General features: G+C 31.2%; 3 protein-coding genes across 3 annotated transcripts; all 3 read left to right on the forward strand.

The window, feature by feature from the left end:
* Positions 1-18,586: 18,586 nt before the first annotated feature.
* LOC143066512 (uncharacterized) lies at positions 18,587-22,616 on the forward strand. The gene is made up of 3 exons (XM_076239421.1): positions 18,587-18,697; positions 21,644-21,718; positions 21,937-22,616. The coding sequence occupies exons 1-3, from the start codon at positions 18,620-18,622 to the stop codon at positions 22,111-22,113; spliced, it is 330 nt and encodes a 109-aa protein (XP_076095536.1). The 5' UTR covers positions 18,587-18,619; the 3' UTR covers positions 22,114-22,616.
* Positions 22,617-28,130: 5,514 nt separating this feature from the next.
* Positions 28,131-42,767, forward strand: LOC143066749 (E3 ubiquitin-protein ligase RNF167-like). Its single transcript, XM_076239560.1, has 7 exons — positions 28,131-28,280; positions 29,270-29,354; positions 30,576-30,666; positions 32,809-32,956; positions 33,788-33,947; positions 38,826-38,906; positions 41,063-42,767. The coding sequence occupies exons 1-7, from the start codon at positions 28,131-28,133 to the stop codon at positions 41,155-41,157; spliced, it is 810 nt and encodes a 269-aa protein (XP_076095675.1). The 3' UTR covers positions 41,158-42,767.
* Positions 42,768-46,065: 3,298 nt separating this feature from the next.
* Positions 46,066-60,281, forward strand: LOC143066513 (E3 ubiquitin-protein ligase Godzilla-like). The gene is made up of 9 exons (XM_076239422.1): positions 46,066-46,188; positions 46,700-46,780; positions 47,171-47,290; positions 48,371-48,464; positions 50,204-50,297; positions 53,303-53,429; positions 56,425-56,530; positions 57,616-57,696; positions 59,769-60,281. Exons 1-9 carry the CDS (start codon positions 46,105-46,107, stop codon positions 59,858-59,860), a joined length of 879 nt encoding a protein of 292 aa, XP_076095537.1. The 5' UTR covers positions 46,066-46,104; the 3' UTR covers positions 59,861-60,281.
* Positions 60,282-60,948: the final 667 nt, after the last annotated feature.

Here is a 60,948-nt window from a genome sequence, read left to right on the forward strand (position 1 = left end):
GATTTTAGGCCTTATTTATCTAGACTAATCTTTATTGTTTTGCCCATAATTCTCATTACTTATTTTTGAACACCTCATTGTTCACTATTTTTTATTGTTGTTTCATTTTTAAAATACTTATACCTTGGTCGTTATTCTTTATTCTGTAAATCCCGAATTAATGCAAGTTTTGTTTTCTCTTTCGAAATCACCCCCTTGATACGCTAAATATAATAAGACAACTTACCTCAGCTGAATTATAAACGTTTTCTCGTATGTGTAAGGAATATGATTATGGAGGAATGAAATGTAAACCGTTTTGTATTTTGACTATTTTTCATAACACAGAAAAGGGTAGATATTTCATGCTGATAAAATTATAGAACTATTTCCATTGAATGTGTTATTTAAATTAATTAACTAATTTTATCAGATTTAGAACTTTTCATGATGACGTCTTGTTTTAATTGTACATGTATATATGCACGAATCGTTGTTATAATTATTGACGTTTTGCAATATGATCCCATAACAGATTTCTTGATTCGTTTTCAGAGAATATTTATGTTCATATAGGAGTTAGGGTATGAATATGATTAAATGAATTCTGAAATCTAAAAGATTTAAGGCCTAAATATATATATATATTCTTTATATCTTTTTTCCAATATTTCTCGTTCATTATATTTTAATACCTCATTGTTCTCTTTTCTTTATTGATTGGTGTAATATGACATCTTCTTTTGTATTTGTAGGGAGGTATAATTGATGACCATTTCAAATGCAATATATGGAAAAGCAATATTAGTTATTTTAAAAAGCACTTCGCCAAGTTACACCATGTATCCGGTTAGTTCTAGAAGACTCAGACAAAGTTCTTGTGATATCTTTATTATTCCAAACCGAATACTATACAAGACATCTGGATCAAATTTGTGTACAAATTTAAAATAATGAAACACAATTAAATATTAACCAATATTTAAGAATATTTTAATTAATTGGCTAATATTCTAATAACTCAATAAATAAACTACTTATGAATACAATATGTAACAATATAACAGTTAAATGTTACATATTGTATTCATAAGTAGTTTATTTATTGAGTTTATGCCATATTTGTTGTTTTTATTTCGACTTGGGAAATCGTAACTATTTGGACTATCCTAAGACATGATTTGTTACTTTTAGATCTGCCTCTGCCTCTACCTCTATCCTTACTCTTACGTATATTTCGGTTGCATGACTGCATTGTTTGCGAGAAACTTTACCTTTTATATCCTAAAAAATGTTAACAAACAACGATTGAGGTGAAACATTTGAGTAATTTGTATATTATTGAAAACATCACACATTTTTTAGCTAGCTGAGTGATTCCTCCGGGTGCGAGAGTTTATCGCTGCATTAAAGACCTATGGTGGCTTTCGGTTGTAGAATGATCTATGATCGGGTTGTTGTCTCCTTGACACATTCTCAATTTTCATTCTCAATTTTATTAATCCATCATTTTCTACATAAGAAAACGCATGTGCCTAGGAATATGATAGTTGATATTCAATTCGTTTGTAGTGTTTAAGCTTTCGATTTTGCCGTTAGACTAGGAACTTACCGTTTAGAATTTTCTCGGAGTTAGGTATTTTTGTTATTTTACTTTCTACAATATTTTCAAGGTTAGATATAAAAATACCCAACATATACATCATCATTTGTTTTATATAATTGATTTTTATTTTGTTAAATTTTGAATATAATTACATTACAACCAAATGAAAGCAATAAATAATTATTGTCCACCATGTTTTTTATTCGATGCTGTTCAAACAAATAATTATGATTTTTAAAAGATTATTTTCGAACCTATTAAGAATATGAAATATGCTTAGTAAGAATGACCTGATAATCAAATATTCAAACGCTATTGAAATCAGATTCGTCCTGTTTACTTACTGCATATCTCTTTAGTAAGAAAATGTGGCTGCTATTATTTTAGATGAATCAATTTGTCGGATTCAGTTAGTCTATAGTTTTAAACTAGTTTTAAATTTATATTTACCATAAGACCTCCATTTGTGTGTAATGTTATTCCTTTTGCATTTTCGACAGGAAAGTTTTTCAAATTATAATCCTGGTACATTTGATAACTAATATAATAAGAACCAATATAATCAAACAATTTTTTTCCTTAAATGGTTTTATGTCTTTTTTCTTTGTTTTTTTCTTAAATGACTAATATTCAATTATTATACTTTGTTTCAAGGGAAAGAAAACATTATTAAGAATTTTCGATGAAAACACAAAAGGCGACACAATACTCGATGCCAATCATTTTGGAAAAACATGTTCAACACTAAAAGGTTCCCTTTCTCATATGTCATGATACGGAAGGGCATAACAATTTATAATTTTTTTTCGTTTCTTCCTCTGTTTGCGAAATAACTCAACCATTTTGATTTAATTATTTATTAATATTTTTGTATATGTTATAATCAAAAACTATATTGGGTTTATATGTTACATTTAGGTCATAATTTAAAATCAGTGTTTTTGTAAATGTTTGCATTTGCATGTCTGTCTGTCATTAAATTTCGGGTGTGATTTAGTTAACAGAAGGACCTTGAACACAAGACCAAATCAGTATGATAAATATGCATAGGATTAAAGGCATAGTTGAAGTGCAATTATACACAAAGTTAAGAATGTTTTATTTTTTGGTATAGAAAAATTTGAATTGAAAGACCTAGGTTTTGATGATTTTGATCAACGATAAGTGGTAAAGTAGAGAAGAGCAAAAACAAAGTCATACAATTGTGAAACTATTAAGTCAGATACATGAAATTATCTTTCGACTTTTAAATGAATTATTTTGAAGAAAATCCGTGGAGTTTTGTTTTCGAAATTGTTGTTATCATCTCAGTACATGATAAAAATTCTTTTATACAACAAAAAGATGGATTTCTATACACGTAACGATTCTATTATCATTAGGTCTTTCCACTTTTCCATGGAAAGACCTATTACTTTTGTTCTGATTATGTTTTTTTCTCTTCCACCTAGTATATCAACTTGCGCAGTAATATTGTTTTACAAGATGTCGCTTTGATATTTGGTATATGATATCGAACAGTTTATACGCTTTAAGCCTTTTGAAACTGACCCTGTTTAACCGTACATTTTTCTTGTAGGAGTTATCAACCTAAACTCTGTTTTTTTTTGTGGCCACTTCTCCTTCGCAAAATTAAAAGAAACAGACTAATTTATTTATAGCAGTTTGAAGCGTTTCAGAAATTGAAAATATCAAAACAACTTGGATAAACTTGAAAAAATAGCCGAGATCTAAAGTAATTTGAAAATTACCTCAGACTGAATCAAATCTAAAAAATCTATAAGCAAAAATGTAAAGAACGCATCTATGAAATTGTAGTTATCAAATATTATTGGAAACCTCATACTTATTCAAAATTGAATCTAACGATATCGCTATGCGATGATTGAAATAAAAAACTCAAAGAAAAACTTCCATCCGTTCCGTTTCTAGACGTAATGACGCAGAAATTCGAGAAAGCTGCAGTTATGAAAATAAAGTGATGTGGTACCATTGCCAATGAGACAACTCTCAATCAGAGACAAAATGGTATAGAAGTGTATAATTATCACACAAAAAGATCAAAGGAAAAATACAGATAATAGCGATAATTCATAATCCAACAAAATTCAATTGAAAAAGAAAAATGCATTGCATCTTCTTTAATTGAAAATAAAAGGAGTTGTGAAGATTGATGCAAAAATTCTTTGTCATTATTAAGTCAGAATAGTTGAATGCATTTGTTATGATAAATCTAATATTTCATTTCTATCATAATGTCCTGCGAAGTGAAAATTGATTCATAAAATATTTCCTTTGAATATTGATGTTTTGTTCCCACCGCAACAGCGCAAAAAGGAATTATTGCTGCGCCATAAAACAACAATATCTTATTGATAATACCGTGAATTCATTATTTTTCGTGGGATACCGATATTATTAAATAGATACAGGTAAACCCCGAACTAAAATGTACAACGATTTACAAATTGTCCTTTGGTTTGTAAGCAGACTTTGGCAAAACCACGAAAATAAATATCCAAGAAAATGTATTATCCTCAATCCACGAAAACTGATACCAACGAAACAAAATGAATCAACAGTACACGCTATTACAAATCGAAATAATCATAAGAAATTAATATCATGTCCCTCATAAGAAATTAGTATCACATAGAGTAACTGAACTACTAAGAGGTCAGTGATTTAAAACAAAGAACGTTAATACAAACAACTGTAAAATGAATAAAAGTAATAGAGCACAAATGACATGTATGATATACATTTAAAGAAAACATAATGGTCTGTGTATTTGTAAACACATTGTCATGTTCTGAACAAACAACTAGAGGTAAGTCTTGTTAAATATTTTTAATTATAAGAACTATATTAAAACAATTAATTCTGCCATACTTGAAGGGAACATGTGAGTCCAATTTTTGCTCCCCTTTGTTTATATACTTTTGGCTTTATTTATATAATTATGCAATCGTAATGTATAATATAAAAACGACAAATAGTTTTGTCAAAAAATATCAAGGCTGTTATTTGGTATATCGAAAAAAAAATTCGTGAAGAATGCGTAACGATGGTCAAGTATTGCGAGTCGGTCTTAAAAGATTTGGTATAGAATCTAGAAGAAATCTTATCGAGAAGAGGCATAGAAAGTCAGTAAATAATCGAATTTTATTAATCATAATGACACATATTTGGGAAAACTGTCTTCTAAAAAGTTCAACATCCGAGAAAAACATGATTCATTAATTTAAAAAAAAAATGTATGAAATAGTTCTTAAAAAATCATTTGAATTAAGTTTAATCAGTAAATTTGAAAAAAATGTAAGATTTATACATTTGTAAAATATCGATATTTCTGATCGAGGCCGGGTGTCGCATTTTGATGATCGTGAAAATGATCGTTACAGAAATGTTGCCCCTAATTCGTTATTGCAAAAAGATCTATAAAAAAAATTTCAAATATAATTTTAAACAAACAATAATTTATATGTGTAATTTGTATAAGAAAAAAAATGAATTTGCTTGTCCTATTCCGCCTAAGTTTTGTTTGAGAATAATTATGATTATGATGGAACAGTGCAACTTAGTTTGACTAAATGTTGTTATATGATCATTAAATAAGGGCTCACCTTTTCTTTCACAATCAAAATTATGCGTTGAATGATCTTTCACGATATATTTTGATTTGAAATAAAAGGAATTTTCTTTGTTGAATAATTATTCATTGTTATTATGAACATTTTAAAGTAATACCATACCTTTACTTTACTGGAATTTTTGATACAATAAAAATGGATTTTCAAATTTTTCATTACAAAATGTATATATTAGAATGTAATCATTATGTATTATCTTGAATATCACAACATGATCGCCTAACTTTTATTAGTTGATGTTGAAAAAGCATTTGACTCTGATGACTCGGTATTTTTACAAAAAGCATTTACAAGTTTTTATTTTGGTCCTTCGATGTGCAAATGGTTCGAGACTCTCTACAAAAGGGCTAAAAGTTGTGTAATCAACAATGGCAATTTGTCAATTTTTTTCAATCTTGAGAGAGGTTGCAGACAAGGTGACACGCTCTCCCCTTATTTGTTTGTTATTGGTGTAGAGTTATTATCGTTAAAACTTAAGTCAAACCCCAAAATTCACGGTAGCCTCATTAATGAAAAACAAACACTTTTAAGTCAGTATGTAGATGATACTTTTCTAACTTTAAATGGTAGTGAGACATCACTACAAGAAAGCCTCAATTGTTTTGATTCTTCTTATATATTATCTGGATTGAAAATAAACAAATGAAAGACAAGAGCTGTTTGGATTGGTAACAAAAAATATTCTGATCAAATATTGTGTCCTAATTACAATCTCATGTGGTCACACACAAACTTTAGACTTTTAGGAATAGATTTTTCGCTTGATTTAAAAAGTATTCCTGATATTAATTTTAGAAAAAAGATCAAAGAGGTTTCAGCTATACTAAAAAGCTGGCAACATAGAAAATTAACATTACTAGGTACAATTACTGTAATAAAGACTCTGGCATTGTCGAGACTGATTCATTTGTTGACTGCCATGCCAAATTTACCTCACTCACAATTAAATGAGCTGAGTGCTATTTTTTTTAAATTTCATTTGGAATGGTAAGACTGATAGAGTAAAGCGTATTACTCTTATTGCAGATTTTTCACAAAAAATATGGTGCATTTGCAGTCTTTGTGTACATATCTTAAATTATCTTGGGTAAAGAGATTTTTATCAAATTCAGATGGTACTTGGTAGAATTTATTACTAGCAGAACTAAAACAGTAAGGTGTTGACAGAGTCTTTACATTACAAAGGAATAAGATTAAAGAAATTTCTAATCACTTAAAAAATCCATTTTGGAAAGACATATTTGAATGTCTACACATTGCAAAGCCTTATACAAAGTTATGTGTTCAAGAAATTTTGTCATTGGATATTTTAAACTTTATACCAATATCTGAATATCCTGTTTGTATGAAATGGAAGTTATATGGTATACAGTTTATAAGGGACATTGTAGATAGTCAAAGTAAATCACTACTAACATCCAACAAGTAAGACAAAAAATTAATTTGGAAATTTTTTTGAGATACTATAGTTTATTTTCTAACATTCCAAAATATATTAAAAAAATACATCAAAGTTTATTGTGATTTAAACTTAGAAGATTTTGTTCCTTTTGATGTATTTTCTAAAAGGATCTAGGAAAATAAGAAGTAAATATTTGTATACAGAGATCTTGTAGATAAAATATGCATACTCCCATATGAGAAATTTTTAAAATGGGATGTATCAAATTCTGAAATCTCAGAATGGTCTTAGTATTTTTCTCTTTTGAAAAGATGTTGTAGGGATACATATTTAAAGAATTTTCAATATAAAATATTGCATAGAATTATACCTACTAATACATTTTATATAGAATTTAGCAAAAGAAAACAAGTCTATGTACCTTCTGTAATGAGGAAGAGGAAACAATAGTACATTTATTTTATGATTGTAATGTTACATACAAGTTTTGGTTGTCATTTTTACAGAAAATTAAATTATTTGATGAGCATTTCAGCATTAGTAAGACGGAAATTTTATTGGGATTTATTACTAAGAGTTTGTTTATAAATGTGTTAATAATCATAGCTAAAAACTACATCTTTAGATGTAAGTTAAGAAATATAGCTCCTAGCTTTATAGAACTTAAATTCAGAATAAAACAAGACCAATCTAATGAATTTTATATTGCAAACAAAAATAATAGAGCAGCATCTTATGAAAGATTCTGGTCCCCACTACATACAATTGTTTCATGATTTATTATCATTTATACTTAAAATTATACTATAGTGAGCAGTGGTATTTTGAATTTTTACTTTATATATAGACATACAAGCATACTAATGGTAAGATTGCAGCGGCTGTGTGTAAGTAGTGAGAGAAAGTGTGAGTGTGAGCATCTATATCATTTTTTTTCTAAAATAACTATATTCTTGTATTATGAAGATAAATTTAAAAAAAATGGATAGTCTTGTATATAACTTTCAATATTTACCCAAAAACCATAGTCAGGTGGTGATTGTAGGGATGTTGTAAAATCCTGACTATTGAAAAAAAAAAAAAAAAAAGTAATCATTATAGCTTCAAAATATGGAATGCCACAGCTGTCTTATGTGCAACTTTGATATTACTTTATGTTGTTTTATTATTACTTAATGATATTTTTTCTTTACTTAATATGGTTTTGACATTACAGAATGATGTTTTAATATAACTCAATATGGAAAAGTCATTACTTAATGATATTTCGATATTACACGATATGGTTTCGTATTGACTTGATATAGTTTTGTCATTACTCAATATGGTTTTGTCATTACTCGATGTGGTTTCACCGTTATTTAATATGGTTGTGTCATTAGTCAATGTGGTTTTAACATTACTTGATGTGTACCTGACTTAACGTAATGTAGTTGTTTCATTACATGATGTGTTTTTTTTTATTTCGTAATGATGATTTGTCTATTCTTTTTTTTCTATGTGGTCCTGTCATTTTTAGATGTGGTTCACCCAATACTTGATGAGGTAAAACCACGTGACCAATTCGGAAAAACCTGTTATATTTTTAGATAGATTTCCATGTAGTATGTGCCTTAAATGCGTGTGGCCATCCATCTAATTATTATTCAAATTAAAGTTCGGGTTACTGTTTGAGTTAGTTTTCAAATTCAAGTCACTATGATTATATTTAAAGTTCTAGTTAGCATTGAATTTCGTGTATGAATCCATTTACAGGCAGAGTTCTAGTTACAACTTTGAATTTGAGTCACATCTTAAGGTAGAGTTTGAGTGACACTTCAAATCAACCCACACTTAAGTCACAGGAAAATCGGGGGAGGGTGGCTCGGACTAAATGACAAAGCATCAATACTATAAAATAAGTTGTCGTAACCATAATACTTTCATCTTTTAATCGAATGTGAAATTCCAAATAAAACCAAATCACTCGGTTTGTAATTTCGCGAAAAACACGACGTGTGCCACACGTTGAGCAGTGGTTTTACCTCATCAAGTAATGGGATAACCACATCAAAGAATGACAGGACCGTATCAAAGAATGACAAGACCACATCAAATAATGAAACAAACACATCAAGTAGTGTAAAATCGTCAAATTTTGAAACATCATTACGTAATGTTAAAACCATATAAAGAAAAGACAAATCATCATTACGAAATAACAAAATCACATCATGTAATAAACAACTACATTACGTTAGGTCACATACACATCAAGTTATGTTAAAACCACATGACTAATGACACAACCATATTAAATAATGGTGGAACCACATCGAGTAATGACAAAACCATATTGAGTATTGACAAACCTATATCAAGTCAATACGAAACCATATCGTGTAATATCGAAATATCATTAAGTAATGACTATTCCATATTGAGTTATATTAAAACATCATTACGTTATGTCAAAACCATATTAAGAAAAATACAAAACGTCATTAAGTAATAATAAAACAACATAAAGTAATATCAGAGTTCCACATAAGACAGCTGTGGCGTTCCATAACAAAACGCGTTTTTTTCTTTTTAATGATTCTTATAGGATTGTATGTCACATTTTACGTTTTCTTAAAAAGTAGACTTAATACAATTTTTATTTTAAAAGAGTACCGTATTATTTATGAATTTGAAACATTTTGACAAACAAATATTTTTTTTCCGATTTCTTTCATCTTTTGAAAAAAACCAGCAGGTTCACAAATTTTGAAGTAGAACTACTTTTAATTACTTTCATGGTCCGTTACCAGATCTTTCTTGATCCGATCTCAACCGTTAGTGTTTCTTTCGTGATCAGATTTCTTGAAATAACGAATGATACCCATGAATATGTGCAAATGATTTCGGGTGCCAATATTCCAGAGTAAGACATTAGAAGACACAGTATGAATCGAGGACAATCTTTTGTTATTATTAAAGTATTGATTAATAGTGTTTTTTTTAATGGTCATGTTATATCTCAAAGATCAAATATAATCATTATGGTAGACACTGTCTGTAATAACACGACACAACTCCGAGGGACATTACAGCCTCCGATGCGATCATTACTCACCGAGGACAAATGACATGATCAATGCGACATCCTCCTTTTCTCTACGCTTTTTTTTACCAATCCATCATACGTTTACACTTTTGTTGTTTGATAAAATGTTGTACAAACATACCCCATGTGGGCGCTTTAGTGAAATAAAAAGTTTTATTTCTTTTCCAATGTGTTACATTAAACCAAGACAACTCTTATGGACATTACGGCCTCCGAGGCCATAAATACTCACCGAGGACGGATGACGTTTACACTTTGGTTGTTTGTTAAAACGTTGTACTAGTGTACCAAAGCCAAGTCAGTTGTTTTTGTTGATAAATTGTACATATTATGATTATGTTTAATTGGTAACTTGGCCAAAAAAGATAAGTCATGACTCTTGTGAACTTTCAATTTCTTTCAATCTCTTTCCCCTAGAAATGTATTTGAATTCATAGCAACTGAAGAACCGTAATAGCCCTGATTATTTATAATGGCATGTATTAATGCTCTGTAGTCTGTAATCTTAAGTTAACCTTTGTTTAATGAAGGGTATGTTTCATACACAATGCACTAAACTGGTTCATGAATAAAATTTTAACTGTTGTTAAATGGGCATAGTTACAATTGAAGATGATTTTTTTTCTATAAGGAAAGTTAATTTTCTATTAGGGTTTAATTTTTTAAAAAGAAATTCGATACAAAAAGAAAATGTAGTAGAATGTAAAATGATACTTACACTATACAGGACAATTGAATCGAAAGACCCTTATTATGCATCAATTTGTGGTAAATAGTACGACAACCGTCTTCAATTTATAGATTATTCCTCGTTTTCTTAACCTTGAACATGAAAAATGTTTTGATGAAGATCTAATTAAGTTTCTCCATCTGATGGACACGACCTCCCTGAATACTCTTTTAGTTAGGAATGAGCTATACGCACAGATACCCGGAAATACTATAGATGTGAAGCAGATGCCTACGGCACACTCAGTGTCACATTCGATACATGTATGAAACTCTTACAACTGTAAAAGGACTGCTTTAAAATTATTGCATCTGTCCAACATAATTTACGTACTTGTACCAATGTTAACCCTTTGACTTTTCATATCATTTTGCAAAACTAACTTTTTATGTATTAAAATTTTCTTGTCATGAATATAACTAAAATATATAGCATCAATGGAAAGAAAGCAAGATAAATCATATCAATTAATCACCCAACCACTCATCATTTATTTACTTGCGGCTCGCCATTAAGTATCAGTTATTGAATATATCGTTTGATCAAAATTATCACTTGGTGTAAATTAACCAATTATCAGAATTGACGAACAGACGCCATTGATGCCTTGATTTGAATTTCACTACAACAAATAACAAACACTGATTTTGTTTGGATATTGAATTGTCATGGCAACATTTAATCAAAATTCATTCATAAAACAACAACAACTGTTACAACAACAGTACACAACCAAAATATTTGTCAATCAATAAAATGTTGATGACGATTGAACTAATCATTGTATCACAGCTGGGCGATCCAAAGCTGGTGTACTGAAGGGCGGTCCATTCAGCAATATTTCAGAATTAGCAGCTTGGCTATCCATAGTCTGCATAAAATGAAGTAAATTTCGCTCCGGTTGTGTGACTGCTTCAGCATGTTACCATGACGGATATTTGTATGAAGACTGGAGCATCTGAAAAATAAATAAAACCAGCAGCAAACAAAGTTCAATTCTTAAGGGTGGGAGAGGATGGGTCTTAATTTTTTAACGTCCACTCTGTTCGGTTTTCAAGGTAAAAGAGACCGTTAAATTGCACGGACCTTTATTACTCGGCTGTCACATGCTCAAATTAGCATAATAAGAGTAAGGACGACTCGATTTGTCGAGTCTCAATACATGTATATGTTAATTCAATAAATGAATTTAATTTTCATTTAATTAAATTCTATTATTGAATATATCGTTTGATCAAAATTATCACTTGGTGTAAATTAACCAATTATCAGAATTGACGAACAGACGCCATTGATGCCTTGATTTGAATTTCACTACAACAAATAACAAACACTGATTTTGTTTGGATATTGAATTGTCATGGCAACATTTAATCAAAATTCATTCATAAAACAACAACAACTGTTACAACAACAGTACACAACCAAAATATTTGTCAATCAATAAAATGTTGATGACGATTGAACTAATCATTGTATCACAGCTGGGCGATCCAAAGCTGGTGTACTGAAGGGCGGTCCATTCAGCAATATTTCAGAATTAGCAGCTGGGCTATCCATAGTCTGCATAAAATGAAGTAAATTTCGCCAAAATTATAATTCGGACTTTAGTACAGAATGATAATCCGCCACAAAATTTACCCATGACAATTCAGTTATCTCAAATTCTATAATCAACTTAAAAACATTTAAACAGTCAAAATAATAAAAGATATTGCGAATTCAACATTTATATAACAACCAAATTTCACAAATAAATGTATTTCCATCCATTGTCAATATGAACTATGTTTATTTTAAATTAAATGTGATCGTGAGGAAATACAACACAATGTGGATACTTTATGAATGTTTCAAGTGCTGATTGAATTTGATTCAAGAAAATATCATTTCCAATAAATGATAGATGTACTCCATCGTCAGAATATAGCGCTGGATGACGGTCGTCAAAATCTGGATATTTGATAACGTATCCTCCATGTTTGAGTATATAAGATCTCACTCCCCTATTTATTCTCTTTCTTGTAACTTCCATGGCATGGTCATCGCTTGAGTAACGCCATGAACGCCTGGGAAGAATGCTTGACCATATAAGAGAGCAATTTGGGAGCATTTGATACAGAATTGCTATTGTGAATTTAATGTGATATAGCAGAGCACCACATGGTACATTTCCTATGTCATTTCCACCACAATGCAATATCAACGCATGTGGAATTTTGCTGCATAAATTAATTATGCTGTTAACGGTGCCAACAACATCGTCCCATTTCATACCAGATTTGCCTGCCCATCGCAAAAAACAATTATTATTTTTTAAAAGACCTAAATTACTACCTGAAGGTCTGTTCTCTGAGTGATCACGAGCACTGCATATTATTGAAGAACCAATAATCCATATTTCATTACTAAGACAAGCTGAAATTATAAGTTATTTGGTTAGCTCAATTCTTATATAACGTTTAAAGGATGCAGATTTCCAACGACCTAAAGTCATAATGTCTTCATCAGTATGGCCATTCATAGCAAAATGTGTAGCTGCACCTATTCGGAATGAATGCGTGTTGTACTCATTTGGATTACAATCAATAAATTTCATGGTCTTGCATAGTACACTAGAAAATTGATATCGTGTTACACCGGTTTTGTTAAAATGACAAAAAAGTGGTCCATTGTTTTTGTGTCTGATTGAAATAAAGTTTAATAACAATCTCACCGGGCAAATATCTACTTGATTAAACCTTTCAACTGTTAATGTTGTAGATAAACCTTTTTGGTCTGTTTTCGAAAAGGGAATCGTGATATATGCAGATTGTGAATGATGTGAAACATTGACATCGTCATTGTTAATGACATGTTGCGTATTTCTATTAATTGTAATTTCACCAATTCTCAAAAATGCAAAAAATGCTAATGAAAACATGGATCTAAATAACGTACATTCATATACTGAAGAACAGACAAATTGCAACGAGTTTATTAATCGAGCTAATATTTCTAAAGTTATAGGTTTGCGACTATCTACTACACCATATAATTTGTCCATTCCTTTCAACATTTTTTGTAAAATGTACGATGAAGTCAAATCTGTGAGCTCATTTATTCGTAAATAATAGCTTAAACCTGATAAGTACACCTTAACAGTTGCAGGAGCATACCCTAATTTTGATAAATAAGCAACATAATTTACTAAATGCGAAATACTGGGCGGCCATGTATTTCCCTTCTTCTAATCTAAATGAAACAAATGAAGTCAGTCCATTGTTATACGTTTTCCATGTGTTCTGAGAATTCGATGCGTCCAATAGCTTTGCTATTTCTGGCCTAAAATGATCCAAAATTCCTCCGGAATTGTAGCTGGATGTGTATCTGCTGTCAGAGCCAGACTTTTGAATTTTTGAAATTTTTTACGAGAAATACAATCTGCAATTATATTTGTATAACCAGGAATGAACTGTGCTTTTATGTGAAAATTGCCTAATAACGACCAATATACTATGTGTCTAACAAGGTTCATAATTCGTATAGATTTTGACGTCTTCTTATTTAAAATTTCAACCACGGCATTATTATCCGAATTAAATAAAATGTTCTTTTTTTGAAATAGATTACCCCATAAATAAACAGATAGTGCAATAGGTATCATTTCTAAATATGATATATCCCTGAGAACTTCAGTACCAGACCATTCTACAGGCCATTTAAGAAAAGCCCATTTACCTTGGAAATAGCAGCCACACCCTTTTGTTGAACCACCAGCGCTGTCAGTAAATAGTTGTAAAACTGAATTTGAAGTCCAATCAATGTCAAGCATGTAACTAATGCCGTTAAATTTGTCTAAAAACAATTCCCATACCAATAAGTCTTGATACATGCCTTCTGTGATTCTGACATAATGATGCAGTTTCTTTGCGTGATTACTTGCCAAATAAATTCGTCTGCTAAATGCTCTGCCGGCAGGTAGAGCTTTTGCACAAAAAGCTAATGACCCACACAAAGATTGTAGGTCCCTTAAAGTGATCTTTTTCCTACCCAATACCCATTTAATTTTCGACTTTAACTCCAATACTTTGTCCTCCGGAATTTGTATTAGCATTTTTTCTGTGTCTATAAGTAAACCTAAATAACTAAGTTTTGTTGTAGGGCCTTCTGTTTTTTCATGAGCAATTGGGACTCCAAGACGGCAACATACTCTATCAAAACTATTCATCAGATTTTTACAATCCTCAGTATTGCTTTTACCGGCAAATAAAAAATCATCCAAATAATGATCAAGATTATCTGAATTGGACTCATTCATGACAGCCCATTGAATAAAAGTTGAAAATTTTTCGAATAAGCAATTTGATTCTGAGTACCCCATAGGCAATGATTTATCTATGAAATAATATTCATTAAGTTTAAACCCTAATAGATCAAAGTCCCCTGGATAAATTTTTAGCAATCTGAAGGCGGATTTAATGTCCTTTTTTCCAATTTCCACTTTTGAACCCAATCTTTTAATCAAATCAATAGCATTGTCGAAAGACGAATACTTTACTGTAGTAAACTTTTCATCAATAAAGTCATTTACACTCAAATTTGGCGGAAAAGATAAGTGCGTAATCAACCTAAATCCCCCAGTTTTCTTAGGAATTACACCGATAGGCGAACACCTTAGATTAGATATAGGTCTAGTCAAAAAAGGACCAGCTATGCGACCATTTTTTACTTCACTCATGACTTTTTCCCATGCCACCCAAGGATTTTGGATGACTGAATGTAAATTTTTTGATTCAATCCTACATCGTGGACCAAAATAATTTAACCTAAAACCTTCAGAAAATCCCTTATATAATATCATTGCATCATGTTGATTTGGGTAATTGAAAAGGAGTTTATTTAATTCTGTGACATTGATCGGAGTAAAGCCAAGACACCATATGTCCAGCGGATTAATTAAAGATTCTGAAAAATATAAAATTTAATTGTTAAATGTGTGTGGTGCGGCCATTCGAAGGGCAGGGAATCTGCTTCCTCGAGGTCTAAATCCTTGATTCGAATTCGCTGCTCTTTGAAAATGTGTTTGAGTTCTAGGTGCAAAATTTCTAGCAACTCTTACTGTATTTTGATATGTGCCTCGGGCTGCATTTTGAGCACGAGCATATGCCTGGTTGCTATTTGCTTGTTGTGGACAGCCAGCGAAAGGGTGGGCCATTCCGCATTTCATACATAAATGGGTGTAAAAACAATTTTGTCGATGACAAGCTCCCTTAAAATTGTAATCATAACATGGTCGATTACCTACACTTGTCTGTTGAATTGTATTACCCTCCGGTTCCCCATTAGCTATGACGGTGTACCATAAAATGCCATCAATGGAAGACCAAGATCTTGTAGGATTGTTTGCCATTCTTAATCTAAATTGCTGGTCATAACAATAAATCTTCTCAAAAGACACTTGTGTACCTCTAATGATTGACATATAAGTGGTCAATTCATTAGCTAAATTTGGAAAACGTTGAATAAATATTTTCATATAGTTTATAAATGCATCAGTCCATGACTCAATGTTTTGAATAGATTTAACTTTGCTGTTTTTGTTTGATGTGATTACAAGTGAACCGGCTGCATTATCATAACTTATAACATTTTGAGGTCTGTCAATTTGACTAATAAAGTTTTGATAAAGAAGTAATGACAAATCTATGTATTCTCTATTCCATATTTTTTCTTTTAAATTTTGAGATACGTAAACATCACATTCTGACTGATTAGGTATAAGCATAGGATCATTATTTATCTCACCATTTTGATTAGGCATTGGTACAGGAGCTGGAATTTCAACTTGCGCAAATGGCGCTTGTACGTTCAGCGCTGGTGTTACGGGACCTTGCAAGGCAGGCTGTCTTTCAATAGGCAAAGGAGCCTGGATTGGTAGAGGAAGAGGTGCTTGTACTTCACCAACAACTGCCCCCACATCTTGAATTCCTGGTGCAGCAACTGCACGGTTCCTCCTTCCGCGTCGTCTCTCTGGTGGTTGAGCTTCAACAACGGGCACTCGTGCGCGCCCATTCCCATTTCTCCGTCGACCAATTCTAGGCATTTGTATAAACGAAATAGGTTAAAAATTGAAGTACTGACTAACATCACATAATTAGTATCATCTGTCTCTTAATTTAATTTATTTTTATAACAGTATCAATGCATCGACTTCAATATTAATTTACTCATATCTATCAACTCAATCATTTGATCTTAAATCAATAATTTAATTCCTTAAATTGTCTCTTATCTAAATAAATGTCTCACCGGTACATGTATATCACGAGAATGACGTGTAAAATATATAACTAATAATAATTAACTTAATCTGTAAACATACACATACCTGCCTCTACGAATTATAACAGGTATAATACTTTTACATTCTGCATCAAGGATAAATTAAAATGTGAAATTAAAAATATTTAGGCAATGCATGTACTAGTAAAAATTATTCATTTAAAATTTTTCAATACCACGTGGCCTATCCGCACGTTAAATTCGACGAAGTAATAAGTTAATTTAATTATTACAAAAAACATAAATGAAATCTTTAAATCCGAATTAAATTCAAAATATGAATTCTTAAACGAACTAATTAAAACAATACTTATCTTGATAATGTATGTAAAATATTTCTCTTAATTTTTTAACGTCCACTCTGTTCGGTTTTCAAGGTAAAAGAGACCGTTAAATTGCACGGACTTTTATTACTCGGCTGTCACATGCTCAAATTAGCATAATAAGAGTAAGGACGACTCGATTTGTCGAGTCTCAATACATGTATATGTTAATTCAATAAATGAATTTAATTTTCATTTAATTAAATTCTATTAAATTCAATTTTAGTTCATACTCATTCACATACATATTGACTTTGATCTAGTTTATTTTATTTATGTATAGTGGAAGAGTTGACGATGTTGACAGAGACATTTTTGTATCATAAGCTAAGTTCGAAATCTCGTTTGTTTTCCTAATTCCAATGAAAAAGTTTCTACTTATGATGTTGAACATTATTTCCAAAGATTTGTGATTCGTTAAAACTCGATCACATCGTACAATTGTATTTATTTAGTTTGCACACCAATACTGTTGTGTTTAGCGTTTCGTATGTCAAATACACCATATTGCACTGGGCACACATCATGTTCCTATGATAAATTCTAAAAGTCCATTTTTCATTGTTCAAGTAATATTTTTGGATAGATATTGTAACAACTGTAGCCTTTTGTTGAGGTCAATATGATGTTATATCGATATAGAGAAACCTATCGACCTGGGAATTCATCCTGATTCAATGTGTTTATCTAAGAATGACAAAAAACATTTACCAAGGAATTACAGACTCCTTATGTTGGACAGGCAGGTATATAATAATGTGGGATTGAACAAGTTCGCTGGCTCCATCTCTTCCGCTGACCCAAGCAGTGGCCTTGTAGCAGTACAACACAAGAACAAACTATGAAAATCAGTGGTAAAGGGCTTAACTCATCACCTTTATCCAAGCCTGTAATTCAATGGTTGTCGTTTGTTGTTGGCGGTCATATATAAAAACTTTGAATTTTTCGAAAAACTAAGGATGTTCTTATCCCATGCATGGACTATCTTAGCCGTATTTGGCACAACTTTTTGGAACTTTGGGTCCTCAATGCTCTTCAACTTTGTACTTATTTGGCTTTATAACTATTTTGATCTGAGAGTCATTGATGAGTCTTATGTAGACGGAACGCGCGTCTGGCATACTAAATTATAATCCTGGTACCTGTGGTAACTATAATTTCTAAATTTACAGTATTCTTTTATAGAGTTTCTCATAATTTTGTTTTATTGGTTTTCCATTTAGAATGGTTCCCACATTCTGGCCTAGGTCTTTTACTAAATAACCATACGGTATGGGTTTATTGCATTGTTGTGGATATAGTATTTTCTCCTAGAGTTTCTAACATTATTATCTCTTGGTCCCTTGTGGATATTTGTCTCATTGGCAATCACACCACATCTTTATATATGAGAATTTTTCTAGCTATATATTTTCATGTTTGAATATATTATTACATAATTTTATATGACATGTATCACACATTTTTTTTCAGAACATGGTGTATTTAAATCTTCTTAACTTAGAATAAACAACATGATAGAAGTACGTTTTACGATAATATTACTATATCTGACTCCTAATGTTACTGGAAGATTGTTGACAATAGATAGAGTAAGTACAATATGTTAACAAACTTCTTTGTTGTTCTATAAATATTCATTATGCAGGTCTATACTTTCGAAGGGTTTTGTTTATAAATGCAATCTTAGTTTCAAATTTGCCTAGCGACATAAAGATAATATGAAAGGGCGGGGTAGGTGGTGTGTGTTGGGAAATGAATTGGTAGTGTGTTGGAGACAGCAAAATATTTCAACGATGAATATAAAATATTTCCTTTTTGAAGTTTTGAAGATCCCTATTTTGTTGGTACTGAGAGAAAAATATGCGTATATCCTTATCAAGCTTTTTCCAGCTTGGGTCACATATTCACGATTTTTTACTGTCGTCCTTGGTTGGACCATTCCGGATTAAAATTTGTCAAAAGTCTGATCAAGATCAATTTAATCGAGACCAGCAAAATTTGTTCCGATAATCCTTTTCTCAATCCGAATCTTTTTCGATTTGTATCTTTTGCATGGTATACAACGACAAAATGTGTCCCGACAGCATCCCTATTCTGCCGAATGCGATCAGACATAATTCAGTCAGTGACCAGACAGTAAAGATATCCATTAGAAAGCCGTTTATGTGATGGGCCCGTTATATAAAAATTGCCATATTCGGGATGATCAGGTACTTCCGGAACACAAACTCATTACAGTCCGTTGAATTGCAAATGCTTACGGCTTTGCCTGACGTCCATCGAATCGTGTTCTGTAGTTGTCGGGACGTGGATATCATTCTGATTTTCGTATTGAGGTAGCAATAAACAGTTAGGAAAGAAATTCAAAATTTGCCCTCATAAATCTTTATATCATAGTTCGTTTCTGTGTGTGTAATATATTTACGTTGTGTTTCCGTTGTGTCGTTTGTTTTCTCCTATATTTGAGTGTACTATAAGACGTGTAACGGTACTTTTCTATCCCAAATTCATGTATTTGGTTTTGATGTTATATTGGTTATTCTCATCGGATTTTGTCTAATGCCAAGTCCGTTGCTGTGTGTGTTACATTTTAATGTTGTGTCGTTGTTCCCCTCTAATATTTAATGCGTTTCCCTCAGTTTTAGTTTTTTACCCCGATTTTAATTTTTGTCCATAGATTTATGAGTTTTGAACAGAGGTATACTACTGTTGCCTTTATTTACCATCTCCTTTTCATTGCTTTCTTGCAATATTAAGCTTACTGTTTGTGTCATATATGTGCATATGTATGTAATCAGAATCTTCCATAAATTTTATATTCAGTATATAAAATGGTAAAATATCATTTCTTTTGAATGTATTCATTGCAACAATCTGCATTTATTTGCTATAAAATATCGCAAAAAGGGGGGAAAAGATATCACATATTATCCCAAAATTTGGCTAAAGTAGAATTTCAATCGCTTGAAGTAATACCTTACTTGAAACAGATTACATATATCTTTCAGAAAATCCAATGAAAATCATATGCCTTTTATCTCATTTTTTTTATAGAACTGCGTCAAAAAAATCGTGTAGAAAAAAGTGTTTGTAAACACTACATTTATTTCTGGACAAATGGCCGGTCTAGCTATGAAAATACGGAGAGTCAAACAGAAAATAGCCCATAAAACATGTAAGAAATAATCTCGATATTCTTATAAACCATCTTTGAAGGTTAAATTAATACTCAGTTGTCTAAAAAAGAATTTTATTACACAATAAATTTCTTATTTGAAAAATCCACCGTGGCCATAATGCGAAACTAAACTCCTAACTGTGTATTGCTACCTGATAACTGGACTGTACCGGAACAAACACGGTTCGCATTCGGCAAAATATGGATGCAATCTAGACTCAATCGGATCAGGACGCGTTAACACATTGCCAATTACTGATCCCGTTGGAGATCAAACAACGACAAGACACGAAAAGATAAAGTTGGATTACTATCCTGGAATGTTCTATCATTGTCTGAACGCAGTCATTTAAACTCGTAACAGATTCTTACGGGTCGGGAATAGTGCGGATAGTTCGGACAAGCACCCTAACAGCTAGGTGCGTCCCGTAACAATCGGGGAGTCCCAGTCGATATTCTTCTAGTCAGATTACAAGTGTGACTATGTCATGACAGATTCTGCTGTATCGGATCAAAATCCTAACAATGTGTTGTGTTTTCTGGACGATGTCCAGTGGAACGGGAATAATCTGGAAAAAAAATTTCATTGCTGTTTTCTGCCGATTCCAAATTGCATCCAGAGCTTGTCGAATATGAAACGTCTTTGCAAAAACTGTTCCGAAACATTCCCGTCATTGATACCAACGTTATAGTCGACAATTACAGAACACGATAAGACTGACACCAGACAAATTCGTTCGCAATGCGGTAGAGCAGACTCTGATAGGATTACGTTTCGACAGTATCTGATCATCCCGAATATGTCGACAGATTTCTAACGGAAACCTTCCTTCAGCGTCGATTCACTGTCTGGTAACTGTCTGATCTATGTCGGATTACACTCGGTAGAATCTGGACGCAACCGTGACAGACTCGGTCGAATTTTACCCTGCGAAAGATACAAATCGGATTAAAATCGGATTGAGAACGAGATTATCGGAACAAATTCGCTTGTAAATGGTTGCATATCGACACTTCCTAAACAATAGCTGATTGTTGTCGTGACTATGTTTTTTATTTTTACAAATTTAGATTAAAGTTTGAATTCCATTTCTTGGTCATAACATATTCAGAATTTGCTCTTTTTTGGGGTTAAAAACTTTTTAGTTTGAATTGGGTTTTTAAATTATTACATTTTTGGCACAGATCATCACTGAAGAGACAAGTATTTTGAAATCCACCTGGTGCAACCAAATTGGTATTTAGTGTTTAAGGCTCAATTGGCAATGTGAAATGATTTCTTTTCTTGAAGATTTTACACATATCGAAAGAGTTTCAAGTAATAATATACAGTTATACTTTTCAAAAACAATTTCAGATCAAAGATGGACAAATAATTGAGTTTCCCGAAATTATAGGAGTTGGACGATATTTTCCAAAAACTTTAATGCAGGTAGGTTTTACTTTATCATAATGTTCTGTGCGTCTCATGGTTAAATATATTTTTATGTCTTTTGATGAATATTAAAAAGAAACTAAATATTTAATTTTATAATCTTTCGTTTTTTTTTTTAAATAAAGTATGACAGACAAAAAGCATTTGTGTATTAAAAACTATTTCTAATTCAATTGGAAGATTATTGCTTAACAAATAAGCAAATTTAATTTCAGGGGAAACTTTTCTATTTCGAGCAAACAGTCAACAATTCATGCGACCACTATGAGTTAAAACCTCAACTATATGATAGCACTACGTCAATGATTGCACTGATCGAAATATATGATGGTTGTGAATTGGAAAGTATGGTAAAGAAATTAAAACAACTTATAAATGTGTTCGCCCGTTAGACTAAAATTGTGTTTAATGTATCTTCAGCAGGAACGTTAAAAACCAACATTTTGAATAAGTGATGTACAAATACTTGAATATCCGAGTAGATTATTCAAAGACGGACCTCTACCCATCAGAATAAAAGAAAAGAAACCCAAAGCTATCTATATAATGTAATTTGACTGAAAGAATTGGAACGTTAGTATCCTTATAATTTCTTAAGTCAACGATGAATTTTTGAAACGTTAAAATGTAAAATCACAAAAACTCCTGAACTCCGAGGGAAATTCGATCGGAAAGTCCCTATTCAATGGCAAAAAAAAAAAAAAAAAGACAAAACAGATCAAACGAATGAACAATAACTGTATTTCTGACTTGGTACAGGCTTTTTCAAATGTTGAAAACGGTGGATTGAACCTGGTTTTAACGCGCTAAAACTCTCACTTTTACAACCGTCACATTACATTCCGTGATATTTACAACGATGCGTGAACAAAACAGACATAATAAATAAAATAGTCAAAATATGGGTACAGCAGTCATCACTGTGTTACAATCTTAAAACTCACTTTCATTTTTTGTTGAATTTGATTTCATGAAATGCTGAATCCTTCGAAATATCTAACATTTGTTCCCGATAGTATCAGCATAGTTGTTATGAAAACTCTAGTGAAGACATGAATTATCATTGTTCAGTAAATTTTGTTTTGTGTATTTTTTATTGTTAATAAAATATTGAATTATTCGAACGCGTATGGTTTGTCTACCCGTAGCCTTACATTGCTTAACTCTTTTCAAATTGTTTGGTTTTCAAATCATAGGACAGTAGTTTAAAATAATATAAATAAAATAATCTGCAATTATTAGAGAAATTGGGTACCACATAAGTTAAGCTTTCCACATGATGTTTGTCGAGGAATCAAATTTAAGAGTGAGTTAAAACACTTTCAAAAATTGTTGTCAGGGGTTTCTTTGGTATCAAAGGCAAATACCATGATTTACATAAAACACAATGATCTGTACAAGAAAAACACTCAATACTTATTTACATTTCCTACTATAAGGTTTGGAATATATGGGAGACGGATTTATATATAAATTTCCAAACTTCATGTAACATTGTAATATTTTATTCTTTCTATTTTTCATTAATAAATACTGTTTAAAAAGGTTTGGTCACAATTCTCCAACATATAAAAAAATCATTAACATTTATTCAACAAATTTCAAACAATAGCTAAGCTTGGCGTTTATACACAATTGACATTGTTATTCATTGTGAAACTGGTTTATGATTGACATTATACATTACAGTTATATTTGTTTAAAGAATTAATGTCAAATAAAACCAGATTCAGATAAAAAAGGATATTAATGAAATAAGAAGAAACATTTTTTTTTTCTCAATTTTTATCTTTTATAAAAAGAAATATTAACCTGTAATATTGATATCTTGAAAAGTAAAATGATCATATTTTGTTAACAGTTTGTTAAAAAATAGATCAATTATGATGATAAAGATATTTATAAATTAAGATTATTGTATAATAATTAGACATGCCACTTGAATAATACTAAATTAAAACATTAATTATAATTAATATAGTTATTTTAAATCCGTTCACGAGCATTCGCCCAAATAAAACTGAGATCTAGCGGCTGCATTTTCCACTAAACTCAACGAATGTGGATGAAGAAACAGAACTGCCACCGCTTGCTAAGACGATGTAGACCTACGACTACTACTAGTAAGATGTGCAGCAGTAGAACCCCTTGTCCCATTAGCGCTAAATGAAGATATGTGGTTTACAACATTAGAAAACGCCAAAAGAGGTCGCCATCGACACAACTGCTTCGCCGACTTTGCCCAAGAGTACTGGGTAGAAAAACAACCATCAACACTTGAAACATTTTAGCAACGAAAGACCACGCACCAAAAACCATCTCAGATGGATTGCACAGAAAACCAAAGAAGCATGTCAACTATGCACAAGGAACCCAAACATCCACATCCTGATTAAAATCCTAGAGAAATCACAAGAATTCAAAACAGAAGCCAACCAGATCCAAGTAGCAGCGGGCGGGCCCCAGCAACCAATATTTTTGAAATACAGAAACATCAACAACAGACAACTATCAACACTAAAAGAACGCTTTGTTCAGGGTGAATTTACCTTCCAGTACTACGCTGATCATGCAACCTGCCTCCTCCACAAAGAAAGTCGACAGAAGTGTGAAGTGTACTCTACTTACAAGTTGTTGAAAGACGCAATATATTTGCAAAGAACATGTATAATAAAAATAATGTCCTTTATGAATTGTTCATTAGTGCGTATATTGTTCATGCATGATTTTGTGTTTGCATGAAATTAGTACGTTTCTAATTTTCACCTACATTTGGTATCATTATCATTTTATTAAATAGTTCATTTAGTTGAATTATGCTATTATTTTTCTTAAAAGCTTTAAACTTAAAGCGATTCAAGATTTTCTAAAGCATTTGTCTATTAGTGCTTATATTGTTTATAAAAAAACATGTTGTTTGTAGGATATTAACGCTCTTAGATACAACACATAAATATATTTCATTATGATTTACTTGAACTCCAATTACAGGTACATTCCGATAATCTTTAATGTAAACAAAATTATCACGTTTTTCCAACAAGAAATTTTGTACCTGTATATAAAAAGATAAAATATTTGATAAACTTGATGACACCATATTAACTATACTTAACAATATTTATTGGTTTTCCAAAGTGGAAAAGAGAGATTGGATGAATATAAAAAAATAATAGCTAGAGCGTAATTACCAATCTTCACAGATCGGTTGGTAGATTATCTGTACTACTTGTGGAAGAGACCGATTTAATTGAGCCGCAACTCCTCTTAAGGGTATATACAGTGACAGGGGAGGTTTTGACGTTGCTAACGTAAAATGTTATTTTGGCGACGTCAAACTGTGACATATCGGTGAAAAGATGCATTTTCCGACTGATTTTTATCATTCAAACAGATTTAATTTGAAAACGAGTGCATGGACCCCTATTTTTTAAAACGACATTTTGTTTCTTTTTGCAGGGAGATTATGTGAACCAAATTTCATAAAGCTGTAAATAGTGAAAAAAAAATAATTTTGATAAATATTCAGTAAAATATAACGTTTTTTTCTCAATTCATGACTATTTGATAAATATGAGTTATTCTGAATAAAAAATACAGATATTACAAATTATTTAACAAAAAACAATTTGTGTTAATCTTTTAAAACAAAACAAGTTATGACTTCCTTTGGAAAGTAAAAATACGGCAACAAATCCGAATTTTGAGCAAATATACAAAATTTCGACCTTATTTAACTCAAAAAGTAGCACATGAAGGTATATTTGTTATTACATAGTTGATTTAATCAGGCAAAAATTAACATACATGCAAATTTTCATCAAACTTTAAATACGGGATCAAAACTGTATCGTATGCCCTTAAACGACATAAAGTCGAAAATACATTTGATATAACGTACAAATGTAGTATTTTGAACTTCCCAAAATTGTCTTTGAAACAATCTTAATTCCGCAGAAAACACCATTTGTTTAGAAAATATCCAAATATGGTGACCTATATCGATCCATGTCTAATATGTTTTCTCATGCTCAGAAGACTTATTATGAATACTCGAGGCAAAGACTATGGAACGCCAGAGCTGTCTTATGTGGTTCTTTGATATTACTTAATGATGTTTTGATATAACTCATTATGGAATAGTCATTATTTAATGATATTTCGACATTACACGATATGATTTCGTATTGACTTGATATAGTTTTTGTCATTACTCTATATGGTTTTGTCATTATTCCATGTGGTTTCGCCATTATTTAATGGGGTTGTGTATGGCAAGCCGTTTTACTATTTATTCGAATTTCAAGATATCTCCTATAATATATAAGATATCTTATATAATAAGGCATGCTTTGAACGGGTATCGCTATCCATTGAGGTAAAGTTCATATTAAAGTCCTAGTGGTTGTTCAGAGTTGTTTGGTACGAAAAAGGGAAACGACAGACAATAATAAGAAAAGAATACTAAAAGTTACAGTATTTCGGACATAATTGGCATATCCACATATCACTTGGTCCTGCAATTTCACCCTTTAATTCTGAAATAGAAGCAGTATTATATAATTTTTTTTAAATATTCTGCGAAACCCTGTGAGTCTCCTGATGTTGCTGCTGTCAGTGTGAAACGTTATGTTGACCGGCTGTACATTTATAGATACATGTTTTTCTGTAGATGCTTTTTCTTGATATTGAGGAATGACTCCTATACAAGTTTTAAAAAACTTCATGGTGGTTTACAAATTTATTATGTCAAAACAGTTTTGTAATATTTAACTAAAAAAGACTGTATGGTTTTCAACAACGAGCAGAATCCATACCCTATAGTAAGCTCTAAAAGGTTCCAAAACGAAAAATGTAAAAAACCAGAAACCTAACAATTTAAACAATGGAGACGCTGACGCCAATATCTACGATGGAATATAGGTGTGTTGTGTCTAACTGCTGCAACTGTGATGTCGCTCTTTTGGGAGATCATAGTTGAACTTTGTCAAATTTGGAAAAATTTACTTACATAAGAGGAGTATTTTCAGATAACTCTTCCTACCGTTTGAGTGCTATGAGGTTTTCACTCTGCTGGCTATTTGTACATATATTGAAGGTGTGCATGTGGCTAGGGTTTTTAATCTTATTCATCTATGCTCTTTTTGGAGATAATTTAATTTTGCCATTTTTTTTGGTATAAGCGGTTAAATGTTATAGTTATTTTAAAATAACAATTTGTATATGCAGGAGCATCAAATACACAGTAATATCTCAAAGAAAGTCCTACGTTGACTTTGTTATAATACAGACACTTTATAGTGGAGTGCGGGGATCATTTTTCACATAATGGCCTTTTGTAACTGACTATTATACGCCGTGTTGAAGGCTGTACGGTTGCCTTTATATGATTTCTTACATCCACTGCATTTAAACGCTGATGGATACCTGCCTCATTGGCAATCACACCACATCTTACTTTATTTCAACTTCTATAATGCGTTTTGTATACTGTAACATTGTCAAACATCTTTTGTACGCATTCCACGGAGCCCTCTTCTCGGAAAACCCAGCAAAAGACCTTGGTAAGCGATAGAAAATTTAAATACGAACTCGTATAAGATAGACAGAATTTAACTCATAATTAATCGAAATAAGACTTAAATTCGAACCTTACTCAGACTCTACCTCAAAAAGAGACTCAAATTCAAAGTTGTAACTAGAACTCTACCTTTAAATGAGACTCACACTCGAAGTTCAACTCGAACTCAATGCTAACTAGAAATTTTGATAATGACTTGAAATCGAAATCGAAAACTAAATCAAATTTTTACTTGACCAATAACCCTAGCTTTAATTTGAAATCTTATCCGATGGATGGCCACAATATCCAAGGCACATAGTATACAACATGGAAATATATATAACGTCAAGTCACATACACATCAAGTAATGTTAAAACCACATTGACTAATGACAATACCACATTAAATAATGGTGAAACCACATCGAGTAATGAGAAAACCATATTGAGTAATGACAAAACTATATAAAGTCAATACAAAACCATATCGTGTAATATCAAAATATCGATAAGTAATGACTATTCCATATTGAGTTGTATCAACACATCATTACGTAATGTCAAAACCATATTAACTAAAGACAAACTATCATTAAGTAATGATAAAACAACATAAAGTAATTAATATTAGAGTTCCATATAAGACAGCTGTGGCGTTCTATAAAAGATTTACTCGTTCCACTCAAACACTTACTTCTTCGTCTTCTTCTTTTTACAATACAATGCAGTTCTCTACTTGAGTATTATAGTACTTTTGCCCATGCTACACAATATAGGTGTGACAAGAAAGGTACAAGGAACTATTAACAGGTTCAAGTTAAAAACAGTTTATTGTGAAATTATAGGATGCTGCAGCCCGGTATAACCTTCTTGAATGCATCTAATAAGTTACCATCCACCAAAGGCTGTTGGAAGCTTTTCCATATCCGTAGGATGTTTAGAAAGAAGGTGTACCTGTATGTTGAAGTTCTGGGATACAGTGCGAGAAATCTTGTTGTATGTCTTCTTGGTACCAATGATGTAATATGTGTCCCTAGCATTTGTTTTGCCGCGAGGCCATGTACTTTTCATTAAATATTACTGCATATCATTTGGCCCTTTTCTCGGCTAGTAGTTTCCACTAAAGAGCTTTTAGCAATGATGTTACACTGCTTGTTTGTTGGTAGTTATTCATTACCAACCAAGCCTATCTTCTTTGCATAGTTTCTCCTGTATGTTGAGGACGGTGTATGGGTCCTAAACTGAGCATGTGTACGCAAGCAGTAGCCTAACTAGCGTTGTGTAGTATACAGATCTTGTTTTGTTGGAAACAGTGCCGGAGATTTCTATGAACGAAGGCTCTGGTTGATTTTTTTTTAAAACTATGCTCTCAATGTGTGTGTTCGAAAAAACTTGTTTTATGGATAGTTACACCTAGGTATTTTGCCGATTCAACTGTTGGCCCACCGATACCCTAGGACTCTGCTTTGTACAATAGTCTCTCATAAGGAACTTTATCCAATGTCTCAAACAAATTAACCAAGATATGGTTAATTTGTTTACCGAGATCTATATTGTAAGCCAATTCATGTATTGTAAAAGAGGGACCAAAGAAACCAGATACCAGAGGGAGAATCAAACTCATAGATAGAAAATAAACTGACAACGCCATGGCTAGAAATAAAAAAGACATACAAACAAACAATAGTAAAAAAAGACACAACATAGAAGACTAAAGACTAAGAAACACGAACTCAGCCAAAACTGGGGTGGTCTCAGTTGCTCCAGAAGGGTAAGCAGATTCTGCTCCATATGACCCACCGGTCGTTAACAAATCAGTTTGGGCTCAAACTTTAATCAATTACTTTTCAATTTGTCATTTTGACTGTTTTTGTGAAGAGTTTCCAAAAGTCGTAATTTAATTAGTATCGACTGCTAATTAAATTTATACAAATTTTTATCCAGTAAATATAAACACTTTGTATGTCTAATTGCTTTTTTTCCAGATGCTTTTAGCACAACGTATGAAATTTGTTGCAGCTCTTATGTATACATATTCTGAACGGAATCTCTTAAGACCGTTATGGAGAGGTTGGTAAACTTTACAGTATCAAGTCCTTATTGATAATCATTATACATAGATAATAATACATGGCAAAATCCGTATCATATGTCGTATCATCCCGAGACACCAATATCAGCCCAAAGGCCTTTAGGCCCAAGGGATGATATTGGTCGAGGGTGATACGGCATGTGATACGGATTTTGCCATTTTTATACGCTTTATCACATATTTCAACAGGAGAGTTATATTATATGAACTGTTTTCCGATCCATAGCACTGGGTTTATTGTTTTAAAAGCCTTTAAAGAACTGTTCAATTACTTATTCAAAACACCTGGGCTACCTAACAATTTGATCAATTTGCGTGCTGTTGTTTTAAAAATATTTTGTTTATTATTGAATTTTTTGTGTGTTTTGTATTTTTCATAGTTGCATTTAGTGTGCCAAAAAATATGAAAACTTGACGTTCGTGACGTCCCATGTTCATACCAAACAATGACGTCATTCAATAAATTGCTTCACGCCCGAATGACCGTTCTATTGGACCTGTAGTAATAATAATAATAATAATAATAATAATAATAATAATAATAATAATAATAATAATAATAATAATAATAATAATAATAATTATAAAAAAGATATAGTTATCTTGGAATTTATTGCACGCTAAGCTTTTGGTTACTTTCTGTGGGAAATATTACATTGCTATGCAATTATAATAATATTAATAATAATAATAATAATAATAATAATAATAATAATAATAATAATAATAATAATAATAATAATAATAATAAAAAATATATAGTTATGTTGCATGAATATTTGGGAATATTGTCCAAAGTAAAATTTTAAAATGCACGAGCTTGCGAGTATAATATATGATCTACGAGGGACAAAATTACCCAATAGTCACGCAATAAACCGTTTATTGTATTGCAATATAATATTTGAAAGTAAAAATTGGTTTAAACTAAGATTGACGTCGTTAACGGCGTCATGAATTTTGAAGATTCATTGCACTAGTGCAATATTGGAATTTATTGCACGCTAAGCTTTTGGCTACTTTCTGTGTGAAATATTATATTGCTATGCAATTATAATAATAATAATAATAATAATAATAATAATAATAATAATAATAATAATAATAATAATAATAATAATAATAATAATAATGATAACTTTTCAATGTAATACCGTCTCTTATTTCAAATGTGTGTTACTTTTTTTGTCGAATTACAGACACTACAACTCAGATTCCAACAGCATTATTATCAGCGCACAATGGCAACTATTTAAGACTAATGTTCCTAGATAACAAAAATGAAACAGAGTAGGTATACATGTACATATCATATTTTTTTTTAAGACTTTCTTGTAAGCCAATTGTTTGGATATAAAATACTTGATATCATGGTGATCAGAAGATTAAGTTAGAAACTTTATTCCACGTGTACCGATACTATTGGCATCTGAACTCTTTAAAAACGTAATCAATCTCAGGGTAAGAATCTGTCATTATAGTGTTTTACCTCCATTTGTTTATGTTAGTAATTTCTTCGTGGTCTTAATATCACATTTCACAGCCAAATTAACCGAAGCGAGGTCATTTAAAGAAAGAAAACCACGAATCAAATTTCGCGACGACAGTTGCACATTTTAGAAAATTCCACATCAATATAAATTATATACGACTCCATACAATTTTCATTTTCCCTTACAAATGATCACAAATACCGTACAAAACATTTTTATGTCGAAAAGTTTTATTTTTATCTGAACGACTCTGACGAGTCTTATGTATATGAAACGCGCATCCGGCGTACTAAATTATTAGCTTGGTACTATTGATAACTATTTTGAATCATTTCAGTACCAAATTCTAAAAATGTTGAGCTTTGTTGATTCCCTTAAAATTCGATAGTCCACCAACGCCACCGTCGTCGAATAAAATCCTCTCAAAATATTTTAATTACCTTCTATGTTACAATCTAGACAGTTCTACACCTGTCCCTGTAAGTTGTGTATCTTTTATTTGGCGTCGTCAAGCATGGTTGCATTATGTCACATAATAGGAAAACTCAGAAGAAACCAAGAAAATTTGACGTCGCAATAAAATTTCGAATAATTATTTATTGAGAACCGATATTTCAGAAATATTTTAATTACATCAATAAAGAAATGTGCAAAAAGCACAAAAAGAAATCTAATAGAATCAAGGTAAATGAATGCTTACATTTTGTTTGTAATTTGTAATAATAAAAATATATGATTTGACCAATTGTTTGTTATTCTGAACTGTTACTTTTTAAAGAAAAGTTTATAAGTTTTCTAAATTAGAATTATTGGATTAATTTGCACTTTATTTCATAACGGTGAATATCAAAAATTGTCAACATGAGAAGGTAAATTCACACTGGTCGCAGTCCGAAGTGAAATAACTTTTAAGGGTTGACAATTAATCGATTCTTAGGGCCCCAATTGTTGATTATACCGAACTAAGATTGACAGGGTCGTTTGAACGCTATCTTTATACTTAAGGTGGTATGGGAGTCTAAAATAAAAATGATAGAATTTGTTAATACTTTGCCAAAACGTTGTATCTATTGATACATGTTGAAAAATATAATAAAAATGATAGGTCACCGCGCATTTTCTCAAGCTACAGGCCTAGACGGAACAAAATGACACATTTTGTATGGATTATACAGGAAAAAACACCATTTTGTGATTAAAAACTAAACAAAATGATAGAATTGTTATATACTTCAGGAAAAGACAGCTTTCAGACACTGTTTTGAGAATATCAAAAGAAAAGATAGGGTCACCGTACGTTACCTCCCCTTAAAATGCCAATTTTAAAAAAAGATAAAAACAACCAAATGTAATTAACATTTGCAAAACTATCAATATTTATATTCTTATAAATTGGTACTTTTAAATGAAAATGTACATTAAACATCTGCATTCCTGCATCAAATTTTGCTAACTTGATGGAAAATCTGGACCTTTGATTCTCTGTTTTTTGCAATCCAAGATGGAGGAAGACACCCATACCAACTTAAGTATGAATCAAAACCAGCTGAAGATTGAAAATACATTTGTGTGCTAAAATTTCAAGAGTGTACAACAAAAGTAGAATATTTTTTTGTAATATTTTGATTGCCCTGAAAAGGACCGCTTATAAAAATATCTTCCGCTGACACTACTTTCATGTCCAAAGTCTTATTTTCTCGTCTCTCTCTGGGCTTCCAGTGTAAGGTTATCGCTGTAATTTTGTTTTTTCGCCGGTGACACATAGGATTATATATCTTTGTAAATTCTAAAGATTATTCGTCCTTCCTTGAAATTTAATAAAATAAAATCCATGTCACGTGATAACGTATAACTTGATAGAATTGTTTGTAATATATATATATAGATGTATGGTATAATAATAGCTTTTATAAGTAATCATAACACAATTTAATTTTAGTGCTGATGTTCGAATTACTAGTTACGTGTATAATACTATCAAAGTCCACGGCAGCGACAGTATAATGACATACCTCAAACCTGGCTTACTTGCTGTATCATTGATAGCGCTAGCGGTAGTATTTCCCGGTTGTGTTCATTTTGTTAAAGTGAGTTCAATCTTTTTTTTCTCAATATATAAAGTAATATTTGAGGGCTTTTGATGCAGTTTTGATCCCATATTGACAGTTTGCTGACAATTTACATATAGGCTATTTCTTGCCTGATTAAATCAAATATGTAATAAAACATATACCTTCATGGCCTACTTTTTGAGTAAATGTACGATTCTAGATGGAGTGAATCTGATTTGGATACAAAAAAGTCTCAAGGATCTTTTTGAGTGCATTCAATATAAGCCTGTTTAACTTACAAAAGTATTAAAACATTCTACACTTTACCCTTATTCACCATTTCAACCAAAAAAAAAAAAAAAAAAAATTGAAAGAGTTGGCCTTGCTTTGTTTCATGAAAAAAGAATGGCCAAAGTAGATATATAAATTTCATTCTCAATTTTAAACGTATATTGTCCCAGGAAATATCACTCTGATTCCCTAATGCTCTTCAACTTTGTACTTGTTTGGATTTTATAACGTTTTTGATATGAGCGTCACTGATGAATCTCACGTAGACGAAACGCGTGTCTAACCAAACAAAAACACCCAAGATGTTTGGGTTTTTGATTAATAACATTAATTTGACGTTTGAAGTACGTATTTTTCCAACACACTAGCAGCATTCCCATGGGCATGACTTATAACTACGCAAAAGGCACTAAGCTTTATAAATATCAAACTCATCAGTTATATAGGATCAAAACATCAAAAGATAATTCAAACATACAAACATTTTAATTAACACGATACCACATAATGCAGCAATTAAACATATCTTATCAAAAAGATCCATCAAAGAAATAAACACATGTTACATGGTTTTAGTGGTGTAGAAGACGAATGACAGCTGTCAGGGAGGAGACGACAATAGAAATAACACCAAGGAGAACAACAGAACCAACAAATGATGATTTGTCTATTATGCAGCCATGGAAAAGATGTACACTGGCAGCATGTTCAGTTCATGCTGCTAAATTTAAGAAAGGTAAATTTACTGTAACACAAATGTAGTTTCAATTTTTGTAGATTGTTAAGGCTGCTAGGACATAAGCATGGATTCTTAAAAAAGTTTTTAAAAGATGTCACCCGGCCCGACATTTATATGAGAAAGAATAAATTCAACCAGAATAATGTTATGTTAGTTTATTATCATCATAATGATATTTCCAAACAACACACAGGGTACACATGCTAAAATATAACCTGCCACTTAAGAGTACAGTTTTAAGCTCTTGTGATGCGCAGGTTCGAACTAACAGTATCAATGTTTACTACTTAACCCACTCATTAAGCAATGTTCAAAGTCCTTATTGAACAAGATATACAGATTTTTTTCTGTTAAAAACGTATTGCTACAGTATCAAGCACACATATGAGGATAGTAATTTTGCTGTTTGGATCGGAATACCACAGATTCGAAGTAAGATTTAGTTTTCCTTCGAAACGACCAGATGTGGTTGGAATCCTGTATTTACATATATATACAAAACATCGAATGTGTAAATGCTACGTTTCCGAGTGTGTCATGTTAGGCAGGATGGAATAGTTGTGCTGGTATGTCTCGACTAGTTTTATATGTTATTTATAAGTAGTTTCATTCGGCGCTGTGGTTTTAAATTTGATGCCGGATGAAGTATCAACTATTTAGTTTTTAATTTGTTCATTTTATAACATAATCGATCAATGTATGGCAGTTAAGCTCAATTTTCTAGAGACAACAACCCCGACCAGAACAAAGAAAAAAAAACAAAGTCGAAGGCCACCAATGTATCTTCAGCACAGTGAAAATGTTGGCTTCAGCTGACATCTAAAAAGTGTAATAGTTCAGTGAAAATGGACTTCATATATATAAGAAGATTATTTGCTTGGTGGTATTAGCTGAAGATTCAAGTCGGTATAAAGTTTAATAAACGATTTCATAAACGATCCAACAAAAAATAAATAAAGGCACAAGTAGTATACCGCTGTTCAAAATTCATAAATCAATTGAGAAAAAAACAAATCCGGGTTACAAACAAAAATTGAAGGAAACACATCAAATATAAGAGAACTAGAACACAACAGAAACACAACATTAAAATGTAACACACACAGAAACGAACTATACTATAACAATGTCCAATTTCCTGACTTGGTACAGGACATTTTAAGGTAGATCACAAGTAAAACTTTTTGAGACAGAATTTTCTTAAAATTTGCCAAAATAAAGATTTACATTGCTTTTTTTAAAAAATATAAAAAAAAGTATGGGTTAAACTATGAGTCGTTGAAAATTGCTTCAATTTTATATGAAAAAACACATTTTTGTGCATAAAAAAATTCTATAAGATAGAATTTCGAAATAAATTTTGAGAAGATAGGTTTTAATATATATGTTTTAAGAAAATTAAAATATAAACTGATGTCACCGAACTTGCTTTCTTGCTACAAGTAAAAATAAAAAAATTCTCTATTAGTCTATTATATTTTTTTTACTTAAAGAGTTTTCATCCCTTAAATGGCTCATTTGAAAAAAATATTCAAAATAAAAAAAATAATATTTGTTTAATTATTTTGAATAATACAATAAATCATCAAGTTTTATCTGAATAATAAACAGTCTTACCATTAAATTGCAAATCTGTCTCCAAATTTGCAGATTTGGACAAATAACTAGACCGATTTTGTTTTGATATTGTACAATCGAAAATGGCGGTATACTATGATTCTACCTTAGGAAAAAATGGTGGGTTGAACCTGGTTTTGTGGCATGACAAACCCCCCGTTTTTATCGCAATGTTAGATATAACATTTAAATGACAACGTTAGATGACCGGACTATAATACAAATAAATGGGGAAACATGTAGGACAGAGAAACACACGAATAAGATATAACATTTAAATGACAACGCTACATGACCGGACTATGATACAAATAAATGGGGAAACATATAGGACAGATTCACACGAATAAAAGCTAACAAAAGGTACCAGGTTCAAACGATGTTACAATATTGAGTCCGGTGTTTACGGCTCGAGATCCTTTCCAAAAACTGATTCTAAATTATTTTAAGTAGTATAGATAAAACATATCAATAAAAAAATACATTTAACTGCTGATTTAGCAATTATTGTCCCAAGATGATCTGACACTACTGTTTAGATACGATGTTTATTATCGATTTAGTAGAAACATTTATTTTTAACCAAAAGATAAATTTGTTGGAATATTTCATCTTTGTACTTCCTTGGCTCTATAACTATTTTGATCTGAGCGTCACTGATACGTTTTATGAAGACGAAACGCGCGTCTGGCGTATTAACTAAGCCAGGTATCTTTGATAACTATTAAGCATATAAATACAATAATAGATATAATGGTAAAAGTCAGGTAGATGATACTCCAAATAATTAATATAAAGAAGACTATGTGGTATGATTTCCAAGGACACAACTCACCACAAGAGACCAAAATGAATACACGTTTCGTCCGGTCATACTAAACTCAAAAACGAGTAAATAAAACTGCAATTAAAAAAAAGTAAAAGAATAACAATGGATACTTTTGACTTTGAACAGGCGCAAAAATGCAGCGGAGTGAAATATGTTTTGTGAGATCTTAATCCTACCCTATACATCTAGCCAATGTAGAATAAACAAACACACATCAATACGTGCAGTAAAAAGTAGTTTAAAATAAGTCTGAGTCCGATTAGGTAACAAAAGAAACACGACAAAAATGCTACGATGCATACATTTATAAAGGACTACTAGCAGTTACTGACATTCCAGTTGAAGACTTCAATTAAACTAACTCTCAGATAATGTCTTTATCATAGGAAAATCAAGCACCATCCCTCTCGATAGAGATTTAGAATCATACCATAATAAAATATATATGGTTATATTTTTTCTCTGTCGTTTTCTAAACTTCACATGGAATTTTCTAGTGGTAATTGCATAAGAAGGTCTTTATATAGTACTACATATTTTTCTTGTTCACCTCGTATGGGCAGGTTCATTATTGACACTTGGTCACCTCTTGTATACAGCTGAATAACTGGCATTTTCAGAGCCAAGTAATAAGCTCTTTGCATGTTTAATTGTCATTAACTAACATGCATCAAGGCACCAAACAGCTCGTTTTCCTTGTGTTAAAATACATAGGTAACATCGAAAAAAAAGTAAAATCACAAAAATACTGAACTCAGAAGAACATCAATTCGGAAAGTCCCTAATCACATGGCAAAATCAAATCACAAAACACGTAAAAAACGAACGGACAAGATCAGTCATATTCCTGACTTGGTACAGGCATTTTCAAATGTAGAAAATGGTGGATTGAACCTGGTTCTATAGCACTAAACCTCTCACTTGTACGAATGATAGCCTTTAATGTATTATATTGACAAAAATCATGTCCGCAGTGAAGAAGGGTAGTCAGAAATATTGTGAAACTGTAATGGTATTTACCATATGTGGATTCTAAAAACATCTACAGAACTTCTGGATAATGTAAAATCTTGAGCTTTCTCTGACAACAATTCTATTAAAACTTTTGATTTTTCAACCCTGTATATATCACCATTACCCATGTGAAATTGAAAAATCGTGTTAAAGAAATAATAAGCAATGCTTTTCAAGATAACAAATGATTGAATACGCTATAAATGTATATCTTTTGGATACCATACATCATATTTTGTTAATAGTGAAAAAATGATCACACATGCTACACAAAGGAACAAGTATGCTAAAATTTCTTATTGACCACATATTGGTTGAATTGTGAAGTAGAATTTTTCAACATTTTGTCGGCATTCCTATGGGAACAATCTGTGAGTCTCTCCCTGACGAACTCTTTTCATATAAGTTGGAATTTCGTCAGACAATTGTCAAAACAAGAAAATCAAAGAAGCCAATTCTTTAAATTAACTTATCAAAGATACTGATATATTTTTTTTGTGTTTGAGCCAGACATCATACCATAAGACAAAGCCAGACACCCTTTGTAGAGCGTTTCGTCTACAAATGACTCATCAGTGACGTTCGAATCGAATAAAAAGAAAATTAAGGAGGCAAAATAAAGGACGAAGTTGAAGAGCATTGAAAACCAAAAAATTCCCAAAACATTTGCCAAATACAGCTATATAAGGTAATCAATTCATGTGGTAGAAAGCCTTAGAATTTAATAAAATTAAAGTTTTGTAAACAGTAAATTTATAATTATGACCATATCAATGATAAACTTCACATGTTTTCAGATATATTGAAGATTTCCTCTAAATTAACAATCCAAACCTTTATTTAATATATCCCCCAGAAGCAGATATTTCAGAAACAACAGACACAGCGTCCTATGTCTCGTGTTTAGACTGATACATATACCTTGAATTAGATATAAGTTGTCATCTCATTACCAGAATCTATTACAAACGAGACGATAGCAATTTTGTAATTGTATATTTCCCTCACATTTTTTGCATTATATACTTAATTCACCTGCATATGAAACTTAAATTAATGGTTTATTTTAGTATATCTTGGACAAATTAAAACATCAGTGCCATTCATTTATTTTTAAAGGAATTATGCCCCTTGTTTCCACCATGCAATTTATCAAGAAAAAAGGGAACCTATTATTTCATTAATTTGACACTCTGCTTGTTTCTTGTAAGATGCTGCACTCAAGTTTTGAGTTTTAAACACTGATAAACTATTGTCTCTCTAATACATTAATTGATTTATGATGCAAACTTTATTATCGAGTTCCTTTATGTTCTTTTAATGTTTCTTAAAAAAATATTCACAAAAGTATGTTACATCTATCATAGCCATCAAATAATTGCAAGCAGTCAGTTTTTACATCTTTACCTTTACAGATCATCGATACAAAATGTGCTCTATATGTCTAAAGGAGTTTGAAGAGAAAGACAAGTTATGGATTTTACCTTGTGAACATGGTGAGTGTTTTTAAAAACAACGAATTGTTTTGAAATTTTGTAGCAGTATCATAGAAGTATGTATGGATAGAAGAACAAAATAAAATGTCAAACGTAAGTGAAAATATACCCTGGTTATTGTTTCTAAAATATGTTTTTTTTTATTAATACCAGCTGGTGTATTCAGTTCATACAATCTTTTGTGTGGAAATTATTGTAGAAAGTGAACCCATTTTATCTTATGAAAAAACAAAAATCACTTTTAAGGTTAAGTTATATACTGTTAACCATATTTTTTATTTTGGAAAAAACAAAGAATTGTCTACTGCAATAATCGATTATCTTAGCAAAATCTTCCTCAATGCTTTTTACCTTTGCACTGAATCTTGCCTAATAACGATTGGATTTGAGCGTCATTGATAGATCTTTTGTAGACACAACACGCGTTTGGCGTACACTATTACAGGGCTTCCCTGATTACTCTATGAGTTTATTTTTAATCCATAGTACATAGTCAATGTTTTTAAATTCTTCACTGTTCCTTACATTGAAATGTAATCTGTTTCAATATAATTAAATGCCAGTTAGTCTTGCAACTGTTATTTTATTCAAAACTCGAAACAATCAAATCCCTTTTTACATTGCCATTAAAGCAGGAGGTTTGGCATGCCGCAAAACCAGGTTCAACGCACCTTTTTTTTTATTCTTAAAATGCCCTGTACCAAGTCAGGAAAATGGCCATTGTTGTATTATAGTTCGTTTCTGTGTGTGTTACATTTTAATGTTGTGTTTCTGTTGTATCGTAGTTCTCTTATATTTGATACGTGTCCCTTGGTTTTGCATTCAATTGTTGCCCGGATTTGTTTTTCTCTTTCGAATAATGAATTTCGAACAGCGGTATACTACTGTTGCCTTTATTTATATGAAATTGATAAAATAAAAATATATATACATGCATGAGAAACAAATTAATATCGCCTTTACAAAAATGATGCAGAACACCACCATTAAATTTGTGTGGATTTAAATAACGCAGCCATAACAATACAAAAAAATATGTCTGAATGCAAGGCATACATCTGTCCCTTTGTCTTGAACGATGTGGCGTGAGTGCAAAACTATAAAGAGCCACACAAATGACTAGTGCAAAACCATTCAAACAGGAAACCATCGGTCAAATCTATATCAAATACGAGAAACGAGAATTATTTGTGATTTTTAACAGGCGCCAACCTTCACACTATCCTAAAATAATAGTGTAACATCACTGCATAGAAAGAAACACTATAAAATATCTATTGAAACGACGTAACTCAATCAAAAGACATATCAATAAAATTAAGTAATTATACAATAAAAAAATACATTTTATCTATGACACAATGTTAACACAATATTAATAAAAAATGAGTGACATTTAAACCAATATCCGAAAGACAAGTATAACATAAAATAAAACGTCGTTGAATAAAGTAATGTACACAGTTGAATATAATAATTTTGTTGTAAGAGTAAATCTAGTACGGAATTATTTTATTCAAAATAAATAAATTTGGTGTTAGAAGCAACAATTTTTCGTCATACTTATCAAAGGTCTTATATATAAAACATTATGAGACGAGATATAACACAAAAGAAGTGAACATTGAATAACAAAACTGCATTGCAAATTGTATCAACAGGTAACACAAAAGTACGATTTGAAAATACTCGCAGTTCCTAAAAGTCAAAACCAATTAAATTGATGTAAAAAAAATCATGTTTCAAAGATATTAATGGACTATGGAAATTACGATTTGAAGAGAAAAAGATAATACATGGTCAAATAAATAAAGAAAAAAAGCAACGAAAAGACAAAAAATAGTCTACAAAACACTATCCAGAAAGATAAGGTTCGGCTTCACCAATCTCTTCAAAACCAAGATTTTTTCCAGATTGAAAAACTGATATGTTCCACTTAAAAACTCGTTGTGTTGTTCATAACAATTTTAAACGTACGTATAACTTGAATAGGAGTATTGACTATAGGAAAAGCAAGATTTTAAATATCGTATTAGATTGTACTTTCAAATTAAAATCGCTTTAACATAAATTATTAAATTATATCATTTTAGTTATACAAAAATGTCTGGATAGTTAAAGCATATTGTACAATAATATCTTCGCTTATATTTCAGAGTTCCATGTTGCTTGTATAACACCATGGTTGAAAGAAAGAAGAAAACAGAATTGTCCTATTTGCAGACGAATTGTTATTGTTATGCCTGATTAAACACTTTTGCATACTGCTGTTCATCAAAACATTTATACTTTTCCACAATATCTGGTGTATGATAATGAGCATTCCAAATCATAAGCATATTGAAAAGCAAATTTTAAACTTTGAAATACGCATTGATATCATTTCAAATTAATTAATTTAATGTAACCAATCATTCTGTTTGCAACTATTAAGATTTCAAATCTTATTCTTATATCTACATTTTTGCAATTGCAAATTGACCTTTACAACCAGAAAAAACTAGATATCAAATTTCGCTTATCTTTTAAGTGTGGGTTTTCATTAAACAACTTCGAGGACATGCGAATATGATTATTAAAAAAACAAGGCTAGCATTTCCAATATGAACACATGATAACTTAGGTAAGGTTTGAAGTGATATATTAAGTTGTAAAATGTATATGGCATCTTGTAATTTGCAACCATATGGCTCTAAAAAAACTACTCAGGGTAGTAATTAGTTGTAAAATTCATAAAACAGCAAACATTTGATTTTCAAAAATATCACCTATAAGATAATCGTGCAAAGGTTTCTAATGGTTACTAAAAATATTATTTTGAATTGTCACATTAACTCTTCTTTTGAAATCTTTATCGAACATTAAAAACACATTAAATTATTTGTCTTTTAATCAAATATATAATATGCTTTGTAAATTGAAAACAATGTCAATTGTTGACAATTAGTTTGAGATGTCAACCTCTAGTAGAAAATACATAAAAATATTAGGAATAGTTCCAACCAACATCTAATTTGTCCTTCGCTCTTTTACCCACCAGGGCTTAGGAGAAACAAATGCATAGGTTTAGGTTTACGTGTCATTTACCGCATGTTTAGTATAGAGAATACGAAGAAACTTTTCTGTAAGCTTAAGTTGAATATTTTCCCTATATTATTGTCAAAACAAAGACAAAAATAATATTTTTTTTTCTGCAACGTCAACCATTTTTGTTACACATCCTTGAATACTTTGGAGTAAAATACAATAACAATCAAAACCAAGGAGTTATCAAAGACTCACAAAACCAAAGGACATTTACATCAATAGTTATAAATAAGAAATAAGAAACAACACGAACTCCACTTAAAACCGGGAGTGAAATCAGGTGCTCTGGAGTAGACAGAAGTTTTCGATACATAGCCTAGTAAAAATTTAGAACAAATGCTTTGTAAATGGAAAACACCACACAAAGAGGCCATATTTACCAACGTGAAAAAAGGTGTACATGATAAACAGTATATATATATTATTTAAAAAAAAATCGAATATTGCAATTTTTCACAGTTTTCCAAAGATTAAAACAATATACGAATTTCAAATTTAATCAAAGATAAAAAACAATATGCGGATCTAGATCAAGGATAAATATTGAACAGCAGAAACCTGGTTTTAATATAACTTGTGGCCTGTTAAGCTTTTCAACGATGGTGGAAAACAATTTGAAGCTTGATCCATTGTAAATATATCGGTCTTTTTATAAAAACGCATATTGACCCCATAATTGATGTCATTTGATTATTTTTTCATTGAGTTGACGTCTCATTAGTGTACACTCACATCTCCTTCGATTCATTAAAGATGAAAAACAAAGCTATAATATATGTTGCATGTGTATTGAGTGATCATATTAAAGTTTAAGATACAAGATGTGTCACTTGTTGTTATTGGCTTTGAACGAAATGTCAGTAAATTCGAGCACTCTCAGATCTGCAAGTTTGTGTCTTTTGTGTTGTGAAAGATGTATAAATATCCTGGAAAGTCAATAAAAGGTAGGCTCAAGACCGAAAGTCTGGAAATCAAGAAGTACAAAACGCCAGGCAATTAAATGAATCTAACCAGTACAGCTAATGTCACGCGTCCTTAAGGAAGGTTAACAATAGTGTTATATAATAACCAATGCATTGAACACATTTTCGATAAAAGTTAGTTTAATCATTTGTTAATCAATTCATGTCTTAGGACTATATTTGTTAAAGGCAGTAATTTAGTATATGAAAATCGGAATAAAATGGTATCTTTAGCTACTTGAAATGAGCTATTTATTCTTTCAATAAATTAAATCGTACAAACTATCGGTTTTCTGCAATTTTGTTAACGTTTGTTAGGCTAAAAAAATTGTCTAGGAAAAGTTTTTTGAAAGGGGTTCTAACCAACACACACTAAAACATACAAACACAAACTGATACAATAAGTTGAAAATGCCAGACAATTAATGACGACCTCTCAAAAAACTAAATAAAAGTATTTCAGCACTATTTATCATCTAATGCATATACAGAGATCATTGGAAAGAAGGGACATAACGTTTTGATACATTGCACAAACTTCTTACAACAACTTGAGAAAAACAAAAGGAAAAGCAAAAAGAACAACTTTCATTTAGACAATAGCTGTATGTGTATGTACTTTTTTTCCATCGCTTATCATACTTCTTGTTTTTTCCTCTCTTACATGTATTTTTGTCGTGTACAGAGTTTTCATTTCAATAACAGTTGTAAGTTAGGAAGTCAGTAAATAACTTAATTATTTGATATAGTGATATTTGTTTATTAAAATAGATATACATATTTGTACAAAATATAAACTGACATACAACATACATTCGGACCAAAGTACCAATAAGTTACCTATTACTTTCAACTCAATATAAATGTTTCAAATTCACGTGTTCATTGTCTATTTAAATCTAATTTTGAGAGAAACATACTCATGATTTAAGAATTAGCGTTTGTAAATGTTAATATTGTGTTTTTCTAAAGTTTATAAGCAAGTTTAAGAAAATAAACTGTTTTTTTTTTTATTGAAAGGCGACGCTGAAAAGTATTTAGCTCTTTTCTTGCATTTGAACACAGGTGAGTAAATACATATACTATACATAGAAAGTGTTTAGGTACAATCTTGGTATTCACTAATGTTAAAGTTAATTTTGGTTCATATTCGTCGGGAATTTTTGTTGTGACACAATGGAAATATTGCACACTGAAACAGCGCAAGTGAAATGCATCTCGGCGCAAATGCAAAACGCCAGTGTATGTTTGTGCGAGCTTGTCTTAAACGAAACTTTGACATTGTCATAATCTATATACTGTTAATGCAGAAATCTTTTGCGATGTGTAAATGTATGCGGGAATTCGGAATACACATAAATGACAACCCTTTTATAGTTAGTTATTATAGTTGTGTACAGCTCATTATTTATAACCTTATTGTACCAAGTTTACAAGTACTTACCTGTGCTATTTTGACAACATATCCCCTCCTGTTATATCGTATAAAACGGATGAAATATATAACATTTTGTTCTCAGGCTATGAAGAAATATATTTTTTTTCTTAACTTGACTGTTTTTGGATTTGAATGGTTATTATGTACCATTTATGCAATTTCAATTTTGAATTATTTGGTTGTGGTCTGGTATAGTCCGTATGTTACAGGCTGAATATAAAAAAAAGAAGATGTGGAATGACTACCTGTGAGACCACTCTTCACAAGAGACTAAATGACACAGAAATTAACAACTACATGTCACGGCCTTCGACAATGAGCAAAGCCAATACCGTGACCTTTCTTCAAATTCAGGATAAATAATAGAATAAGAGCTGAACTGAATATTCAATTTAAAATTTTGAATTTTATGTACATATATCGTACAAAATGTAAGTGTATTTCTGAATCATATATAATGTATATACTATATATCTAATTAATCGATAGCCAATTATATAATAATTCATATAAGATGAAAAAAGTAATAGTCAATTCATATAGTCTCAGATGACTTGCTAAGGAAGTTACGATAAGTATATTTAATAAACATGCAATGGAGCATGCTATTTTTAAAGGATAGATTTGTTATAAAATTTCTATATAATTGGGTGTGTCAATAACTGTAGTTAGATTAACACTTGGATTGGAATATACGTGATGCTCACAGGTAAGCTTAAATTATGAAATTTGATCAATATCTTCTTGATTTGCATTCTTCTTATTTGGACAAACAATTAGATTATCACATGTAAAGATACAAAAAGTCAACGCTTATGTAAAGAAACCATGTGTGTCAGATATGTTTCGATGAAGGTTTTTAACTAACATAATCACTTCATTTGGGTAAAAAGTCTAAATTAAAACCTATTGAAACAAAAAAATGTATGTGTAAATACTTTATGCGATTCAATAGGCCTAAAAAAGTAAATTTTATCTCGAAACCGTATTAAAAAATCAGATAAAAATAAGACAGGCAGACTGGAATCTAATCGACCGTGGCTTCAAACCAAAGTGTAGATCAATGTCATCAATGCAGCGAGAAAATCCCATACCCAGGTTTCAACTAGCACCTACGAAATAATATTATAACACTAAACTCCAAAACTTACAAATAAACAAAACCGAAGAAAAAAAAACTATCAAAAAAACAAAGGCTAGAGATTCCTGACTTATAACAGGCGCAGAAATGCAATAGGATAAAAAAAATGCAACATTAAAACATTGTTTAAAGATTAAGTTGAATTGATCTTGTACAAATACTATTTAAAAGTTACTGACCAAGTGTTCTTTCTTTAGTTTAGATGAATAGTGCCGACTTGAATCCAATGAATCAATTTAATGAAGAAATATTAAAATTAAAATTAAAATTTAAGTTACCTTGACATGCATGTTCATATGAAGGTATATACTAAGTGAAATTAGAAGTCCACTGGCAGAGGTAAAACTTTAGTTTTTTTATGAAGAGATTAAATCGTTAGGGATACTGACTAGGACTTTTTTAGAAGGCATGACTCATGTTTAGGTAGATCGGTTGAGGTAAACAGCTATTATAATGGCAAACTCCATTCAGACACAATAGAGCATCTTGTTGCGTCTCTTTTTTTGTCCTTGTGTAACTCTTATCAACACAGTTTTTTTTCAGATTTGCAATAGCTGAAATGCATGTCAGATGAAGAAATTTGCAACAAGTGTTGGTGTGTACATGATATGTTGGGTTGGATTTATCTGTTTAGCGTATTCAAAGGTTATTGTAGTAAGTTGTCACGTTTGTCTTAACAAGACATTATCTAACTATCTGAAATATCAGACTAAATGGGGACTAAATGATTCTGAAAATTAGAGGACTAGCTATAGACGAGATAAAGACTAAAAAGTCAATATTGGTAAACAAAAAAAACTTCTTCAAATTAAAAAGATAGAAAACTCAAGCTAATACATTGCAATCTTCGATAAAAGAAGGGTTGAATATCACCAACTATGTTGTACTGGAAGTTATTTTGAAGTCCTATAATAAGTAAAATTAAAAGAATTTACAAGAGTTGTTGAGCAGGTATACTTGTTAATTCCTACACAACAAATAAGTGTCAAGTTCAACTTTTATGATTCACTTAGACAGAAGAAGAAGACAGAATAAGTATAACCGTATCAAGGCAATATCTGTACTTGATAAATTTTATGTGTGTTGTTGGAATTCTTCAATGAAGAAATTTACTCTTTTTTTTTGACTCAATAATGTATGTATCGCTTTTAACCAAATATTTCAGATTGAACATGAGGAAACCATACATACCTTTAAAGACGAGATGACAGGATTTGGACCAAGTATTTCAGAGAATGGCATGAAGGTACAATAACTGTTAGACTGGTATTTAAAAAGAGTCGGACGGTACTCAAATCAAATTAAAAAAGTGGGTGCAACAAAAATTAAAGGTAAATGGATCCTATTCCTCAAGTGACATCTGTCATGGTGCCAAATAACACAAAAAATACAAACAAACAAAAAATTAAGTTCAAAACCAGAAGAAATTTGAGGATTATTCAACAATTTCTGAGTTTACGAAATGGACTAAATTAATGTAAACCAATGTTTAAATACTAGCTAAATGTAGTTTTTAATCATTTACAAAAAAGAAAAGAAAGAAAAAGTGATACGAACAATTCGGCAAAAGGTATATGTTCTAAAAACCGTTTAATAAACTATTTTATTTAACTTCATTGATCTTATTAACTTTCAGGGAAAACTTGTTTATTTCGGACAAATTCACAATACTTCATGCCTGGATTATGGACCACAGTCTCACTTGCAGAATAGCATAGCATTGATGAGACAACACGGCTGTGATATTGTGAATATGGTATTTATAATATATGTAAACACATTGCAAAATAACAAAAACACTGAAGTCTAAGGTTAACAGATCTATGAAAATAATCCGAAATCACTTAGAGAGAGAACGGGGACAACAACATTGACGAAAAAAACACAATTAATGTCCTAAAACATATCAAACAATATAAAGCAAGCACGATTAAACGTGAAACTTTGATCGCACCACTTAAAATTTTACAGAATATAAAAGTCGAAACAATTAAATAAATGTACCATTCTTACAGAGAATATAAGTAATCTGATATTGACTTGATATGATGTTTCAATAAACAACTAGGATTTTATGATTCACGTTCTAATCAAAGTTTTTGGAAGTTGAAAAGCAATATTTCCAAAAACGTTTTAAATCAGTTAAAGGCAATGCATGCTTTGGTTAGAAAACCTTCATTGTTACGAATATTATTTTTTTTTGTAAATCAAAATTACAGGATATGAATGTATTTATATTTTCGTATGGTAGACAACAGAAAACCACAAAACTGATTGTTATCCGGATTTAAACGTTCTTACTATCACAGCTCAATAGAATTAATACCAAAATAAATAATCATACGGTGTTTAATAACAATAAGCTACATCCATATAGTATAGTTAGCTATAAATGTCCTTGGCATGATAAAATATGAAAAAAATTCAAACAAGAAAAACTAATGGTACTCTTTATACAAATACAATTTACAATAAAAATTCATGTCAGAAATGAACCAACGGCAACCATTCAATTTCAGGCCCCTGAATAGGTACAGGTACATAAAGAATTTTTCAAAATTTGAATATCGAAAAAGGAAAAAGGAAAAGGAAAACAACTTGTGTCTGGTACATAAAGAATGTTTTCGGTCAACCATGTTTGTGAATAATCTGAAGTGATGGTGTAATAACACATGAGAAGAACACATTTTACAAACCAACTCTGTATTACCGACAATTTCAAAAGCAAAAAATGGAACTTTCCCAAAATACTATTAGCTATGCCTTAAGTTATTTTCAAAATAAAAATACATTCCTACTTTTTTCAAATATCTTCAATAACCGTTTTAATCAAAAGGTAATGTCTGCGCAACGCATGAACTACAGTGCTGTTATTATTGGTAAGAGGAAGAATGCAGTTGAAAACCTAATGAATATGTCAGAAACCACAGGTAACATGATTTGCTTTTCATATAGATTTCAAAGAACAGCATATAAGAATATTTGTCAAAGGCAATACAAACGTCTATAATCTATATACAGAACAATGCAAAATAACTTACTTTCAGCTTTATAAATATCTACCAACATTAAAATTATAAATGCAAACCTCTATATAATCAAGAGTCATATAAACGATCATAATGAACTGCCATACAACCAAGCGATAAAAAGGTTTTATTGATATAGTATAACATTCGTTACAAAATGGGACACGGTGTTTGATATTAATGAAAAATACATTTATTGCAAACAACACTAGCACAAATTTAAATAATCATTACCATCAAAATACGGCAACTATAAAATATACTAGGCATTTAATACTGTGAATAATTCCAAAACTGTCCTATTTCTATACTGGCATTTATAAAACCATTTAATCTGAAATAGTGGCAGATTAAATGATTTACAGTAAACAGTGTAGAATTTCATAATACAGTGGTATTTTCAGATAATTTCAAATATGTGTTGCCAAAAACACATTGAGAACACATTTTATTGAAGCATAAGCATGTTTTACTTTCACGATTGTAATTTGCAGCAGTATGAATTTAAATGTAATATTGCGCTTGAATGTATTTAATAGAAAACATTTGATTAATCTCTTAATATATTGAGGTGGTCAGACAAAGCTTGTCGCTGGATTTACCTTTTTCATGAACCCTCATAACCTATAATTTGAAAGCCAATGCTGTATGAGCTAGACCAGTTATACTAGTATGACCGAAATGGACTTTGAAAGTATTGACTAAATCACACAAGGTCCCCTTTTCATGAGCGAGTGGAACCTTAGTATTTTTCATTATAACCGAATATAATATTGAAGAATTTTTAGACGATGTGTTGAGTTATGTCAATCATTTATATATGAACAAACGACTTTTAAAGTTAGGAAATTTTAAAAAAACCTGCGATCCCAAAAACAAAGGAATAGGTTCAGTAAGACCCCTTTTTGGCCCCAAAATATAGCAGTTTTACAAAAATGTTGAAATGTAAACTGTTTGTTATTTATTGGAAAATAGAATGCTTCTGCTACATAAATATAGGCTGTTCTTGTCAATGCAATGCACTTATATCGGGTACTAGCATCATTAAGTCATGCTAAATTACTGAGATCTTCACAATTTTAGCATTTTAGTTAAATTTTAGACGGTTTCCGTCTTAAATAAAAGTGGTCGCATTTGTGTTCATTCTTAATATTGAAATGTATGTTGTATTTGATGATAATACTACTGTTGTCTGCTCTGTGGTCGGGTTGTTGTCTCTTTGGCATATTTCCCATTTCCATTCTCAATTTCATAACATATATAGAGGTTGAGGATGAACACGGACGCGGCCAATTTCATTTTTGACAAAAACCATCTGAAAAGTGAAATATTTTGGCATATTTGATAGATTTTACATATTTAAGCTAGAATTGGAGCGTTGTTAATGAGTAAATAAGTTAAAATTTTTCACATAAACTAATTGAATCAACTGAAGAAGACATTTATCGGACCTACTCCTTTGATTGACCATAAGTGTCAATTAATAAGTGAGTATGTATGTACAGAAAGAAATGATTAACCTTCATATCTGTTTTTAATTCACTGGTATGGTTATTTATCATTTTTATTGAGTTTCGTACAAATTAAAAAATCTCTCTACAAGGATATTGTGACTAACTGTATCTGATTTAAAATTACAGCATCCAGTACACAAGACATAAACATTCCATCCGTTTTTGTGGAGGATAGCGTTGCTTTGTATTTACTGAACTTTGAAATCGATCAGATGAGAAAGTGAGTGTAATGGTAAAAGAAATTTACAAAATCTTAATCCTGGTTTCTATGATGACAAATGGATGAGTTTATTTAAAACCATTGGGTTAATGCCACTGCTGGTAGAGGTTTCACTCCAAAGGTATCAACAACCCAGTAATCAACACTTCGGTATTGACACGAATTAATATTGAGATGGTCCTATAATCATTATGAATTCACTCTTACCATTGAGATGGTCCTATAATTATTATGAATTCACTCTTACATTTTTGGGATTTTTGGATCCTCAATGCTCTTCAACATTGTACTTGTTTGGCTTTATAAATATTTTGACATGACCGTCACTGATGAGTCTTATAAACGAAACGCGCGTCTGGCGTACTGAACTATGATCCTGGTACCTTTGATAACTATTTACAGAACATTGACATTTTCTTAGTATTTCCAAATAAGTTTTTTTTTAAAAACCTTTCAGCATTTTAGATCCTTATTGCTCTGCAACTTCGTACTGTATTTGGCCTTTTTTGACATATCTAATTCGTTGTTTTTGTAGATGAAACGTGTCTTGCCTACAAAATTGTAATAATAATACTTATGCTGCTTTTATTTTGACAGTTGTTTTCCATTCGTTTGATGGACTTTATCATTTGATTTTGCCATTTGATTAGGGACTTTCCGTTTTGAATTTTCCGCTGAAGTCAGTTTTTTGTGATTTTACTTTTTTATATTATATATACATGATATATTTGTAAGCTGATTTGAGTTTTGGACTGACTAGCTTTGAGCACTAAGTAAATGTGAGTATTTGTATTTGTGCTTTGAGCATCATGTCATTTTTGTAGTTTTATTGTGGCTTAGAAACGAGTTCTTTTACAACTGATTTCCAAAATAAGGTGTATTGTTGTATTGTCACATCACTGTTGATTTCGGTATTTGTATTATTTTACTTGGGGTGCTTTGTCTTGAATACATGATAAATTTGATTTCATGTTCCTTTCCCATTACATATCATATTTTTTTTAATTTTCTTTTAAGAACAAAACAGGTCGTTTTCCTTTCATTTTGAATTATTTCACATTTGGCAAAAGGAGCCTGTTATTGCTTACTATACAGTATGGAGTTTGCAAATTATTACAATCTATTTGATAAATTTACTGTGGTTGAGTCGTCTCTTTGACCACCCTTCAATAATCTTAATACTCACATCAAATAGATTTAATTTTAAATTAAGACATTAACATATTTTAATCCATTCTTTCATAATTATTAATTGACCATATGGAATTTAATATCACTAATTGTGTAGGCACTGAATTGTTCTTATATCCTCAAATCTCCTGGGCTAGGTAAGACTGTAAAAATACTTTTTCTGAAGCTTGAACTAAAGACTTGAAACATTATAGTGAATAAAAAAATGCATGCAATGCCGACAAATGTTACTTCGATCAATAAATTACTGTTTAGAGTTTTCGATAGAAAAATTAATCAGTTATGTAGCAGACTCCAGTGGACCTGATTTCACAGGAACTTTGTTCTGAGAGAATTTTTTTTCACAGACAACTTCTACATAATTTGTTCCATCTCTATAAAATAAGTTCCATACTTTACCTGGTGAAAACGATTTTGGTTGGTGAAATTTGATCCTTTCCTAGTGAAATAAGTTCCGGTGTATGTGAAATTGGTTCCTTAACTGGTGAAATAAGTTCTGAGTTTGTGAGATTTGTTCCTTATCTTGTGAAACAAGTTGCTTGTCTGTGAGATATTTTCCACTGGTTAAACAAGTGATCTTACATACTGAGAACTTGTCATCAGTGGGTTTTAAGTTAACATTCAAGTGCATTATAAAAACATGTATTATATTGTCAATTTGATAATGTAATAAATGAAAAATGTAAACATCCAATTTCGATTCTATATTAAATATTTTTAATAGTATACACAATAAAAAATGCCAAAAGACACTTATGAGCCAAAAAAGAGTAGAAAAAGACAAATCATTCTGAAAAAAGTATAGTTAAAGATGAACGTTTGTACTAGGTTGAGGTTTAAAGTGTTTGATCAATTATATTGAAAGACATTATAGAAAAAAAAGACACACTCTTTTGAAACTGAGCCTGTGCAATTTGTTGCAACGATACTTATTTTCTGTGAAATAGGTTTGAACAAGACTAAATCATTAATTTTTATGAAATATCGTTGTTCAAAACTAAGATCACAGGAACTTATTTCACTTTTTAATATTTGAACAAAATTCATAGAGCTGTGATTTTTGTTCCGGAACTTATTTCACATTTGGTCAAAAAATTAGTTCCGGAACATATTTTACAGTACTGGAACATATTTTCTGTGATATAGATACCGGTGGAACATATTTCCTATGAAATATTTCCTGGTGGAACAAATGTGTGCCGGAACAACTTTTTGTTACATGATCACTTAGTTATTTTTTTCTCAGTACATTGTCAGTTACAGATATTTACTGGTAACGAAAGATTACTCTATAACTCAGTAATTTTCCATTTTTTAAAAACATTTTTAGCTAATAACTCTGTTTGTTTTGCTTACAAATTGTTGTTAATATTATTGAATTATATACTATTGTCATACAAGTGAGAAGAAAAACCAGGTTCAATCCACTATTTTCTATTAAGAAATGTCTGTAACGAATCAGATATCTGACTGTTGTTTTACATTCGTTTGATGTGTTTGGGATGATATAATAAACTTGTATAATTTTGCCATTTGTTAAATGAAAGTTTCATTTTTAATTTTCCTCTCATTTTGGTATTTGTATCGTGATGATTAAAAAGCATTATATCACCTGGCCAAGGGGAATCTCCTTAAATTTTATTAGATTTGACCTTCTTAGATTAAATTCATATCGACTGCTTACATAGCAGGGATCCGTTAATGTTTACAGGTTTTCAATATTCACTTACACTTGTATTTGTTGTTTGTTTGTGGTGCTTGATCTTATAACAATAAAATCATAAAACAAGATGCATGACTATATTTTATTTCAGTGCATATATACAAATCACAAGAGAAGAAGACGAAACTAGTGCGTTTACCTGGACGGGATATATTGTGGCTGGGGCATTTATGTGTATATTGTTTACTACTATTTGTTCTTGGAACTGTTCAAAATACGTAAGTATACCTTTACCTTTTACTGTTTCTAAAATAGTTATCAAAGGTTGGTTTATAATTTGATACGCCAAACGCGCGTATTGTCTTCACACGACACATGAGTGACGCGCAGATCAAAATAATACGAACGCCAAACAAGTATAAAGTTGAAGAGCGTTGAGGACCCACATATCCAAAATAAATTCTGCAAAGGTAATATATGCCTAGGGTAAGAAAGACCTTAGTATTTCGAATAAATCATGCTTTTGCAAACTGTTAATTCATAAAAATGACTATATAATTGATATTCATGGTGATCACCAAAAAACTGACTAATTAATGTTGCTGCCTGAATTAATTGGTTATTTAAGATAACTATTGTACCACAAAATGTTATGAATTCTTCAAAAAAATAAATAAAACAAAAATATATATATACGTTAAGGAACAATAATAAGGAAAAGAAAAAAAAAGAACAATAAAACATGAAACCAATAAAGACATATGAATGACACGAGACGGAAGAAAATCAGGATATGTCGGGGAACAAATAACAGAGTTAATAAATCATTAGGGAAACGAATCATAGAAAAGCAGGTGCTTCCAAATGATTGGCAAACATACAATTGTTGATGTCAAAGCTATATATAGCTGACCAACACTTGTATGTCTTTCAGAAATAGATATGGCTGTAGATTAAATTTTAAAAGTTAATCTATTATAAGGGTGACATTTATTCCTAAATAGTATAAAATATACAGTACAGTATATTTGTTAAGGAGCCAGCTGAAAGACCACTCCGGGTGCGGGAGTTTCTGACTGCATTGACGACCCATTAGTGACCGTCTGTTGTTGTCTATTCTATGGTCGGGTTGTTGTCTCTTTGACACATTCCTCATTTTCATTCTCAATTTTATTCTTTGTTTAAGTAATTCAAATCTTTCTTTTTGCTTACGATGCTGTTTGAAACGGTAAACACATCGAAGATAATATTATCAAAATGCAAGACGTTCTCAGTGTGTTGGATTAGTTTTTCTACAGAGTGTCGATATTTGAATAGGTATACTAGCTTTGGACTCCTACTAGCTGATTAGTTTCTATGCTTAAATGAACCCTGATAATTACAGAAAGATAAATCATCTTGCATTGTCACAACCTTCAATCTATCTTAGGGATCTTTTAATGATATCCTGGCACTTAACAACATGCAATTCAAGAAGTCATTGCATCTTATAGATTTCAGTAAATTCTAAATTAAGGATACTATCTAATAGTTGTCAAAGGTATTAGGATTATAATTTAGTACGCCAGACGCGCGTTTCGTTTACATAAGACTCATCAGTGACGCTCATTTCAAAATAATCATAAAGCCAAACAAGTACAAAGTTAAAGAGCATTGAGGATCCAAAATTCCAAAAAGTTGTCACAAATACGGCTAAGGTATTCTATGCCGGGATTAAGAAAATCCTAAGTTTTTCGAAAAAATCAAAGTTTTGTAAACAGGAAATTTATAAAAATAACCACATAATTGATATTCATGTCAACACCGAGGTACTGACTACTGGGCTGGTGATAGCATTGACGACAAAACGTCCACCAGAAGTGGCATCGACCCAGTGGTGTAAATCTTTGATAATCATGATAACAAAAACATTCCTAGTGTCCACTCATTTTCCTGTAGTAATATGTCTTCTGCTTCATGGCATTGAGTTTATATATCTCAATTAATTTGCCATACATTCACATTATTCTGACTCAACAAGAAAAAACTTCTATAGAAGGGTTTTGAGAAAGAAAGACTCACAAGGGAAATATCTTCGTGATCTTAGAACTTTACATATATGCAAAGCTGTCTGTTTTATAAATTTAATTGACCGAGCGTGACCAAATCCCATATGCGATATTTAGACTGAGTGTGGGATCCAACGGTGTTACATAGAAACCAGGCAATAATTACTCCACGACAAGAACGTATCCGATCTGTCACTGTTTTGAAGTCATGCGATTTCCTTCTGTGTTTTTTTTTAACTTTTCTATTTTCTTCGTAGAATACACCAGCTTTCAATAGGGTAAACTACTGTTGCTTTTAATTAACATACAGTACGATCTTTGTACAAGACAAGATGTAACAAACAAATTTCAAAGAAAGGCTGTAGCTCATATCTTAATAAACATGACAGGGTCTCAAAATAAGGATACGTAGCAAGATTTTGCATTTTTATAACAAACATCTGAAACCCTAATTGAGGAAAATATATTACATCAATTTAAAAAATATATATAAAGATGATAGACTTGAAAAGTTTCATATCTTAAGAAAATCTGAACGTTCATATAAAAAACTAAGACGTTTTAGATGTACAAGTTACAATATTAATTGTACTGTCATACTGATATACTCATTACATATGCGTTTTGCTAACTTTACACGGAGATTCTAGATAAATTATACCTATTGAAGAATATAAGCCCCAATGAAATTATGAACACCTTATTTGTTCAATCTTTTCGAAAGTATTAAACTGAAACTTCAGGTTCAATCCACCGATTTCTACAATAAAAATGCCTGTACCAGGTCAGGAATTTGACACTTGTTATACATTCGCTTGATGTATTTAAGATTTAATTTTGCCAGTTGATAGTTACATGTACTTTTCGATATGAATTATTGTGAGAGTTCGGTATTTTTATTATTGTAATTCTTGTTCTAGATTGATGGAAGACGTAATAATATCGATGGAACAAATTGACAGATTCATACCGATAGATGAATACTTTTTTGATTTTCAAGTTCCCGGACAAAATATTATAATGTTTTTTTTTTGAGTTTACATAGGTTTGTTGATTCATTATGTTTGTAGTTTTAGAGATTATGTAATCACAACAGTTTCATAGACGTTAAAATTGCTAGTTACTTTAAACCAATTCCGTTACAAAATATGTCAATTTAAAACCACGTTACGTGACCGTAGAATGTTGATATTTGTTATATTTATAAACTTCTATTTTTTTTTAGTGCAGATCAAGAACTAATATAAGCAGCTGTTTTGGAAGGAAGAGGAGAACTTCGATGCCATCTTTTTGGAATACATCAGAAATACATGAAGCCCAGTTTAAAAAGGGTAAACGTTTATTGATTTACTTCAAATGGAAAATCTATTTTGTTAAAGAGAGCTATTATTCTATCATGTGAACAGAAAATACAGAACATTGAACAATGCAATAGGAGCTATATGCAAGACAAAGTATAAAGCTAATTGCAGTATGACGTGCCAGTCGTACTAAATGATATACCTTTATCTATGATAAGTTAGAAACGTATGTCCAATATCTCAAATTTTACATGTTTGATATATTTTCAGACCTAAAACTAATTTGGTGATTAATGAATCATTCTAGACTATCAATCGTCTGAAGAATAAACCATATACATTGAAATGCAACAAAAGCGATGTTCATTGAATATAAAAACACGTTACTCGTGTTTCATAGAAACTTGCATCATGTAAATCTTCCTTAAAGTCATAAGAAACCTCAGATTAAAAAAATAATGCATATGCTTTTATAACTAAATGAATAGTTTTCATTATACAACTTATGTACATATACTTTTTTCTGAGGAAATTTTTTTAATTTGTCCACATTTAGAAGAAGTTTACTTATTTTTAATTGCTTGCTTCCAGGAAGCAATTCGCCAACATATTTTCCGTATGCATAGTGACCTGAGCGTGAACCTCCTCGTAAAAATCCGGTGATCGCAATACGCATGGATCTGTCATTAAAATAAAAAATTATCTGATTATACATGTTAAACACGTGCTCAATACCCATGCTTTTTGTTATTGGTTAACTATAAGGTGACAATCGGTAAACTTCGGCTTCAAAACACGCCATTTAATGAGCAGCCATATTTGTTAGACCATAACAGACAGAGAGAAACAAAATTGACGATCATACGATACATTTGCGTAAAAAAATGATAAAATCGTGCACAGAGGACTAAGTCTATGATATATACATGCATTGGTTCAAGAATTAGATAATCATTATTTTTCACCACCCACTCGTTTCATATGACTTTAAATTGATTATTTTTATATTTGATATATGCATGAAATCCATAACAGATATTACAGCAAGACTTCAAAATATTTCTACTATGATTTATGGTTCATCGAATGAATTTATTTGTTTACATTTAATGCAGGTTTTAAATACAAAACATGCCCGATATGTCTAGAGGATTTCGTTAAAAAAGAAAAGTTATGGATTCTGCCATGTGAACACGGTATGTATGTTAATTACCATTGGTTTCATACAATTTTATGTACAAAACGTAAGGTTTGGCAAGTGATACTAACAAACCTTACAAAACAAATGTGGCGGGAATATTGTTGGTGTGCCATTTACAATATCTTGCTCATTTTGTTCCTACCTAAACCCTGCATGCAGTTAAAATGTCAATAACTTATTCTCATTAACTTTACATCTTATGTACTGCAAAATTTTTGAATTTAAACATATATCCGGAAAATGTCACATCCCAGATCTGTATGCGAGCATTAATCATATCACACTTTTGTTTCTCTACAACCCCGTGCACTGGACCGATAACATTGTCATACATGAATATTGAACGCATCTTCTCAGAAGAGTGTAATTTGTTGCTTATCTGAAATCCAAGATGCAGATCAAATCGCTAACAAAAAGTAGTGTATACATGTGCGACATCATCCTGATTTTCATCTTGTATTTGTGCTGTACAAGCAATAGCTGAAATATGCTGTAAAGCTAGGGTACCAGAAAATCAGCAATCTAAGCATACGACATATTTGACAGAGTTCAGAAGAAATGATAAGAGATGTCTTGCAAAAGAGGGACGAAAGATACCAGAGAGACAATAAAACTCATAGATTGAAAATAAACTGACAACGCCATGGCTAAATAAAGGCAACAGTAGTATACCGCTGTTCAAAACTCATAAATCCATGGACAAAAAACAAAATCGGGGTAACAAACTAAAACCGAGGGAAACGCATTAAATATAAGAGAACAACGACATAACACCGAAACTTAACACACACAGAAACGGACCTAGCATCAGACAAAACACCACGAGAATAACAAATATAACATGAAAACCAAATACATGAATTTGGGATAGACAAGTACCGTGCCACGTCTTATCTCAATTTCTCAAAAATAAGAGAAAACACAAACGACTCAACGTTAAAATGCAACACACACAGAAACGAACAATAATATAACAATGGCCATCTTCCTGACTTGGTACAGGACACTTTTAAAGGGGAATAAAAGTGGTGGGTTGAACCTGGTTTTGTGGCATGCCAAACCTCGCACTTTAATGGCAAAGTTAAATATAACATTGAAATGACAACATAATATTACAGGACTACAATACAAATTAATAGAACATATTAGACAAAGAAAAACATGATTAATAGATAACAAAAAGCATCAGGTTTAAAATTCAATAAGCCAAAAACGCGCCTTGTTTGGCAAACAGACAAATAATAGTACAGAAGACACAACATAAAATTCAATAAGCCAAAAACGCGCCTTGTTTGGACAAACAGACAAATAATAGTACAGAAGACACAACATAGAAAACTAAAGACTAACCAACACAAACCCCACCAAAATGGGGGTGATCTAAGGTGCTCCGGAAAGATAAGCAAATATATGAGTTTGATTGTCCCTCTGTAATTTTCGCCCCTCTTTTATATGTTTGATTTCAACTTAAAATGACACACATTTCCAAATAGGTTGATCTGCCCCATGTTAAGTTATAATTGTTGTTCTGTGATGATAAGTCGTAATTTCGTAATCTATTTAGGCTTACATTGATAAATAGCTAAAATCGGTAGTATTAAATTCTGAGTTACAACAGGCGTTGAGAAATAATTCCATGGAATAGTTACTATTCCACGGAATTATTTCTGAACGCCAGTTAATGATTTCATATAAAGCCTCTAGTTTAGCTGCACAATTTAGTTTAACCCTATTAGATTAGACACCACTAAGTCATAATTATGTTGTCATCTCAGAATCATAATAATATATACCAATATGTCACACTTGCTGAAAAGTTTTTTTTGGCTACGATAATTGGAACATTTCCGTGGTCATCTTTGACCCAGGTATTCATAGCTGTCAACTAGTCATGACGGCGTATTACCTATATAACCCCTTGGTAAAGTGAATTCATTGTAAGCAGTTATCACCAATCAAGAAAACTATCATATTAAACGCAACATCAGCCAAATTGGAAAACTTAAGTTTTTTCTTTGTTGTAAATCTTTACTTATTAAAATATTTGATAAACATGTATTATTTCAGGGTTCCATGTTGAATGCATAAAACCATGGTTAAATGAAGGAGAGTGCAAATGTCCAGTGTGTAAACGAATGATTATTTCAATACCGCTGTGAACCAGTTCCATACCAAATATGACACTTAAGGCTTGCGTGGTTAATTGAAGAGATGCACTACACAACTTTATTAACTTTTTTTTCACATTGAATTCAATCAATTTTAAAAATAATTAGATACAACGATGACCAAATCAGGTCGAAAAAATAATCCTTTTTTAATATTTGCAAATGAATTTGGAGGTATTTGGTAATAATTGAATGTGACATAGCGTTCCAATGTTCACGAGGGATTTTGATCCTTTCTTTAACACGTCTTAAAGAACAATTTCTGTGTTATAAGTTATTAACACGATAGTTTGACTATAATATTTATGCATGTATCGAGTTTGACGTACTAAATTATAATCCTGGTACCTTTGATAACTACTATTGGGTATTGTTTTTAAATTAAAATATACAGTTCCAATTGTAAAAGCTTACTGGATTAGCTGGTTGTTCTTGAAATCGATATTAAAAGGGAAAAAAACAAATTTAACCTTAAAGCGCAATGCAACAAAACAAAATAACAACAAAGTTTTCCAAAACTGGAGGAGAAACATTTGTTTGTCTCAGGGGAATAGTGTTTGAAGTTTACAAATTTAATATCTGAATCTGACTACAAACATGTCAAGAATCACATTTATATTATACCAGAGCGAAACCATTAGACACTGTATGTGGGATATTAAAGGCAACTGTAACATACCGCTGTGTATAGTCATAAATCGATTAAGAGAAAACAAATCCGGGTAACAAACTTAAAACGGGGGAAACACATCAACTATAAGAGGAAAACAATGAAACAACAGCACACTGAAGTGCAACAAAAACAAACTACAATCCAACAATCTTAGTTAGATAACAACTGCCATATTTCTATCTTGGTCCTGATGTTGTAAGAAGAAATGGTGTGTTGAACCTGGTTTTGTTGCTAGCCAAACCTCGGCGCTTTATGGCCATGTTAAATATACCGCTAGAATGACAACATTACATGGCGGTAATACAGCACAAATAAGTGCAATAATATCCAGGACAGAGAAATACATAAATATATAATATAATAGTACATTTCGAAATGTTAACCATAGAATGAGAATGAATAACTA

This window comes from Mytilus galloprovincialis, chromosome 3, assembly GCF_965363235.1.
Source record: "Mytilus galloprovincialis chromosome 3, xbMytGall1.hap1.1, whole genome shotgun sequence".
NCBI lineage: Eukaryota > Metazoa > Mollusca > Bivalvia > Mytilida > Mytilidae > Mytilus > Mytilus galloprovincialis.

What these genes read in the sequence shown, in the direction of transcription:
- LOC143066512 (XM_076239421.1), top strand. Translation starts at nt 18,620, where the DNA reads ATGATAGAAGTACGTTTTACGATAATATTACTATATCTGACTCCTAAT. An exon ending in GATTGTTGACAATAGATAGA is followed by an intron (nt 18,698 to 21,643) that starts GTAAGTACAATA and finishes AAACAATTTCAG; the next exon opens with ATCAAAGATGGACAAATAAT. An exon ending in TTCCAAAAACTTTAATGCAG is followed by an intron (nt 21,719 to 21,936) that starts GTAGGTTTTACT and finishes ATTTAATTTCAG; the next exon opens with GGGAAACTTTTCTATTTCGA.
- LOC143066749 (XM_076239560.1), top strand. Translation starts at nt 28,131, where the DNA reads ATGCTGCAGCCCGGTATAACCTTCTTGAATGCATCTAATAAGTTACCA. An exon ending in GATAACAAAAATGAAACAGA is followed by an intron (nt 30,667 to 32,808) that starts GTAGGTATACAT and finishes ATTTAATTTTAG; the next exon opens with TGCTGATGTTCGAATTACTA. An exon ending in GTTGTGTTCATTTTGTTAAA is followed by an intron (nt 32,957 to 33,787) that starts GTGAGTTCAATC and finishes ACATGGTTTTAG; the next exon opens with TGGTGTAGAAGACGAATGAC.
- LOC143066513 (XM_076239422.1), top strand. Translation starts at nt 46,105, where the DNA reads ATGAAGAAATTTGCAACAAGTGTTGGTGTGTACATGATATGTTGGGTT. An exon ending in TTTCAGAGAATGGCATGAAG is followed by an intron (nt 46,781 to 47,170) that starts GTACAATAACTG and finishes ATTAACTTTCAG; the next exon opens with GGAAAACTTGTTTATTTCGG. An exon ending in GCTGTGATATTGTGAATATG is followed by an intron (nt 47,291 to 48,370) that starts GTATTTATAATA and finishes TTTAATCAAAAG; the next exon opens with GTAATGTCTGCGCAACGCAT.